The sequence below is a fragment of the Falco rusticolus genome, chromosome Z (assembly GCF_015220075.1).
Source record: "Falco rusticolus isolate bFalRus1 chromosome Z, bFalRus1.pri, whole genome shotgun sequence".
NCBI lineage: Eukaryota > Metazoa > Chordata > Aves > Falconiformes > Falconidae > Falco > Falco rusticolus.
In genome coordinates, this window is record NC_051210.1 from 50,327,023 (window position 1) to 50,399,111 (window position 72,089).

At 38.8% G+C, this 72,089-nt stretch overlaps 2 protein-coding genes across 13 annotated transcripts in view; both read left to right on the forward strand.

Annotated features, from left to right (window-relative positions):
- The first annotated feature begins 239 nt into the window (after positions 1-239).
- Positions 240-39,461, forward strand: ZDHHC21 (zinc finger DHHC-type palmitoyltransferase 21). Of its 6 annotated transcripts, none has more exons than XM_037373180.1 (9): positions 240-383; positions 3,493-3,589; positions 7,274-7,475; positions 8,248-8,346; positions 11,435-11,546; positions 13,128-13,266; positions 23,177-23,293; positions 37,854-37,897; positions 38,436-39,461. In XM_037373180.1, exons 3-9 carry the CDS (start codon positions 7,322-7,324, stop codon positions 38,566-38,568), a joined length of 798 nt encoding a protein of 265 aa, XP_037229077.1. In that variant the 5' UTR covers positions 240-383; positions 3,493-3,589; positions 7,274-7,321; the 3' UTR covers positions 38,569-39,461. The 6 variants fall into 6 exon arrangements, with proteins under 6 accessions (XP_037229077.1, XP_037229080.1, XP_037229081.1 ...); XM_037373181.1 differs by lacking the exon at positions 240-383 and adding an exon at positions 532-761; XM_037373182.1 differs by lacking the exon at positions 240-383 and adding an exon at positions 1,348-1,368.
- Positions 39,462-66,229: 26,768 nt separating this feature from the next.
- NFIB (nuclear factor I B) overlaps positions 66,230-72,089 on the forward strand; it is a 270,815-nt gene continuing 264,955 nt past the window's right edge. For 4 of the 7 annotated variants that reach the window (XM_037372717.1, XM_037372718.1, XM_037372719.1 and 1 more), the window contains exon 1: positions 66,271-66,381. In XM_037372717.1, coding sequence (XP_037228614.1) covers positions 66,286-66,381 — 96 coding nt within the window. In that variant the 5' untranslated portion in view covers positions 66,271-66,285. Of the gene's footprint in view, positions 66,382-72,089 lie in introns of all 7 variants that reach the window. The other 3 variants (XM_037372713.1, XM_037372714.1, XM_037372722.1) reach the window with 2 other exon arrangements.

A 72,089-nucleotide genomic window follows, 5' to 3' on the forward strand; every position in this document is an offset into this window, starting at 1 on the left:
GGCACGGTGCAACGGACCCCACGCAGACCCTGCGGGTGACTCAGTACGGGGAAACACATCCCCGCTCCGGGCCCGCGCCTGCCGCCCGCTCCTAAGGCGAACGCGGCGGGGCGGGGCGGCGGGAGCCAGGGGCAGCCGGGCCAGCCCTCGCGCCCCCCGCCCCGCAGGCTCTGGCCCCGCCCCGCCGCCAGCGCCACCCTGGCCCGCGTGCGCGCCCGCACGGCGGAAGCGGAAGGCGCTGCCGCGGCGGCGGGAGGGGTTGGGCGCGTGCGGGCGCGCGTGCTGCGAGCGGCCGAGCTGGCCCCCGCCGTTGCTATGGAGAGCGGGGGAGAGGGGGGCGCGTGACCGCGGCCCCTCCCTTCTCCTCCCGGCCTCGCCCAACGGTTGGTTCCGCCTCGCGCCCCGGGGAGGGGGGCGGCGGGGGGAGGGGCTGCGCGGCCGGCGGGGCGCTGCCTGCGGGGGGCGCGGGGGGCGCGGGGGGCAGCCGCCCTGTCGCTGCCGCGGGGGGGTCGCGCCGGCAGTGCCGCGCCGGTGGCGGGGCCGCTGCCGCCCCTCCTGCGGCGGTGGGGCGCCGGGCGCCCCGGGAAGGCCGGCCGGTGGCGGGCTTCTGCTGGGGTGCGTGAGGGGCCTTGGGCGGCCGCCTAACCTGTGTTAAATCTGCGTTAGCAGTCTCGGACGTCTGCTGTACCCCTGTTAACTTTAACTTAAGGAGTTTGTTTTCTGTGTAGAGATTTGGGGAAGGGAAGTCCGTAGCAGCCTTCGTGAGTATCTCCGTATCTACAAAATAAAGGAATATTGTTGTCCTTGTCATGAAGCTCCACAGCGCGGATTTTTTTTGGCTAAATGCTGCAGGGGGCGTTTCCCGCTGTTGGGGTGGTCGTGGAAGAGGGGTGGGGGTTCTGCTGGCTGCGCGGGCCCCAGCACAGTGCGAGGAAGTGCAACGCCTTGTAACCTTGCTGGCTCTCATATTTTTATTTTCCATCTCCAGTAGTTAGTGCAATGAAATTGCAGGTCTTCATTCCCTTCGCACTGAGGATCCAAACAATAATATGCTGAAGTAACATATATTGTCTGTCTACAAGTGGCTGGTCAACAGTAGGTGAAGATAGTTTTCATGGATGTGCAATTGATGAGGTTATAGTGTATATACGTTAATATTAGGCTACATCCCAGTCCAAGCCCGTGTGGCATCTTTTCATGACTGCAGTCGATGTTTACAGATACACCTTGCAAGATTATATCTGTAAAAAAGAATGGGGTGGGAATGTCTTGCCTACCTTAAGCAACCTGTCAACTGCCACCTAGCAACTGTGTAGTGCCAAGGTCTCTGCTGACAACAGTCTATTGTATAAATACGTGCAATGACAGGTACATGGGTTTTTGTCACGGCAAAAATATGCTGCTGCTTGCATTAACTGGTTATTGAGATACTAGTTTTGTTAAATGTAAAAGCTGCCAAAGGTGTAATGGTAATTCTGTTCTGACACTAGAATATCACATAAGTGACTTCTTTAAAATGTAGTTGAAAGTGATAATATTTGTTTGGTTCAAGTCACTTTTTTTCCTGGTGAAGTGTTTCTTTGGTTTTATATCAGTAATTTTTGGCAGTAAATCTTAAGATTTCAGGGAAGCCACAGACCTAAAACCCCAGATAAACAAATGATGGAGGCTGTTGATTGTTACGGCCTTGCCTTGGCTATTGCAAATATTATACCAACTGTATTTCTCATGTTTCTACTCTCTGTTCCTTTTTCTGTCTGAATTGGTTAGAATACAGCCTTTCTAGGAGGTGGTGTTTTTCTCACTCTAGAAGTGCTTTTTATAGAGCACAGCATGGTTCAGTTTGCGTGGGATCCTAAAATGGGTGTTTCACAGTGAACAATACTACGAATTATTGTCATTCTGGACTTGTTTAAGCATTTGTGAAAAAAATTCTGGCAGTCAGAAAAAAATTCTGGCAGATTTCACAACTATTACTTTCTTGCTGAAGTAGAAGTCCAGGGCTAAAGTCAGGCAGAACATGTAGGATCTTGGTTTCTAGTTATGTCTCCATGAAACAGCCATAAAAGTGCAAGGAGCAGGATGTCATCAGAGCTGGTTGTTGTGCTTCTTAGGCTGAGAAATGGTGTAGCGCTTGTGTTGGAATTATTTAGGAAATGGATTTTTCTAAGTATATTTTGGGACGGTCTTGATGCAGAATTGTATACTTTTTTGAGGTTTGCATTCAAATAAGCCTATTTAAACAATCTATTATTTCATGTTAACATTTCTGGTTAGTGCAAAGCTTTCTCATTTTCAGAAGTGATTTTCTGCCTGACTGACTCATTCTGTGGTCTCATTATTCAGTGGATGTCACATCAGAAGTCATATTTGAGGTGACTTAGGGAACAAGTACTGAGTTTATAACACTGTTAATTGAATTGGGCAGAAAGAAAAGACTTGGCAAAAAATGCTGTCCAGGCATCCTGTAGTATAAGTGTTTTTTTGGAAAGGCAAGAGCTATTCTTGATCAGGTAGGAAAGAGTCACGTTTATGTAAATCTGAAGCATTTCAGAGCCACAGCTACTCTTTGCTTTCAGATGCTTTGTGTTTGAGACATTTATTTAGAAAAAATGGCTGTAAATTAGGGTAAGAGGGAAGAAGACCACAAAACCTTTAACGTTAATGTTGTGTATTTTATCCTGAATTATTTTGTTGGAAAACTTTTAGGCGTTATGTGTATGAATGCTGAATGTGTACGGATATAAGTCACTTAATTGTTTCTTTTCAACTGGTTTGTTGTAAACCTGCTCATAGACTTTTCCTCTACATATTGTAGTTACCAGAAATGATGCACCCTAAAGAACAGGATTGTTTGACATTGTATTTGAAAGAGTAAACACAGGATTTTTTAAAGTATGTTTAAAAAAAGAAGACTATAAATTCACCTTGTCTGTGAGTTAAATTGGAATCTAGTACTTTACCTAATCATTAGAATGTGCACGTTAGGTTTTCTTTATCGCCTCTGCCTTTACATATTTATATACGGTACATAAGAGGGAGAGGGGGAAAAGTTCACTTTGCTGGAGGGAGGCAATCTATTAACATTGTTTGTGCAGTATTGCTAACAAAAGTATAATGAAAAATATAAAACTTAATTTATCATTGGAATAGGCGTGCAGGAAGCAAGTGTATCACAGTTTAAAGTAACTGAAATACACTGCCAGTAGTGTAGTTTGATGCACATCTTTCACTGAACACTCCCATCCTTTTAAATCTATATGAAAATTATGAAGTGGCCTAGAACTGAAATTTGAGGAATGCTAGTTAGAATCAGCATGTCAGTTCAGACATAGGAGGCAAAGGATCTGGATATCTCTGAATAGCTTGGGAGGAAGCTCTGCTCAGTGAGGTGAGGTATGAAGAACACAATAGAATGTAATTATTATGTGCTGCCTTTCAAACCAATGATCACGATTGTTTGAGTATCACACTCTATTTGGTCTCTTTCAGGAAAGATACAGAAGAAGATGATGAAGAATCTCCCTTTCTTGAGAATGGAGCCTTTTTTTGCATAGTTCAAACTTAATTGTGGAACTTGCCATCAGAGGTATGGGTTTGGAGAGTGTGTGTTTGGTTTTTGTTTGGTTTGGGTTTTTAATTATAAAAGTGGATAATGTCACGCAGGCAAAAGTTAGCCTCTGAGTTATAAAAATTTGGGATATATTTCCATTATAGGCATTCTTACAGTTTTCTCCAGAATCTCTCTTGCTGCTTCTTGCTCACACACTATATTTAGTAGGTCACTTGGAAACAAGTATTTCAGTACTTAACATATCTCTGTTTTGTTTGTTGAGCTGTTATTTTCCCTTCTGAGGAAGTGCTGTGAAGTTACGGAATCGCTGCTGCTTTGACAAGACGGAAAACAGATGGCTTCCTCAGCAGTCAGCAGTGTTTCTTAGCTGCCTTGGTTTTTGTGGCCTCTGTGTTTCTGTCAGCCTGTGTGATTTCTCCTTTGTAAGTCCATGCTTACTACTCCCAATCTTCTTGTCTCTGATGTGTTTGGAAACAGTTTCCAGGATTATTTGTTCCACTTTCCCGGGAGTCAGGGTGAGGCTAACAGGCCTGGAGTTGCCTCGATCCTCCTTCTTGCCCTTGAAAACATGACGCTTTCTTGAGTCCTCTGGAACCTCACCTATCAACTTAAAACTGATGAAGATGGCCTCATGATGACAGGGCCAGCTCCCTCAGCATTCATGGTGGCATCTCATCGGGTCCCGTGGAACTGTTATGTCCAGTTTGTGCAAAGGTTTTTCAATCTGATTCTCCCTCACTCAGAGTAAGTCTTTCTTGCTCCAGATTGTTCCACTGGTCTCAGAGGCCTGGGACTCCGGAAAGCAGGTCTTACCCAGAAAGAACAAGGTAAAGAAGGCACTTTGACCTTTTTGTATCCTTTCACCAGGTACCCCGCCCCATTCAGCAGCAGACACACACTTCCCCTAGCCTTCCTTACGCTGCTCATGTACCTGTACAAGACTTCCCTTTAGACCTTCACCAGATTCAACTCCAGGTGGACTTCAGCTTTCATAACCCCACCCCAGTACATCCAAGTGGTAGTTTTGTGTCGAGTGTGTGCACACGCTTGGTGTGGCCCCACTTCACCTCTGTTCTGTTGATTATAAGATCTCTGTTGTCCATGTCATTCTGCATCCTTTGCTTGCAAACCCTGACCTCCACTTCCTCACTTAATCGTAGGTCACCACGTCTTGCATTGTTCCTAGTCTAAGCCTTCCCTTAGCAGACTGACCAGCCTGTTAGCAAAGATGATTTTACTCCACATAGTGTCAGGTGGATCCTGTCCCCCTCCACTTCAGTTCTTGATCCTTAGAGAAGGTCCTATGGATGTAAAAGCTGAGTCCCAACTTCTGAAACAAGCTGCACAACCACTTGCTGGTCTGTGTGATCTATCTCCTCCTCCTTGAGTCCACCCCCTTCACTAGCAGGATGAAGGAGACACCACACAGTCCCCTGGCCCTGGCCCTCATACCCCAAGCCATGTAGTCATGCTTGATATGCTCCTGGTCTCCCATGGCCATATCCGTGGTGCCCATATGGAAGAGCAGCTGAGTGTAATAGTCTGAGGGCCAGACTACCAGCCTCAGTAATAGCCTATTCATGGTACGCAGGACCCAAGCCCTGGCGAGCAGCAGGCCTTGCCAGGTGACAGGTTGGGCTGGCAGAGGTGCCTCTGACGTTACTGCAGGGAGTTTCCCACCACTGTTCCCTTGCCTCATCTTGCTTGCACTGCTGCAGGACAGAGGCACAGCCAGCTCAGAGGGTTCACTGGACAGAGCTCCCTGTCTTTGCCTGCTGCCAGGGCTCAGAACCCACTCTGTAGATCAGCGCTGCAAGTGCAGCGGGAACCGTCCTCCTGGTGCTGAAGCTCACAAGCTCCCAGACTTCTCGAGACTCAGCATCTCCACGCCCAGCCTGACAAGCTAAGGCTCTGCCTGCTTCTGCTGGTTCTGCTGGGTGCAGTGGGGCTTCCTGTAGCCGCGCAGGGTCTTGGAGGGGATCTGGCCCATCTCCTTTTCGGCATCCCTGATATGGTACAGTCTGCTCGTGTCCTCCTGCACCTTCTCTGCTTGATGCGACAGATCCTCCATCAGTGCATGCTTAGAAGGATATAAAATGGGTTTTAGTTCTCAACCTGCTGGTTGCCAGAGCTAACTTCCAACAGAGGGACATTAACAACTGGCAGATTCATGAGTATAATACTACATCATTTATATGTCTACACGTTACATGCATGTGTAGTGTATTAATACCAGGTATACAACAGACAATGGTGCATGCATGCTACATATAGTAAAACTAAAAAAGAATAGTAAATATAGCCCTGAATAGTTTTTATGATTATCATTTACTTAAAAACAGTTTTAAGGGCACAGTATCTGTGTTCAGTGTGCAACATAGGTTTCTGAAACAAGTATTGGCAAACCTGGTGCATTTTTAGCATAAAAATAAGCACTTAATCCTCTGCTATACTTGAATGGGAACACTGTTTCACTAGAAGGCAGCAAACAAAGGGTTATCATAAGTAGTGCATAGAGGAAGTGTGGGAAAATGTCAGATCGCTTATATGGGTCTGATTTTGATCAGAGATCTAGAAAAAGAAAACAGGACATTATTGAAATCTGTGGATAATATTAAGCAGAGAAATTGTGAATCCAAGTGAAGATAGACAAACATGAAACAAGCAGAACCCCTGGAAGCAGGGTTATCTGACTGATAAATATGGTGGAATTTCAATGCAGCAAGGAGAAGCTGAAAGGAATGGAAGGAAATCCATCTGAAATGGGCAAGTTCCTTGAAGCCCAGAAGTAAGGCAGACTAATGGGTAGGAGAGTAGCTTGGGGTTTATGTTTGTGTTCAGATATTAAAATATGTATATGAAGACAGCCTGGCAAAAAAATTAACAGTAGTAATCTTCCTTTGAAGATTCTGCTGAATAGTGCTTACAAGTTGGTGCTGCATTTTTTATGAAGATCAGTTTATGAAACTCAGAAATTCATACTGTAGAACTTGGTGGGGTTTCTTCAGTCTAAAACAACAAAAGAACCCAGTACACTAAATCTATCAGAATGGAAATGATTTTTTAAGTGTGATTAATAGTGAGAAAACTTAGTATTGTATGATAACTGTTAATGATCTACACGACAGATGTTAGGGTCGGTGGTTTCTTTCTCTATTGGTTTGCTGTAACTGCCATGAAGGAGTTTTTTTAAGCAGGGAAAAATGACAAATTCCTAGGGAAGCTTGTGACTATTTTAGCATACAAGCTTTTAGAAAAATAAACTTAAAATGTGATTAGGAGACTCTGACAGTTTGGTGGGATGCGTCCTTGTGTAATGTAAATCATTACTTGTATTCCTTCTTTGATTTGCTACCTTTTTATTTTGATGGGAGACTTCTTTAATGTTTATATTCTTGGCTGCTGCTGGCTGGCTGCCGGTTGCTTGCTTTATCAATTACTTAATAGTGTTTCCAGGTGCTTATTTTACTTGCATCTTGATGATAAATATTACTTCTTACTGATATATAACTCATTAATGAAATTATAAAGTACTTCTCTTCCTGGTACTTGAACATGTGAAATGTCTTAAGTTTTCATTTAATTCCTTTAATCAATAGCTGACAGTTTGGAGTTTTCCTATTTAAATGTATGTGGGACCCTGCAAGTTGCATGATACTGGTTAACTTTTTTTTTTTATTTTTTATTATTTACCTCTAGGATAATTTTTTATTCCTGGGTCGACAGTTTATCACCTGTTTGTATTCAATGGGACGACGAGTTCACTTTGTGGTTGACCCTCAGGGTTGGTGCTGTATGGGCCTGATTATCTTTGTCTGGCTGTACAATACGATCTTCATTCCAAAAGTCATCCTTTTTCCTCACTATGAAGAGGGACATATCTCAGTTGTGGCAATTCTGTGTAAGTCAATTTAAATTAGTGAATTTTTACTAGTAAAAACAGTATCTTTGGGCTGTAGCTAACATATATGAAACAGATCAGAAAATAAAGAATAAGGTGCAGGTTAAAGGGTGAGAGTACTGGGATGCATCCTACATTTTTGAGTTCTGAGAAGTTGAGACACTTTATTTTCAGAGGTGTAATGGTAAAACTTGTTTGTGTGGGAACTGGGGAAAAACATCTGGTTTTCAGATCCTGTAGCTAGAACTTGACAGAATTTCAGGCTGACAACTCTTGGTGCTTGGGGTAGGAGTAATAATGGTTGACAAACTGAGTTTTGTTAGTTTTGTCATACAACCCTTGATGGGTGGTCAGCTGAGTTACGCTGATAGGTTTTGCTGGGGAAAAGGCTTTAATTATAATTGAAACCAACTTTAAAGTGAAGGTGGACTATTGGGAATGTCCTTTCATGTCGAGGCTTTGAGGTGTAGAATGGCTGATGCTTCTTTGATAAGACAGTGGAGGAGCTTTTTATACAGAGTAGTAAGGTCATAGTGGTGGTCCTGCTGGTGCTATCTGAACAGTGTTCACACCTACCTTTTCCTCTCACTTTCTAGGACTGGGGAAGACTTAATATTGTAGACTGTGTACTACCAAAAATATATTTGCAATTGAATGAGAATGCAGAGTAATTTCCAACTCGGTGCTGGAGCATCTATATTTGTGATGCAGTGTGTAGTAGATATTTTTGTACACCTGAAAAAGACTAACAAATGCTTATTTACTTTTCCAGGTTATTACTTCTGCTCGTTGTTTTGTATAGCTTCATTACTGAGAGCCTCAATAGCTGATCCAGGAAAGCTACCTGAAAACCCAAAGATACCAATTACAGGTACATTAAGTTGTTTCTATATTATCAAATGAAAGTTTTTTTAATGTCCTCAAAATAATTAGGAATCAATTTGATTTTGTGAGATTTGATGGAAACCATGAGCTATCTCTGCTGAAGCCTATATTGTTAATGAAATTAAAATTGGCTTGCCACTGTTCTTAATGTCTTCATTTCTAGCACTTTCCCTTGTGTAGGCTCAAAACTTCTTTTTCAAAACTGGTATTCCATCAGAAGTTTAATTATGTGGGAACTTCTAGGAAATCTTTCAATGGGAAGAATTTTTTTTGCATTCTAGGCTTTCAAACATACTGCATATACTTGTAACTTGATAATATTTAATTACAGATGTTTAGAGATGGTTATAATTCTACAGCTTTTTTCTAAGTAGATTTGTGAAATATTGAAAGTGGTAGTAGAAGGTATTCTTATGCTGGTTTTTACCTGTGCATTTTTTACAGGGGTTTTTTTTCAGTGACTTATGTTTGTATGGGCTGTTAACAAAAGAAACGTGACACTAGTTACATTGCATTGCTATAGAATAGCAACTTACTGTGAGAATTCCCTTCTGTCCTTGTGAATTTATCCCACAATTCATGTGTAGTATCTGATGCTCCAGAAATTGGAGGGAATTTGAAACCTTAATAATTCTCCACAGAAGAGGCGAATATTTTAAATTAACTGTTTGATGCTATGCATCAAAGGTGCTTGTCCAATGTATATTGCTTTTGCATAGCAGTTTAGAATGGCGTAGGGCTGTTAAGCAGCATGAGCTTTGTCACATGAACAGAAAATATTTTTTGAATGTAGAAAATGTATCAAATGCAGTGAGGAGTGCATATTTCAGTTTTGTTTTGCAATGTGGTGGGTGCCAGGATTAACATTTTGCTCTCTCTTCCTGATGTTAATGAGAATCTAGGATGATGTGTTTGGAAACGTGATCTGTTTAGCCTCGGTGCTGATGTTACAATGCACACAGACTAGGCAGCAGATTGTGTAAAGGGATGTATCTCCCTGGGATTCAGATGTGAAACACCGATCACAGAAAATCTCATGTCTGTGTTTTCTGCTCCTGGTAACTGATCCTTTGATCCAGTAAAATGCAGGGTGGCTCAGACTTGGGTTTACCAGTCAATGTTTTTGCTGTAGGAAGAACAGCGTGAATTCTGGAACCTGAGCTGGAGAATGAAGACATTCAGTGCAGTTACAGATAATTAACATTTATGACTGAATGTTCATTTACCTGCAAAATACCAGGATGAGTATAAATTCCCGTTGTGCACAAATGCTTCTTTCTCTTTTAGGGGATCCCTTTGAATAGCTCTCCAGACTCTTCTTGCTCCATGCATTCCATATGGCAATGATTCTTTGTAGATAGTTCTGAAGGTGGAGCACTTGGGCTCAACTGTGACATTGAAGTTATGATTTGCTATGTGCTATATCAGGGGGTTTATACTTTCTAAAGTAGCACTTCAGTTCTCTGGTACTCTCAAGATTGACAGGAAGATACACTTTTGCATGGTATAAGTTTTATTAAAAAATGAGGTTGGAATGTTCCTGAACTCTGCTGATAGCTTCCCTGTTAGGGAGTGACACCTTTGTGACATTGGATTTATGGGAACAGATTGTAAATCAGTTTCCATCTGGCGTGGTTGCTAGTTTAATGATCTCAGATATTGGGCTTCTTTACTTCCAGTGTCCGAATGTTATTTTGCAGCAAAAAAGACAAGATTAGAGCTGCCTGCAGGTGGCTCAGAAGTGCTAAATTTGACTTTATTTTCTTTACATAGTTTACCATATGAAATTCCAGAATGACCTGCTGTAAAAAAGAAGCTTCCCCCCCTCCCCACCCCTCCACCCCCCCACCCGCCACCCCCCACCCTGGGATTTAAGAAATTTCTGTGAAGCGAAGAAGTTCTATTTAGGTAGAAATAACCAGTCAAATTATTTAAGATTGTCAGTGATATACTGATTTTAATTAAAGAAAGAAAATAAATGCTTTTGTGAACGGAAGTATTACAGTGTTGGTGTGCTTTATTTCCCATGTGAAGATGCCATGTTGAATATTTTTCTCTACACCTACCTGAATGGAGATTGTAGTGAAACGGGTGTTGGTCTCCTCCCAAGTAACAAGCCATAGGATGAGAGGAAACAACTTCAAGTTGCTCCAGGGGAGGCTTAGATTGGATGTTAGGAAAAATTTTTTCACTGAAAGGGTTGACAAGCGCTGGAACAGGCTGTCCAGGGAAGTGGTTGAGTGACCATCACTGGAGGTATTGAAAAGATCTGTAAATGTTATACTTAGGGACATAGTTTAGTGGGATTTGGCAGTGTTAGGTTTATGGTTGTATTCAGTGAACCTAAATGATTCTATGAATCTGTGAACTTTCTGAATATATAATTTGAATTCTCATTTTTAAAGGCTTCCTCTAATTTGGGTGGTGCCATTTGAGATAAATAATAGTTAAGCTGAGCGATAGTAGCTCCTAGTAGTTTCAAGTATTCTGTTTCTCAAGATCAGCTTAAAGAGTCTCACATTAGGCATCCAAACGTAGTGTGTTAATTTTAAATACAAGCCTGTCCTCTTATCTGTTTTTAGTTGCCTTATGTGTAAAATTGCATTTTGTGAGATGTGTGTCTTAAAATGCTTTGAAACGGAAGATGCTCTTGAAGTCTTCATTGTGTATTTTATTTTAGTTAGCTATCTTTGACAAATTTGAGTCCCAGTATTTCCTCAGGAGATTTTGGAATTGTTTGATGATTCTATCTGATAGATTCTTTTTCACAGTGGATGTGTAAGAAAATTATTGAATTACAGTCTTCCTTGTTTGTGTGACAGCTTTTGTGCTGTAATAATTACTCCCTAGAAATATGTAAGAGACAGCAGGATTTTGGAGAAGAAAGCTGGCACAGAGTGGCAGTAATAACCTCCATTTAATTAAGGTGACAGTGGGGAAAAAATTTTTATTTGCTGTTCACCCTTCTCAGATCATAGAATTTTTTTTTCTTTGAATCACTAGCATATAGATTTATCATGAGCAGGCTGCACTAACTTTAAATCTGTCTAAGGTGTCTTTATATTTTCACCTAGAACGAGAATATTGGGAATTATGTAACAAATGTAATATGCTGAGACCAAAGCGTTCACACCATTGCAGTCGTTGTGGACATTGTGTGAGGAGGATGGATCACCACTGTCCATGGTAAGACCAGGACATTTGTTCTAACAGTCTGCTGTGTTTTAGTGAACCGTTTCAAAGGGCTTGACTGTTGCCCATTTGTCCTATTTCTTTCCCAGTAGTGCTTAATCATTTGGTGTTTAGAGCAGGGAAAGAACAGCTTTGAGACTTTTATCATGTCTACAAGTAAAAATGGCAGTAAGAACTGTTGCAGTGTAACATTTTATCATTGTCAAATTGTTACGTGCCATATAGTTCTGGAAGAGTCACATACTTTGTTTAAAGAATCAGAATTTTTACTCCTGAACTGTTCTTAACATAATTAATTTGTACATTGCAGATTTGATTTGTTGCAATTTAGTTATTGATGCTGGAAAAAAATATTTTTTTGTAGGAAATTAAATGTTATTTATGTTTATTGGATTGAAATAAAAGATTACAATTTCAGCATAACAGCATTTTTTTTACAAGAATAAAAATAGATCATGGTTTCAGACAGTTCTTGGTCTTTAGTTTGCCAAATGGCTGTGCTGAATAGAAAATGTTACTCTGTCATACCATGCTCCACTTGTCATAGCTTCTCTGATTTTGTAGTGAAATTGCTTGTTTTAGTGTTCTTTAACTAGTTTCAGTTAAAATGACTTAATCTGGCTAAAATTCTCTATTCAAACTGATTGATTGTAGCTTAAAATGAAAGTAAACATTTCTGTCAGTAGTTCTGAGGTATCATTTCTAGCAAGATAACAATGATGAACTGCAGAGGACAGAACTGATGTCAGAATCCTATGTTGATTTAACCATTTTTCAAACTACCCTTTTTGCCAATCGCTACTTCAGAAGATAGTGCCAGTATAGTGCTTTTGTCATTATGGCTTGGCTTGGTACTGATGTCTGTGCCAATGCTTGTATGAAATTGCACCCTGACCACATTTTTTGCATCCATGTAACTTCTGTGAAGCAGACTAGACCTAGAGTTCAAAGGTTTTGAATCTTGTACTTAGTATTTCTAGAGTCCTTGTGATTCCTTTACTTCTTTATGTTGTAGTATGCAGAAGGAGTTTCTGAATAGAGATGCCTGTTCTGTCTTCTGTGTCTTAAGCTCCTTCCTAAGTCATGCTTATTTGTCATTGTGGTACCGTGTGATCCCATTTATTTCAAACCATACAATTGCATTTCCAGTTTCTGGACTCTGCATAGTTCATAACCAGTCCAATGTGTTGAGTAGCAGAATATAAATACGTATTGCTGTGAAATTTTGCAGACATTTTAAGTAATACTCAAGTAACAGTTATTTTTAAAATTGTAGGAGTATCATTGCTATATGAAGATATGGAGAAATATGTCTCCTGTTCTAAGCAGTGATCTCAGTAATGCAACCTACGCTCAAGTGGCAGCGTAAGGAAACCACTCTTCACAGTAATGCCATCTCTGACGTAGAGACCATCACTTTGATTGAAGATGGAGTGATTAGTCAGTTGTTCTTAGTTTGCTCCATAAATAAGCATAGCTTCTCTTATTCACAACATCATAACTGCAGTGTTAAAATGTTTAGATTTCTGTCTTTATATATATATATATACACACACACACTTTGTTTCTCTGCAGGATTAATAATTGTGTCGGTGAAGACAATCATTGGCTATTTTTGCAGCTGTGTTTCTACACTCAGATCCTTAGTTCCTATACGCTGATACTTGATTTCTGCCATTACTACTACTTTTCGCCTCTGAAAAAAGAAAACTGGGTAAGAATCTGTTTTCTCTATGAAGTGAATAAATAGCTAGTACTGCAGTGTAATTTATTTTGGTATCTACTCCTCTGTGTTTCTGCTGGCTTAACTGTTGACAGTGAAGAGAGTTCAACTAGATGTATGTTACCAAGGGAGCAAACTGATTTACGGTAAGTGGCAAAATACCATTCTAAAAGGGTATATGATTTCTGTGGTTTAGAAACACAACATTAGTTTTCTTAGAAATCTAGAAAAGGAGGAGAGAACCAGTTAGGCTCCTTTAGAGGTGATTACTGAATGCTGGGAAGAAGCAAGGTAATTAGGTGTACTCAGGTGTTTTTTTTACTTTCTGCAGTGTGAACTTACGCTGAGTATGTATCTATCCTAAGTCCCTATTTAAAAATGCTGGTATCGCTAGAAAAAGGAGAAAAAACATATGATCATTCTGAAAGGAGAAAAATATACGTTGGTTTTGAAGCAATAATGTGTGTTTCTTTGAAATGATCATATGGGTTAAGGGAGAGAATTTTGTTTAGTTTGTTTTACTTGAACTATATGCCATTATTGTATTTCAACACTTGTCATCAGCAAAACGCAGTTGAACATACAAACAGAGAAACTGGACTTACGGATTGGAATAGAGTAAAAAATTTATTTGGAATTTCTTACTGGAATAAAATTGGAATTTCTTCAGTTGTGGAATAGAAGTTGTAAAGTCTCTGTGTCTGGTGCTCGTTTATTATCTGCAATGATCAGAATATTCAAGAGGTTTGCTTGAAAGTTGCTGAATGCTTGAAAGTGCAAGAACAGCAAAGGTGATACTCTTTCTTTTGAAGAGAACGTTACGAGGTCTTGCTCATAAAGAAGCATAAAAACTTACACACAAAATCTGAAACAGACCTTGTATTTGTACTAGACAAGTGCACCTTAGAGAAAAACCTAGAAAAGAAGTTTAAAGCATATTCAAAATTAGGTAACGTTCCAGATGTCCTAAGTGAAGAAACTTAGACCATCCCAGAAATTGGTAGTGTACTCTAAATTTTGTTGAGATTTTTTTCCAAGTACTGAAGTGCTGCATATTTTTTTATTCCATATTGATGTGACGCCCCAGCACAATCTCTGCTGGTGACGTCACGCCCATCTTTCAAGGCTGCTGGAGACTGGCCTTTGGTTATGGGTAAGGCAAGTCCCATTTTCCATTTTGTGGAACAGCTTAAGTTCGTTATATTATTTTGTATCTTAAATGCTATAAGAATATTACATTTCCTGAAGAATTCTACTTCTGGAAAAGAATGGGGCATAGCTGTCCAAGCTTTGTATTTCCTCACGTGCCAGTGTGTAGTGGACGTGATGTTCCCAAGAAAGCGTATGTGAAGATGATATGTCAAAGGAAAGCTGAAAATGTAGGAAGGCTGTACTCCTTGAATCATCTAGAACTGATAAAAGTGTTCTCTTCAAGTTGATAAATACAAGTCTTTAGTTATATGGAATGTACCAAAGTTGAGGATTTTTGTAAATCTCTGTTAAAATAACTTACATTCTAAAGGAATTTCATTTTTTTTGTTTTTTCATCTATATGAATTTTTCCATTTAAATGGGTTAAGTGACTCTAGAAATATGGAAAAGAGTAGAATTTGCTGTCTGCTTGGAGCATCTTACTGTAGACACTGCCATGTAAACTGAAACAAACATAAAATGTGTCTCTTAAAATGGAGAACTCGGATTTTTCACACTGTTTCCAGTTTGTTGCAGATCAGCTTTTCATATTCACTGTTTTACAGACATTGTGAGATTTGAGGGAGCTATTTTCATTTGTTTTAGCTGGATTCAAGCTAAGAGATATTGTATTGCAGTCTTTCTGTAGTAGTGGAGAAATCTGACTTCTAATTAAATACTACATTTTGGGTTTTTGGAATGTTAGTGTTTTTGAAAGGTAATTAAAGGTAAATGCCTTTGGTTCTAGTTTCAGTATCTTTGTAAACTTCTTTTTAATTTATAAACAAAGTTAACCTGCTACCTTTCCCAACAGAGTAATCTTACACTTTCTGTGTTCTGAAGGCTTCCTATGTACAGGTTTGCATGTTTCAAGGGCAAAGTCTTCTCAGTGATACTGATCTGTATACTGGATTGGTATTGCAATGCTTCTAGGAGTGTTATTTTCCAAAGATAAAATCTTTGTGTGAAATTGGCGGTGCTTCTCTAACATTGTAATTTCATGGCAGAATATTTCCTTTTCATTATGGGAGTCCCTTGAATGCTCTGACTAACTTACTTTAGATAATGAACCCACATTTTGTTTGTTAGCCTTGCTTTTTAAGAGCAGGATGAAAGGGAACCAGATGGTTTGCTTGGATATGGCCTGTGCAAGAAAAGAAAAGGAAAATCGTATTTACCAGTTTACAACCTCTAAAGAGGTAATAATAAATATTTATTAGTAATAACAACAGTTAAAAAAATTGTTACATATAAAACCTTGTTGATGGTTTAACTGGATTAATTTCAAGTGTTTTGGAGAAAGACCTACTTTTAATATCTACACCTTAGAAGATGTGACAGGTTAGGAGGCAGGATACATATGCAATAATTATTTTAACCCAGTTTAATGCATTTGCCTGAGGAGTGGATCAGCTTCCTATGTTTGGCTGCCTAAATTTACAGAGTCGGGGGAAAAAACTATTTATTCTCTTTAGTTTTGTTTTACTTTAGCTGTGTGGTTATTGGCTTTATTAATTTGCATATGTGGACACTTCAAATGTCACTCTTCCTTTTGAAAAACTGGATCTGTGTTAAAGTATATAACATTCTGTGCCTCAGAGAGATAAATATGTTTACACTGTATGAGAAACAGTAGAGGCAGCAGGTCTGGTATGTTCAGACCTTTGTTAAATCCAGTATTATAACGAATAGTATTTAACTTTCTCAGTTTTTCAGCTGTAAAACAGGGGGCACACACAAATACAGAAAATTAAGGATAATTTGTTTAGGTGTCTAGTCAGTATGTCTGCATGGAAGATGGCATCAAAGCCCCATTAAGCCGATTTTTTAAAGTGTTGCAAAGGATATGGTGCCATGTAACTTTGTGCCACAGAATAATTTGTCCAAATTACGTAATTCTGATGTCAAATGAACAGGTCCAGTGAGATTTGCTTACTATTAGTCAGGTTTTTAGGCAAGCATCCTGCAAGATTTTTTTTTTTAATCTTTGTGTATCAATTAAGGCTGAAGTACCAGGGCATTCCAGAGACTGCAGTACCTTCTAACTTTCACGGAAGTGCTGTTCTTTGTTGAAATTTTGGCTGTAACCAAGAGCTTACATTTTCTGAATTAACAGGGGCTAGTGGTTTAGCACAGATGCAAAAAAACTAGATAATATTTTCTGAACAGCCATCTGGAATTATCTTATTCCTGCTCATTAAACATACTTGTGAATTTTTTGGCAGTGTGCCTTCATCTTAATTTTTATTCTTTGGATATAAAATAGTGCATAACACAAAAGCTGTAGAATTAAAATTGCTTTCAATGGTGTTGTGAAATAATCATTTTATCACAGTACTGGTTAATGCATTATAAAAATATGATAACTGTATGCATGCTAATATTTCCTTGTGAATTAAAATGTGTTTTTATCTTTAAAGGGTTAAGCCATTTCAATAGAGATAAAATAATTCAGCTTCTAGCAAAAAATCACTTCATAGTATTCTTGGCTCTTGTAATTGAAACACTGATAGACTGTGGTTATTGCCTCTGTTTGTCCAGCAGGAGGAGTACAATTACTGCTAGAAATGAAGGAAATGGTAATTTTCAGTATGAGATCCTAGCAGAAGTAAAATATATAATTAGAATAAAACAGCATATGAGTGCCTCTGCTAGCTTTGGTGTTTTTCAGAGGCTAAGACTGGAATGTTCTTAATTTTGCATCTTCATTACAAAACGTCAAGGTCAGGAAGTATTCAGTCTTGTGGATAGTGAGATGAGAAGAATAAATACTAGTCTCATGGCTATGTAGTTGCTTTTTCAATGGCTGTGCTGGCACAGTGTCTAGACAGAGCTGGTCAACTAGAAGCAAAAATAAATGATTTGGCGGTATATTTTACCTGATTCATAGAAGGCTTTTAATCTTTTCAGCAATAGAAATTTTGTTGATACATACTGTTTGCTAGAAATGTTGCTAGAATCATTGTCATAGCAAAAAACACTGACATATAAAAATCCAAACCCCTTTGCCCTGATTAGTTTTATTTTGTTCCTGCTTCTGCAGTTATCCATTGTATATTTTGAAAATATTGTTACTTAGCTAATTTTTAAAATTTTCTGAGCTCTGTTGGTATACTGAGGCAGGGAGGAAGAATAATGGAGGAAGCATTATGGCAATGTCAGCCTGCTCTGTCTGGGACTCAGCTTTTCCAATTCCAAATAAAATATGTTGGGAAATACTAGACTTTGTGAGAAGACTATTTACAGTAATCTTTATTTCAGTATTGTATATTAACTAATATTAATTAAAAATCCAAAAATACATATCATCCAAAGTCCATTTATCTTGTAAAGAGAATCTAAAGGAAACCTTTACTCTTAGGATCATGAAATGACCTACAGGATGTGAGAGTTTTTTAAAAAAATAAAATATATCAGCATTTTCCTTCTCAGTGTTCTGCAAAACCAACGTAAGCCTGCTCTCTTCCTGTATAATTTTAAGGATAGTATATGAATATTGAAATAAATTTAGAAGATAAGCATATGGTCTGTAAAAAAAAAAAAAAAAGATAGGAACAACTGAGAGAATAAGGTTTTGTTGAAACTTAATATATTGATAGTCATTTTTATGTGAAGATTGTAAGGCCTTTTCTTAAAATCTGGTTCTAGTCTGAAATTATTTCAGAATTATCACTTTGAATTGAACTCTGTGTAGACAATTGTTTTTGGAATCAGAGTGCTATTCCCATTCTCACTTAAAAGAAATCAATCATGAATCAGGCTAGAAAATGGCTCATTTAGTAGACCTGAAATAGTCCTGAATCAAAAAGTGCTTTACATAAAACATCAGTAGTTATTATAATAAATGTGTCTACAGAAGGGCTTATTAGAATGCACCTGATGTTCTGTGAATTAAATATTTTTTTTTTTTTTTAACATGAATTTTCTCCCTTGTACCTTTTCTTCCCACAAAACCTGCAGTCTGTATTTTTTGTTTCACATTTTTTAATACAACAGCCTGGCTTTGTTCTGTATTCTACACTGTGTTTACAATAGCCAAGTTGATCAACTGACTTCATCACCAGACTGGGACAGACATCTTGGGCATTTGCATCTGAGAACAGACAAGCAGGTTAGCATGTGTTATATGAGGTATCCGTTCCCCAAGAGAAAGATAAAGTATCTTAATATATTTTGTTAGTATATTAATTTCTGTGTATATCATATTTCAGTAAAGAATTAAGACTGTATAAATGAGTCTTACATTGTAAATGAAAATTTACGAAGGCTGTTTTTCACTTTGTCTCTTTGGGAACAGATACAATAGTCCTGTGTTGGTCCTGCTGAAAGCTCTGTCCCCTGGACAGAGTGTACTGTTTTGAAAGGAAAACTGTAAACCCTTGAAAATAACCTAATACTGCAAATGGCAAGGATCCATTGAATGTGTTCATGGTTGGATTTTTTGTTGTTGTTGTTTTTAGCAGGGTAAAAAGAAAGTTGAGTTTGGAAGCAGTGGTCGTATCATTGATTATGATCTTAAGCTGGACCTGTCATTGTTTTTGACCTCTCTCCTGTGTGATACGGTAAAGCTATAATAGCTGGTTTTCTAGTCAATGGTAGCATTCGTTGCAGGGATCATCTGTAACGGTTGATGCTTACAAATGAAGACATGGCATGTGTTCTGCCATGGGGTTGAGGAAGTCTCATGTGAATGTGTCACTGAGACTGGTTTTCTGTGCAAAACCAAAAACAGATCTTGCCCTGTTAAAGATTCCAGATCTCATCGTTTGTAATCCATTCCTCAACATAATCCTACAGACCTACACTTTGGTCCTTATTTTGTGACAAGTTTCTATTGTACACATTTCTATCCATTTTTATAAGTATCCAAGAATCCTTGCAGTTTGACTGGATGGATAGAAGTAGTGGCTAAAGGGAACTTCAAAATCTTTAGAACAGGCAACAGCCGGGCGCGGAGGGCACACCTGAGCTGTGTAGTAAATGCGAAGTAGAAAGACAATGGCAGTGACCCACGTGACCTGAAGTTTGACTGAGCAGTTAGGCTGTGATGTTGATAAAAAGGAGAGGAGAAAGGGGCTACCTGAAGGGCAGGCATCACACTGTTAAAACTATGATTTAACATCTGTGCGAAGGCCACATGTGCCAGCCTGGCCTGATGTGGAAAAGAGCTGCGACAAGACAAAAGGCCGTTGTGCTGTGAGAGAGCGTTTGCGCATTGGTGATACCAGCTTACGTGTGCTTATGCTTTGTGGTTTAGGCTGCATAGTTCTTTGTGTTAGCACAGATAGTGTGATTCTGGAGGCTGGGGCGCGGGCTGTCTCAGCAGTGAGATTGATGAGTCCAAAGTGGTGTTTGAACAAGAGGATCTGTTCAAAATACATTGGAAGAGAAATGGATTAATTATTGACTAGTCTTGGGAGTTGATTTATTATAGTTTTGGTTGTTTTTTTCTTAGCTGGGAAAATGTTTTCACCTCTCAGAAGGAATAGTAAAAATTGGGTTGAGCTTTTATGTAAATCAACAATGTTCTAAATGTATAATTACTATCAGTGTGATTTAAATTGATTTTTTTTAATGGTCTTTTTTTCTATTTTTGTGGAATCACTTGTTTCTATTTCAATGTGGAATTGTGAAAGTAGCTCTGTTATTAAGGTCTGGTTACCAGGAGACTCTATTCCTGCACATAGTTTGGTTTTCTATAGAAAAACACTGTTCTGTCTGTACACATTGCTGGGTGAGGGCCCAGTATTGATTTACAGGTCATCATTGACTTGGAGACCTTGATTCCCCAAGGGCTGTGTAATGGCTAGAAAAAACACTAGTGATGTCACCTCTTCTTACTAGTAATTCAGCAAGCCCCAGTCTCTTGTGGTGGAAGCTTTCATCTCAGCAAGTTTGCTGATGACGCCAAGCTGACTGGTGCAGTCAACACACTGGAGGGAAGGGATGCCATTCAGAGGAGCCTTGACAGGGGTGGGTCTGTGTGGACCTCATGAAGTTCAACAAGGCCAAGTGCAAGGTCCTGCATGTGGGTCAGGGCAGCCCCCAGCTGGGCGGAGAATGGGTTGAGAGCAGCAGTGAGGCGGAGGACTTGGGGGGTGCTGGTGGATGAAAAGGTTACCATGGCCCAACAGTGTGCGCTTGCAGGCCAGAAAGCCAACCATCTCCTGGGATGCATCAGAAGAAGCATGGCAAGCTGGTCAAGGGAGGTGATTCTCCCCCTTTACTCCACTCTCATGAGATTCCATCTAGAGTACTGTGTTCAGCTCTGTGGCCCCAAACATAAGAAGGACATGAATGTCTTGGAGTGAGTCCAGAGGAGGGTCACAAAGATGATCAGAGAGTGAAGCACCTCTCCTATGAAGACAGGCTGAGAGAGTTGGGCTTGTTCAGCCTGGAGAAGAGAAGGGTTTGGGGAGACTTTATAGCAGCCTTCCAGTATCTAAAGGGGGCTTATAAGAATGGTGGGGACAGACTTTTTAGCAGGGCCTGTAGCAGTAAGACAAGGAATCATGCTTTTAAACTAAAAGAGAGCAGATGTAGGTTAGATATTAGGAAGACATTCTTTACTGGTGGTGTGGTGACACAGGGGAACAAGTTGCTTGAACAAGTTGCTTAAACAAGTTGTGGATACCCAGTCCCTCGATGAGTTGGATGAGGCTTTGAGCAACCTGGTCTAGTGGAAGGTGTCCCTGCTCATGGCAGGGGAGTTGGAACTAGATGACCTTGAAGGTCCCTTCCAACCCAAACCATTCTATGATTCTGTTATCTTTTAGGGAGGAAGGAAGGAAGGAAAGACAGGGTAGTATTCCTTGCCTTTCCTTTTCGGTGCCTCTAGCTTTAACATGGGTTAGAAGGGCCAAATGCAAAACGCAGCCTGCCTTCTTCATGCTAGGATTTTCTGTTGTCATTTGTTGAGTGATGTCTTTTTCCTGCTGAAGGTGATGCTTGAGAGAAGGAAGTCTTCTAATTAGTGTGTTGGGAGGATGCTAAAAGCTGTCTTACAAACTTCTTTCTAATGGGGGAATTGCTAGATCCAAAATGTGACTTCACTGTTGGCACTCTAACTTTCACTGTTTCTTTTCAAGTTTAGTTTGAATAAGCTAAAACATTTCTGATATAATAAAACAACATACCTATGAAGATACAAAGAGAAAGTATTTTATAGTTAGTAGAACTTTTGTCTTACCTTGCTTTTCATTAAAGCTTTGGTGGGCTGGTGGAAAGGGGAATAAAGATTAGTATGAATGCTTTTATTTTGAGTTGATTTAAATTTGAATTAACTCATTACCTGAGTAAGAAGAGTTTAAAAAACATATGGAAATGAATCATATATTCTCTACAGCAGCAGGAAAGACCAATACTAACAAGAGCTGGCGTACCAGTTCAGAAAAGACTGGTGGGGTTTGCATTTTGGTTTAGCTGGTTAATTAGGGAGTTCTACTTGTTCATTAAATATTTACTTTCTTCACAGCTTTAGTAGCCAGTAAAAAGTTTTTTCCTGGGTTTATATTTTGAACCCTCATGGAAATAATTTATATCTAAAATCAATCTTTTAAACTAAGTATGATTTTCTTTAATTAGTCTCGGTTTAATTAAAACCCAGTATTCCGGAATCTAAGAATTACTCATCCTTAAGTCCTACTGGTTGAACATAAAGAAGGAAAGTTCAAAAGCAGTGTTTTGGGTGTTTTTTTTGTTTTTGTTTTTGTTTTTTTTCTTTCAGTTCACTTTTAATGTTGTGGTTGTAATTTAAAGTTTACTTGAAAGGTCTTAATAGTTTCCTGCTGTGATCTGGCTTTTTTAAGTGGAAAAGCAGATGTGTGTGTTCAAAAGACAGCCTTGAGAACATAATCGTAACTTAGGAATATAAGAGAATGGGTGTGTTAACTCATTATCAAAGGGTAAGATGGGGTGTGAACTTGCAATACATCTACAGTAACTGCCATGTACAAGTCTTTTCCTGTGATAAAAATAAGGTTTTATCCTTTGAGAAATATTATAAAACTCTTACAATTTTCATATTTTCTTCTGGGTGAGAGCAGGCTTTCCAGAATAGCTGATACAGTAAATTCATATTCTCCAGTACCCTAAGGCAACTTGGTTGTGCACCCATGTCCAAAGTTACAGTAATCCACTTAAGGCCAAAATTCAAAAGATGAAGATAAGTGTATGTTGGATAATAGACAGCATTACAGCAACACCAGTCCAATACAAATACTTGGATTTTGTAGGTACCATCTTCAAGAGTCAATCTAGGAATGTTGTTTTTATTACAACAGAGGTGATGGTAAAATGAAATTTGCTGTGTCTGGGAGCAGAGATATAGGTGTCTTATAAATCAGACTGTTTAACAGAATGGATTTCTAATGTTTTGAAGCTTGTGTGTAGCCATCTGGCACAGTTTGAGATGGAAGATTCGGGAATCACCCATTTGAGCTCAATCTGTTCCCAAATCTTAAATACCTGAATGAGTTTTAACAGTCTGGCAAAAAAACCCCCCAACTGTTTACACGTATAAATAAAAGATTTCTGGTTTATAATTTTAGCACATAAATGTATCAATGATTTGCAGTGTAGTTTAAAAATCCAATATTTGCCTTTAGCTGTAGCTCTTTGGGAACAGATCTTACCTAGTATTTCCACTCGGTTCAAAGACATAAATTAATTTGTAAGTGCTAAAGTCTCTCTCTTCTCTGTCTTGTTCTAGGATGTTTTTGTATTTAGACATGAACTTGCTCTCCTAAGAATATCTGCCTTCATGGGTCTAATAATATTAGGTGGAATAAGTGGACTCTTTTACACTCAGCTAATGGGTATTTTCACTGTAAGTATCTAATTTCAGAAGTATTTATTAGTTTTATTTTCAAAATAAAAACAGATTGCACTTAAGGGGAGGATAGAGAAGCAGTTGCACTGAGGCACCTATTTGGTATGTGCTCTGTCAAGACTTGCCTCCAAGGAAGTCTTAAGAAGCCTTCTAACAAACAAGTGTCTAATAATTCACCTATCAAGGCAGTATCCTGATTTGTATTAGTAAAATAAAAACATACATTGTCCTGGAATTGTGCAGTGTGCAAGGTTCATATTTGTGGGGTTTCATTTTTGTTTTCATTTTAAACTCTTACGCACTCTGGTCTCAATTATACTTTGTGACAGCGAGGCTCGCTGATAAATCATACACCCTGAATTTTTGTAAAGTATTTTAATAACTATGCTTACTTTCACATCTCTTCAGTTACTAAACTGCGGAATGGGTACAGGTACAATTTATAGTCCAAATGCATATTCTGTATTTAAAAGTACAGAAAAAAAATCCTCTGCGTGGAAAAATTTTCCAGTTATATGAATTTGCTAATGTAGGAAATACCTACAAGAAACAGGCTTTTGTCAGTGTAACATCTTGTTCTGTACATTAGACATTAATCACTGCCAGTGAATTCTTTAGTGTCATCTCGAGAATCCATAGAAGCATTTGAAGTCCTACGGCATTGACCAGAGAGAGTACAACACTTGGATCTGTCTATGTCTGAAAGGGTGTATGATCTGGCCTGAAAAACTTTTTTAAAAAGACAATGAACACAAGATGACAGCATCTTTATGACCACAACTGATTGAGATCTGCCTGAGATTTCTTTATGGGATTATGCGGATTTACACAGTATTAACCTTTGTAGGTGCATAATGGAAAACCTCCTAACTGTATTATGTAATTCCTTTGTATGGAATAAAGCACAAAAATCACTGTATAGTTTTTCCTTCTGTGACATAAAACAAAAATATTGCTTATTGGTTTTATTGTATTACCTTTACATAAATTCACTGCCTTCTGCTCTTTGTGTGACTGTAGCTATGCTTTGCCATCCTACAGCTGTTCTACCAGAATGCTTTCTGTGCTTTCTGTCAGCCTCCAGGTCTTCAGATTTGCCTTTGTGCACCTTTACTATGTGTCTGATTTCTCTTCCAGGGTCTTGCTGACACATTCTCACTTGCCTGTTTAAGTGCTGGCACAGAACCTTTGTGTCTGAGGCCTCTAGAGTTGGGTTTTTTTCTGATCTGATACTGTGCCTTGCTGGGTATCCAGCTGAAGTGGTGCAGAGATCTGAATTCTGCTCACCCTCACTCCCAGCAGCAGGATACAGAAGCTCAGGGAGCCTTAGATTTCAGGTGCTGAAGTATGGGTGTCATTTTAGTCTCTCTTAAATAGATGTATGGGAAGGAACCAAAAGGCATGTAATCGGTACTACACTAAAACACAGAAATTATATAAATACTATTAGTATACCTAAACACTTTCAGACTGAACCTGATTCTCTTGCATACACCTAAAACTTTGGATATTTCTGTTCTAACACGATACCAGCTGTGCTTCCTCTGCCACAGGCATGAATTCCCAGTACGTTCTTTCACCATTCTGAAGCTGTCAGGCTGCTACCACCACTGCAAACTCTTACAAAGCACTGTAAAGCCCTTCTATTTTATGTCAGTTGTACAATATACTGTGAAATACATCCCATTGCACTTACTGAGCTGGCTGCTACTCTGAAACAGGTGTGGGCTAATAGCGTTTTCAATTCCAACCTCCTTTTATGTGCTTAAATCATAATTCTGTGGATTGCTGAGCTGCGGTATACCTGGATACTCCCTTTTGTCCTCTTTTCCAAATTTTGTGAAATGAACACAACCATGGTAATTGTGGGTATGGATGGACTATGAGAGGCAGATGCTGGAAAGTACGGATCTGCATTAGGGCCTCTTGCTGCACTCTCCCTGTAGCAGAGGGGCTGTTGTGCTTGCCTCACATGGACAAGTTTTAGGTTTGCGGTTGTTGGGTTTGGATTGCTGGGGAAGTAGATATCTGTTACTGAGATCTCCAGACTCTTAATTCATTCAGACCGCATGGATGCTGTTCTTTGACTGATTGAAGACCATAGGTCATCTAGTCCACCCCCTGCTCAAAGCATTTCCATACTAGCAGTACAATTGTCGTCTTCCTTTTCATTCCTTTCTTTGTGAGTATAGAGCTGGCAAGCATAAACAATACAGTCATTTTGTGGAAATCTGCTTGGGAACAGCTAGTTGGACTTAATGAATAAAGCCAGATCTGTTTGGAGAGGTTGTGCTTACTCTGCAAGTTGTGTCAGATCTTTCGGTACGAATGGTTTTTGATTGTCAGCATTGTAGTGTGGGGATTTGCTTCCTCCATAAGCACTTACTAACAGCTTTGGCTAGCCAATGGAAAAGGCAGAGGAGAGGGCAGCCAGTGAGCACGTAGTTTCTCTGCAGGCTTCCCAAAGACATGCCTGTGATGCGTAGAATAGGGAAACATAGAAGCTGGGTATACACCCACCCATGGTCTTGAGCACACAGCATGGAAGATGTTCAAGTTCTGTAGAAGCAATGAACTGCAGTCTTCAAGAGATAGCGACGTTCCTACTGTGTGCTATGCTGGAGTTACTCTTCAGCATCTAACCCTTCTGTGTAAACTAAGCACATTGTATCTGAAATGAGCTGTTTAAAACCAGGAGTCGATGCTGAAATTAAGCTTAAATTATGATAAGGTACAGATCAAAATTTAACAGCAGAACACAATCATTCAAGTGTAATAGTGCAGACGTGATGTTAGTTTAAAAGAAACTCAAACACTTGAAGGCATAGTTATGCGCAGTTAAAGCATTCATGTTATATTCATTGCTCCATAGCTATTGTTGAAAGCATTAATTTCAGTGATTGCTGAAGCTGCCCAGAGATGTGTGCAAGAGGTGGACAGGAACACGGGCCTTTTGAAAAAGGTGAAGCAGGGTAGGTCTTAATTGTGCTTGTACAGGAAAACATGATAAACTTTTTCCTAGTTCATGCTCCATGCCTATGTTTGCAGTTTAAGGTCAAGCCATGATTAGTTCCACAGCTCCTGGGGGAGACAATCAGCATTGCAACTCTGTGATCTGAACTTGGACTGATACATGCACGTGTCCAGCAAATTCAGGTTTGTCAGAGTTTAGTATTATTTAATCTGTATTTTAAATGCTGCCAAAATTTAAAAAGAAAATCAATCTCAATTCTTAACAAGTTTTGACCCTTTTGTAGCAAAACTTCCTGATTCTCTGTAAGGTAAACTTGCTTGACTGTCATTATATACTTTTCCTGAAACCAAGCCAATAGTTTCTGTTTCACCTAAGTAATAAAAAGCTAAAGCTAACTTTTCCCAGGAATATTGGATATGTGTATTAAAAAAATCTCCAGTTCCCAGTCTTCGAGTGTCCTGTACGTACACAGAATGTGCTCTGCTTACTGCCAGCCTCACAGAAGCAACTTGGGATAATGAAGCCGTGGGGTTTTTCATCCTCCTCTAGCATCATCAGTAATGAGGAACTAGGACTTGAAATGGCAACTTCGTGCTTCATTGTTTATGGTTGATTTCCACAGTCTGGTGGCTCTGCTCAAATGTGAGTGGAATGTAGCATGCATTATGAAGCATGGTATGTACCCTAGGTCAGAGCACTTGTGCTGATTCTTTATATTTACAGAAGTCTATCCTTTTACCACTGCAGCAAGATTTAAGTTGAATGTATAGAATTAATTTGCATTGTGACCTTTGTATACAGCATTTTTATAAGCAGAGTTGCTCTTTACTAGAATTGAGCTAAGTGATAGTTTGACAAGCCATAAGGACAAGCAGAAGATTTTAAAGGGAAATACTGCCATTTTCTCATCTTCGGTAATTTTTTTTCAAAAGTCAAAAAATATTGTCCGACTGAACATATAATGGAAAGGAAATATCTGATACATTCCAGCATGTTTTTCTGGAACAGGGCAGTAGCTAATACAGGAAGGGAAAACAGCACATTATTAAGTGCTGGTGGAATATTCTGCTGTGTGTGCTGGCACTTGCCAAAATTCATTGGTGGTGTGCAGTCTTCTGATCTTTTGTACCTGTCATTGCCTAACTTTTTGTCGTGGTTTGACCCCAGCCGCAACCAAACACCATGCAGCCGCTTGCTCACTCCCCCTCATCCAGACGGGTGGGTAGGAGAATAGGAAAGGAATGTAAAACTTGAGGGTTGAGATAAGAACAATTTAATAATTTAAACAGAATAAAAATGTCAGAACAATAACATTTAATATCAACAGTATTTAATAATAGCAACAACAACATTTATAATGGAAAGGTGGGGAAAAGTATAAAATCCAAAGGAAAAGGGAGAAAGGAAAACGTGATGCACAGTGCAGCTGCTCACCACCTGCTGACTGATGCCCAGCCAGTCCCCCAGCAGCGATTCCCCCCTCCACCAGCTACCCCGCCCCCCCCCAAGTTTACATACCAAGCATGACGTCCCATGGTATGGAATATCCCTTTGGCTGGTTCAGGTCAGCTGCCCTGGCTGTGTCCCCTCCCAGTCTCTTGTGCCCCTCCAGCCCTCTGGCTGGCAGGGCCCGAGAAACTGGAAGGTCCTTGACTTGGTATAAACATCACCCAGCAACAACCAAAGCTATCTCACATCTCACATTGTTCTCACATCAGAGCCAAACCCCAGCTCTGTACTAGCTACTAAGAAGAAAGTTAACTCCATCCCAGCCCAAATCAGGACACTCTTACTGGTTATAACAGTAGATCCATTATGTAAATGTTCTTTAAGAAAAAAATGCATGCAATCTGCTGTTACCCTGTTTCATGTGTGTTCAACAGGTATTAGTGCTTTCTAGTTAAAATAAAAACTTTCAGGTATTAGTGCTTTCTAGTTAAAATAAAAACTTTGTGCCTTGCGTGCTCAAATTTGGCTCTTGCACGGAGAATTTTCTTAAGGCTGTACTGCTTGAGGTGATTAATAGACCAAGTTACCTAACAAGCAGTAATTTCTCTGAGTATGTCTGTCACCTCTGTTATTGTGGTATCACTGTTAGAGTATCATTAGCACAAGGCTATTCATATCTCGTCTGGAGCTTCAGTAAGCCAAAGAGCAAGGGAGGTGACTTCCTACAATGAGAGGGGAACAGCTGGTTGGCAAAAACTGTCCTTAGAGGAACTTTTGACATGAATTGTTCCAGTGGAGAGGGGAGCAGCTGAGGAGCGCTTTCTCCCTAAAAACCAGCATCTGTGAAACACGCTTGTAGCAGACGGGGCACATGGTCTTTTCATCCTCCTCCTCCAGTTGCTTTCCGCAAGTTCTGTTTGCCTTTACTGTCATCATTATCCCAGATTTTAGTACTTCTTCCAGAATATACCTGAGATTGCTCTTGGGGAACTTCTTTTTTTGGCTGCTTTGGAAATAGAAGTGTCTATGTTCTCTCTAATCTATGTCCCTGAAATAGGGAGAAATTTAAGATCTTAATCTAAGAACAGTAGGTTTCTAAGATACTGTTTTTAAAAACTCAGCGTGACAGGTTTTTTACATGTAATTCTCATGTTTCTAGAGAACTAGGTGGAAGAAATCGGTTCCAACAATGATTAACGCACTGTCTGATGTAATTTCCAAAATTATGTTGCATTTATATTGAAGGCCTGTTTATCTTCCATGCTCGGTGCTTGCTTTGCTAGTCCTCTATTCCCTGCCTTTGCTTGTAGTGCAAATTTGAATTTTGTATTCTTTAACTAGAAATGGGCATGTATTCTTACATTCCTAGACGGCGCGATGGTTTTTGATGACACTGCTTGAGAAGTAAAAGCAAGCTTAGCATAAAACAGTAAATAAACAAAAAAGAAAAAAAGGACAAAAAGATTTTTGCCAGTTGCACCCTAGAAAAACTAGATGTCCTCCTATGAGAATTAATTATTTTTTTTTAAATTATTGGAACCCTTACTTCAGACTACTTCTAGCTGCTTCTACTCCTGCAAGCAATTAGTCCTCTTTTGCCTCAGCCAGCCACTACAGGATAACAAGATAGTATAGACACTTTCCAACTCCATGAAGGTAGAAAGATGCTTTTTTGTTTGGTGGTATGTCATAAATAGTAAAAATACTATCTATAGGTAAATTATGATTTTGCTTGAGATAGATAGCTCCACTTCAGAAAGATTTTAATTTTTCCACAAAAAAAAATTCTAGAACATTCACTGTATTGTGCAACTACTGCCCATACTTATTAATGATCTGTATTGCAATGGCAAATGCAAAGTTTATCTAGAAAAGAATATTTTGCACTTAACCTAGAAGAAAATGTAACTTAGTTTTATTTCCAATTACCTATTTTTGGTAGCTATGTTGTCCTCATCAAATAATAAAATTCAGTTGAAAGCTAAATCAAATGGTATATAGAAACTTGCTTGCTTTACCAAGACATATTTTCTTGATGTGTTTTTTAAAAAGTCCTCTCTCATTTGGTATTTTTATAGGTAGCAGATGCTTGTTTTCCTAATAAATGCATAACTAACCTGTTTACTCATTTATTCATAGGAAAAGGCATAAGTTCACTTAGAGGAAAAAAAGGAAAGTATCTTTAATCAACTACAGATTGCTTCTGATTTATGATTGTAGGAGATAAAGACCTGCAGTTCAGGCTTTTCTAAAAAAGTGGAACCGTCAGGATGCTTGTGTGTATATTTGTACAAGACTAGCCCTGACATTTGCATTTCTCTCACTCATGTTCCATTTTTGCTTTAAGAAAGTACTTCTGTATATCTTCCATGTCACTTCAACAGTTAAATGATGTTAAAAAACAGTTTTTCTATTTATACAGTAAGATTCTGACATTGGTTATGTTTGGTCTACAAGGCATTACTGTAGAACAAGTAATAAATAATATAGCATGCTTTTTTAAACAGTGGCTTGTCTGATTATTTTGGTATCTGTTTATATCTGGCGAGGTTTTAAATTGCACCAGACAATAGTAAGAAGTATTCAGTTTGCTGACCTTTTTTAATGCTGGTACCTTTTGCATATGTGAGGTTTTCTTCCTCTCAAGAGCTGTGTTATTCTTTATTTTGTTGGCCGCCACCTGTCTGAAGCAATCAGCCGCTTCTTTTCTCTTCCTCTGTACAAAAGGAAAATCCTGTCTTCCCATGGATGGTGGAAGGTAACAGGATAATCAGTTCAGCAGTGATCCTCTGATGTCATTGTGGGAGCCCTCTAAAAGCGGATTATCTGTGACCCAGATAAAATAATTAGAAATTACTTGGACACTTACAAATAACTGATCTACTAATCTCATTTCCAAAGTTAAAAAAGGCCTGTCTCTCAACGTAACACTAACAGATGTTTCAGTTAAACAGCATCCTTTGCAGAGACTAATCTGAACCCTAATTTTAAAGGATTACCTTTGATTGTTTTTTATTTCAAACACTAAACAGTTTGTGTTTTCATTTTTCCATATGTTCAAACAAAGTATTTATGTGGAATTAAAGAAATGTTCTTCATTTTTCCGCTGTAGTCCATCAAATATGATTTTATGTGATTTTTGTGTGTTAGTATTGTGGGCAAAAACTTTTCATTAAAATTATTTAGTAATTAACTTGTTTCTCTGGGGCAGAACTATGTAATGGATGGGCTTTTATAAATTTAATAGATACCACGTGGTCTTTGTGCAAGGTAGTGGATGTATTATCATAAACTAAGTGGACAGTGACTTTATTAATTTAATTAATGCTACCGGGGTTTCCTGTTAATTAACTGTTTGAATGGTGTACAGTGATATGCCAATATCCTGGTGCATCAGTACTGCGTGGATGTGTTAGAGAGAAATTTCCCTTTATTTGCTTTGGGGAGGATAGAGGGGAAATAATTTAACAGCTGGTGTTCAGCAGGCTGTCTGGTGCACAGTGTGATGCCTACCACAGAATTTTTTCTTCTCAGAAGTGTTTTAAAATGTTGATACTTGTTAAGTGCTATGTTTTATCATTGTTGCAGTGTTTCTCCTTTTCAGCTTCAAGTAGCAAACTTACTTCACTAGGTATTGTTTGTTGCTCTTGTAAACTGATCCATCTCCACATGAATGTCTTGAACTTACTAATTCATATGTTTTACTTACTTTACTTAGTGTGACTGATACTTAGAGTGAGCATGTAGAAAGGAGTATTGTTCATTTTGCTTATGGCTTCTATTCAAAAGGACAAAACCTTCCTTTTAAGGAAATTGGAAAAGAGGGAAATTGTGCAAATTAATTTTCTGATATATTTATCCCAAAGGAATATTTTCAAGCAGTTGATTTTCTTTAGGAGTATCATTTCATTTAATAGTGTAATGCAAAAATGAAGTACAAACAATAAAAATGCCAGTGAAAAATTTAAAAATCTTTGTGTAACCAGTAAGTCAGATAGAATGTTACAGAGGTCGAAATGCAAAATAATGAGAATGTAACTGCAGTAATTCTGTTAATAAAATCAAAGACTTTTTAATTCTTTGCGTTTTTCATAGTGTTAATCCATTTCTGTTTTAATGCGCAGAGTGCACAAGTGATATAGTTGTGCTAAAATGTTTTTTGTCTTTAAAAATAAGTATCTTATATATTCAAATAATCTATTCAATACTATTTTGATTAGTGAAGTACTAAGTACTTTTCCTGTTTTTTCAAACATGGAAGAAATATAATCAAGGAACTATTAATCCTCATATTTCAGTTTAGCACAAAAGAAATTAGGATTTATAGGGGAAATTAGGATTCCTAGGCAAACATATTCTTTACCTGGCTATAATAAAGTGTAAGATATAAAGTAATTGTAGAGGGAGAGCAAAAGGTTTATAAACCGCAAGCCTAAGCAGTAATTTGAAATTAGAGATGTAACAGAAGATAAGTTCATGTTAACATTGTCTCTCTGTATCTTCCCTGTTATTTTTATCCCTACCCCTTTTCCTATCTCTACCTTTAATCCATGTCTAGGTAAATCTCCTATTAGAAGACTGCCTAAAGTGCTATAAATTAAATTGTCAGGAATTAATGATGTCCTGGTCTTTGAATGGGAGTTTGTTAACTGTGTCAAGTCTTTTGTATCTTTACCTTATGTTTCTCAACTAGATTAGCAATTTGTTTAACATTTTTAATGCATGTATCCTGACAGTCTTAAAGACCTATTTACCGTCAAAATTTTAGTTAATTTAAAAGAGCTCTTCCTTGGGCTATTTAAAATGTAAGAATAAATTTGAGTTAGAGTAGGAATATTTTTATTGAAATTAATTATTTGCAATTTTATTAAGGAAAAATGTATGTTAGAAAATTTAATCAAAGAGTTTTTATACTGTGCAGAGAGTAAAAAATATGCCAAAAAAATTCCCTGTTATCAGTGAAGGCAGAAGTCCTTCCTTTTACATCAGAGTTATTTTTCTAAATAAATTAATTACCTTTCACCAATTGAAAATAAGTATCTGTAATAATGATTTTTGGGTGTTCCGAGGGCTGAGTAACCTTTGTTTAAACATTATGTGTGAAATTTAGACATCAGACCATTAAAATGGCTTCTGTGCGAGGAGGGTCAACAGCTAGCCTTCCTAAGCATTTTTTTTCTTAATAGTTTTGTCCTAAGAAACTATATGTAAGTATCAAGAAAAATAATGTTTTGTCCTGTGTCTTGCTGTCATGCAGCTGTCTGCACCGAACATGGATTTGAAATAGACTGAAGATATCTGTATCATCATATTTGTAGATGTGTACCTAATTTGTTATCAGATCTTTTCATTGAATCATTTTCTGATATCTGATAAATACATTGAAAGTATATTTGACTAAATTCTTCAGAGCATAGAGGAGTGTAGGAGTATTCCCTAGATCTAACGTAGTATAGCTTCATTTTTCATTATCACAGTTCTTTTATTCAAAGTTAAAACTGAACTAGTAATTTTCAGGCTGAACCTAACTGTAATTGATAAAATTAATCCTATTATCATATGTGAGAAATTTAGATTAAGAAAACAATGCTAAAAAGTGGCCAAATGTAAACCCACAATGTAATAAATGCCAAAAAGGAAAATTTCTGAAATATGAAGTATTCTTTCTATGAGACATTCAGCATCTTACATTCTTCAATGTCTCACCTGTCATTTACATACACACAACAGGGGTATGTTAGGTAGAAAGAATGAAAAAATATGTTGTTCAGATGAAGGATATGTTGCCTTTGCTTTTGGATAAAAGCAATGGCTATGAATTGAGGAAGGGTTGCAAGTTTTGTTTGTTTTTTCTCTTTCTGTTTTATCGTACTTTCCTGCCAATTCTTATATCCCGAGTATTTGAAAATACTATGTTAAGAAAACATGGCATAATGCTTACATTGTTCTATTGCACGTATTAGAGCTGTATTGATTACACATCACTTTAAGCAGACACTGAAGAAAAATTGAACCAGATATTGTGGCTGCGTGCTTTGGAGTTAGTCCTGTGAGTTACAAATTACAGCTTCTCCTTTGGAAAACATGAAGCAGTAAGAGGAAAACACTCTTTCCATATGCTTCTTGCATGATAAATCAGTTCATGATGAATCCCATACTATAGCACAGTTTGTTAAACAGTGCATGTTATCTTTTTAGAAAAACTGCTTTTTTTAGGCACCTGGTTATGCTAATTAAAATACAGATGTGAAAGGTATGTTCCTCTTAGTGCAACCAGTGCATGTGCATTCATTTGCAAGTGAACTTTGAGCTGGTCTGCAGAATTCAGTTGGTGCTCTTATACATGTCTCTCCGTTCCTCTGATAATAGTCTTAACTGTGGCAGTAGCTTACTTCACTGAGACAAGCTGCTCTTACAGACTTGTACCAAGTCCTCAAAGGAAAAAAAAACATTCCTCGTGTCCTGAGCAGAATTCCTTTTCCCTTTTCCTCTTGTTTTAAAGTGATGCATTGTTAATAGTTGCTGTGTTTGGTTCCTCTTAATTTATTTTGCCTTTCTCGCTAAGGTATGGGGCTTTTTCCTAGTTGCTTTAAGATGTTTATGAATGGGTGTGTATCTCTGAATAATCAAGTGTAGGAACAATAGTTGTTTCCAATCTGGATGATGACGTCGGGGGTCCAGATGACCCATCATGTGAAATTAATCAGTTGTGGGTTAGTCAATTTCATCTTTATGAAGTTGTAAATTTTATGAGAGATTTGGAGGTAGAGATCACTAGGATTCAATAGGTATGCCATGTCTGCTCATACCAAGTTATTTTTAACTTTTGGATGAGGGCCACTTGTAAAAGATTTTAACATGAGCATTAGCTGTGAGTCGGGGGGGTGGCTAGGCGGGGAGGGGAATTTTAGCAGAGTTCTATTTGTATTAATAGTAATCCAAGCTGATGGTAGATGCAGACAGCCAAAGCCTCTTAGGCTGAACACAGTAGTACTGATGTAGCAAAACCTTAGTATACGTCAAATGCATAATTAAGAGAGATGATATTCTGGTTGAAAGCCATTTGTGAGATGTGATAATGAACAGAACACCTTGTCAATCAGAAGCATAGTGGTTATTCTGGTTTTCCTGTCTCCAAAAGAAGAAAAATTTGTCTATCTGAGAAGAAAGCCTTAAATAACAGGCCAAAACTCAGCTGTTGTCCTCTCATTTCCTTCCCGTCCTGTGTCTGGAGAGGCTACCAAGTTTCCTGGGGTGCTGCAAAGTTTCAGTTTCATATGAAAAGGTAAATTGGTTCGCTCTCAAATGAAAGAACATTTCAAATGAGCCCAGCTGTCTGACAGCAGTGTTGTGGTAGGGAAGCTGTGAGGGCTGTTCGGTTTCTTAAGTTCAGTCACCAGCACTTGTTAAGCAACTAAGCTTCAGGGAGGTGTTTCCTCCCATTCCCTCCAGCCCTAGTTCACAGCTTCTAAAATTGGCTATAAAGATTTTCTATTCTGAGAAAGTATCCCAGAAGCAAAAGATTCACTACTTCCTCCCAATTCCTTTCCTGTAGAGCAGAAGTATTCTAAAGTAGATGTTGGCATTGAGGAAGGAAGGAAAGGAAGGAAGGAAGGATTTCCTTTGACTTCCTATCCAGCTAAAATCCTTTAGTATGTTTTAAGGATGTGGAAGCTTGACAGTCTTTTCTTACAGTCATTTTCTGCAGTTCTTGTTTTGGTGTTTTCACTTTGTTCATTAATTTAATGGGTTACATTTTTTGAGGGGAACAGACCCTGATGAACATCTTTCAGCTCTTGGTAACATGCCATGATAACAATTAAAAAGAAATACAACCTCCAGTTCCCATCCTGGAAGTTCCTCCAAAAATCTCAGATACAGTATTTTAGGGAGCAGTACAAAGTGTTAATGAATGAACAATGCAGAGAAGCAGCAAAAAGCCATACTAAAAATATTAGCTATGTTTCTTCTGCACCCAAAGCTGTCTTAAGGCTCCTTTTGTGAAATGGTAACATAAATCTTTAATAGCTAGAAATCAATTATAGTCTTGACTAGCACTCTACTGTTCTACAAAAAAATCATTAGCAATCATTGATTTCAAACATACTAATGTCATTTTGTACTACCAGGTAGACTGCTTTGATTTGACCAGAGGATGATTGCTAGAACTGGGTATTTTTGCAGTTATGGAAAGAGTCTCATGAAAATGCTGTTACAACTTCACCAAAGTGTCATGGAAGTAATACCTGTTTACTTAGTGCCTTTCGTTCAGAAAGCTGTCTGTGATTTTCTGTGGTCAGGGAGGGTGGTGCTTCTGCTAAAAGTTGGCAGCAGAACATTCCTTGGCTGCACAGTCTGGTTGCCCTGACAAGGAGAGTGGCTTGTGTCTTGCAAAGCTTTCCTGCCATCTGTGGCAGGTGAGGGGGCATATGCTAGACAGGCCTGTAAGGTGGAGGGGAGAAGCGGTTTATCTATGGGAATTGAAACAACAGGCAGTATTTACAGCCTGCTGTCTGCAGTCCTCTCAATATTGAGCCGCTGTTAAAAGCTGCCTAATGGTGGGGCCAGGATGGTGTGTGTAGTCTGCTGCGGGCATGCCTCCTCTGCACAAACAGGGAAGAACTTGTGCATCCCGGTGGGCTGGCGTGAGAAGAGGGAACTTCTCTCCTTCGCTGTAGCGCATCTGGAATTCAGCTGGGTAGGTCATGGGCAGAATTAAGATTTTTGCCGTTTAGCATGTGGTAAGGGATCCTGTTCCAAAACTCATCAGAGCTGGGAAGAGGATTTAGGACAAAATTTGGCAAGGCGAGTTGAGGCCACCCATCCTGGTGAAGTGGGGAAGCAGCTTCCCGTACATTATTTCACACTTGCATTTCACCCTTCCCCTTCAAAGCTTTATGAAAGATGGTGGCAGAATCCCAGCAGTGCCTGCATTGAAGTGGATGCACTGATGTCTGGAACCCTCAAGGAACACAGTATGGTTTTATTGCTAGGTAGTGTTTCCAGATGACAATGAAGTCACAGCCTAATTAAACCACAGTCCTTGTGTAACTGTGTGGCCGGGACAATAGAGACTAGCTCTCGGTTTCATTCAAACGCTAGTGTAATCTGACAGGTGCATTGTGCACATGCCTAAATCAATGAACAGTAAAGGGAAATATCAAGCTGGCATGAAAAGGAAATGGAACGATGAGAAGTATTTCAATTACTGTATTTTGGACCTCACGAGTGATTGTGGGACACAATGAACTATGAATGTGCATTGAAAACCACAATACTGCTGGAGTTTAAATTGAAGTGATACTTACAAAGCAAGCTTTTTTGTTAAATATGTAGTGCAAAAGTGAGAAAAAAAGTGCTGTTGTCGGTGGTTGTAAGTTTTGTTTGAGGATGATCTAAGCTTAAATTGATTTTTTAATTATAAAACTTTTTGATGCATTAATCATGTTCAGAAAAGTAGAGTATGAATTAAATTTTGTTCACTGCAGGGGTGCCTCTACTCTGCACATTATTTACTTTTTGTTACATTTTAAGAATAATTTTTATGTTTGGTATTTACCTGTAGCAACTATAGAAACTGATGGTGTATTCCTAATGGTGCTGTTTGCATTATAGTACTCCTGAAGATAACTATTTTAAAACTTCTTAATAATTCCTGCTTTTTGAAATACTACATATGTTAATAGTTGCGTTTTACTAAATTTTCCTGTAGTTATCTCAGTGGTCTACTCCAAGTCTGGAATGGGTGCTTATGAAATGTATGGCAAGAGTATGCCTTATACACATAACTTCTAAATGCCCCATGAATTAATTGTTAAACCTGAATTAATTTTAGCTGTAATAAAGCTGCAAGGTTTTGTTGACATTCCGTGGTGTGTGCTGTCATAGTAAAACTACACAGTATAGTTGCACATCATGTTCGTAAAAATCATTTCTAGAACGAGTACATTTGTGCATGTTATCTCACAGCCGTTTAAAACTAATATTGGGTATGAGTAATATGTAACTGACTGGACTAATGCAAAAGCATTCTGTACTAAGAACTGATTCCCTGTTTTACTTAGTTGCTTTCATGACATTTTAACAGTTAGGATTGTAAATAAATACCTTCTCATTGTGTTTTCTCTTCAACAGGACACTACAAGTATAGAAAAAATGTCAAACTGTTGTGAAGACATGTAAGTGCTGTAAAATGTCTACATTTATTTTCTGAAAAGTTAAATGAGTAGCTGAGGGGGTTTTTAACTGAGAGAAAAAGGAAACTGAAGGCACTTTGTTAAGATTATTTTGCATGGTCCTGTGCTCTGTACTTCTTATCTCTAGCAGCAGCAGCTCACTACTCTTTTAAATTGGTTGTACAAAAAGTAGCCTCACGTTTTCCCTGCTCCTTCCCTGCCCAAAGCCAGTGGAACTATTATTTTCTTCCAAAAGTACAGATCAAAAGACGCTTTCTGCTGTGTCTTGACAAACATTTAATTGATTCTGAGGTACTTCTCTACTTCAGAAGTTACCTTTGGTTGTTTGACAATGCGGATAGTTTCTCCTTCTGCAAAGTTAAGTCTCAGCTGCATGCCATAATGAAAGAAAAGTATTTGTGATGCTGGGACACAATTCATCAGAGCCCAGTAATGGATCCCCAGCCAACCTGCATTGTTCTAGCTGACTGAAGTGCACCATGGGTGTCCTGTCTTTCACTAATAATGCTGTCTTCTGTAGATCGAAGCCCCGAAAGCCATGGCAGCAGACCTTCTCAGAAGTTTTTGGCACTCACTGGAAGATCCTGTGGTTTATTCCTTTCAGGCAGAGACAACCACTGCGAGTTCCCTACCACTTTGCCAGTCACATCTAAACAGATGGATGGTGGGCACAGATGGGTCCTCCATGCTGGATGTGCGTTACAGGTTTTATGATAGTAAGACTATGACAGTCTTCGAGTCAATTGAAATCCACCCACCAATCATAGGCATCACAATGTGCCCCAGGCTTTATTTTAATAGTAGTCTTGATTCTGTTCTTACATTAAGACAAGTTGTAGGTTTAATTTTAGGCATATTTACTGTCAGATTAATTTTCCAAAAGGATTTCTTTCATCTTTGAGATTAATAACAAACCCAAATGACTGGAATGCAGTCACACTTTATTTGTTTGATACTGGCTGTTTTGATTATTTTTTTTTGGTAGGAAACACTGAAGTTTACATTGATTGTTAATTTTCCCACTAAGTGTCTTATTCTGCCTTGAATGTTTTTTTATTAGTAGGTCTGTTGAGATAGTATTCATGTCTTTTTTCTGCTACATGTGTTTAAAACTCCCTGATACTGCCATTTATTTATGATATGCAGCAGTAATCCTGCAGCACTGCACTATAAAAGATAACATTTACAACTGAGACAGACTTCTTCCTAAAACTTTTTCAGAGAGGTTTTTATAAATACATATAAATGTATGTGTTTATATAAAGCAATCTTACATTTTACAGTTATCTTCTGCACAGATGTGATCTTAATGAAAAATATTCATGTCTTTATGTCAACAAAAGTGATGAAACGTTCCAGGGTAAAATATGCAGATAGAAAGCATGTTTTCCCTGTATCCCATGGATTTCTTTGCAATACTTCAACAGAGAAGTTGTATGGTGCAAATACTAGAAAGATTACTTTTTAAAATGAAGATTTAATTATTTGGCACAATGTACCATAAAGAAGAGTATATTGTCAATAAAGTTAGAAATTTTGTATTTAACTTTTGTTTAGTCATGATTGGCTGGAACTGGTCTAAGTGTTTGTATATTGGAAATATATGTGAAAATATTTTAAAGTATTTATACATAAATACAGATATTTGCTACTAACATGTATATTAACTGGTTTAATGGGTGTAGATGGCATGTTGTGGGCCCTTAAACTGTTGGAAGTACTTAACCAAAGAAAGCATCCTTAAGATTAGAGCTGCTAAAATGGCAAGTCCCAAAGTACTGGCTCTGCTTTGCTGTGTCTGGAAAAATTATGTAATTTGTTATAGCCCTATGTATATACAGCATTAGAGCTTTTTTTTTTGAAAGTTAAGTGAATTTTTATGAGATATTCACAGCTTCAGTGTTTTCTGTTATGCTGCTTACTGTGTTTGCTGTCTTAACAGGAGTAGGATCCACCTTAAATGACAGCCATGCAAAGCACAAAATCGAGATGTAATATACGTAGGTTGTGTTTGGAGGGAGTAATAGTTTATTTGTGAACAGTTCATTCAAAAAGAAGGGCTAGGTTTGTCATGGGTGGTATTCATAATGAACTTTTAGATCAGCTCTTTTAAAATCTTAACACAGCCACTGCCCATGTTGGGTCTCCCTTTATTGAATTAACGATTTTGATAATCCATTGAAAGTTCTAAAGCGCATCTTAAAAATAATTTTAATTTCAAACTTTTGCAAATTTCTAACATTTGAACCAACTTTACTTTCCCTCTCCTTTTAAAAATAGATGCAGTATTTTCGTCATTTAAATTTCAAGCCGTGTTCAACCATTTTTTTCACGGCATTTTCAGACATGAGTTTAAATTTTCTCTAAGATGGTATTGGCAGCATACCAAACAAAAGGAAGCTGGAGGAAAGTGGGTGGAAAGCCTGGAGCAGTGCTTGAAGTTAAAAAGAATGTGCCTGTACATTATAAGGTAATGGCTGTATTTTCTCTTTTTTAAAATAATTCCACTACTACAGTCTCAGTGAATACGTTGGGGTGCCAATATTTAAATCTGTTTAATGAGAAAAATAGTAGTTTTTTAAAAGTTTTTCATGCCAATCAGTTGTCACAGTTAGCAGCTCATACCGTTCTGAAGTTTAAGAAAGAGGATCAAAAAGTTAACTATTCTTGATGCATTCGCTGCGGGGGAATATATTTACTCTTTCTGGTTTATGATGTCATTGCTTCAGTTAATTTAGCCATGCATGGAGAACCAAATCTGTAATGCAGAACATGCTTGATGGTAGGAGCCTTCATTGTAAACAGTATACTTAATTTTTGTACATGGTACACGGTGAAGTAATAGGACCCGCTTTGCGGGGATAAAAATCCGCAAGCCGCCCAAATGTCACGCTGTGCACTGTATCACAGTGTTCTCAAACAAGAGGGGCCGGACATGAGGAACCAGTGCTGATGTGGCACACGCTGGGAGTAAACCATAGGTACAAACCTCCGCGAGTCATCACCCATGGGCTTGTGCCATGCCAGGGGGTGGTGCCCAGCTGCCCGCATCATTATGACGCGATGGGTGGTGTCAGGGAGCGAGAACTGCATGGTTTGGGTGCGGGTCCATGCTAGCCGTGGGTCTTGCTCTGCAGGACTAGAGTACATCTTAGATGAGAAGACCCTGCCTCAGGCCTGCCACAGGTCAAAGTGCACCATACCATGGATATTTAGAAAATCTTCAGAACCATTGGACTTTTCTTCCAAAAGATCAATTAGAAATTAAAAATTAAAACCCTGTACATTCTAAATTACTTAAATGTCCGAAAGAAGAACCTTCAGGCTGAAGTATCAGGTGTCCATTTAAGTAAATTATATACATGAAAATCTTGCCTGTTTCTCAAATGAAAATGGTGGTTTCACAGATTCACAATTTCTCAAATGTTTTCATATTGTGGCTTTTTTTGGTAAATGTATTTTTTCTCAGTCTCCCATTCATCCTTAATGTTAGGAATTAATATGTTATATGATTAAAGCAGTTACTTAATTTTTTATCCCATTTCTGAGTATGTGGAGAAAAGAAGGGAGAATTTGGAGAGGCTTCATTTTTAGGAGGCATTGAGCTTTATTCTTTGTGTGACAGGCCTCAAGAAGTGTAAAAGTAATCAAAATATTTTTCTTAAAATCTTAGCCAATGACCCTGTCATGTTGTTAGTTTTTCAGAGTGATGTTTCTGAAACTGATTCACAGAGTTGTTCCAGCAGGAAGAGATCACGTAGACTTTTATGATCTAATTTGAAATCCTTTAAACCTTGAAATCCTTGAAATACTTTGAACCTTTACTTTGAAATCCCACTTCTTTCCCTCCAGCTTTCCTTCATGATTTTTTATTTTAGTAGAAACTGCACTTCTAAGGCTAGTTAGCGCTTGTCATTTTTATTAACTTAAAAAAATCTTAGAGGCAGTATTAATGAATTTCATCCTAATATAACATCAGAGCTATATATGCTGTACTGAGCACTTAGCAATATTTGTTTTCCTGAGGGGTGCAAAGAAAAGTCAAAGCAGTAATGAAAAAAAACCTGAAAACATTTGAAATAGCTGGTTTATCTGCAGTATGGGGTAGCTGCTGGTAGGACTGAACAATACTGCTGTGCTATCTTCTCATAATATCAGATACTGAGATTTCATTTGAAAAATCTTCATGTCTAAAACAAAAAGATTCTACACTAATGTTTACCAACCTGTCCTCTGATCTGTTGGTTTGCAGGGCAGGTTCCAATGAACAGCTGGTAGAATAGTTGAGATACACAATCATTTTCAGTCTTGAGGAGGATTCACAAATAAGAAACTATCTAAGAACCAAGTGGCAGAACAGATTTTGAATCAGGCAGCTTCCTCCTGGGTTTGAATCTAAAGTGGGGTAATGTGAATGGAAGATTCATAGAAACACAGGGAAGACAGAGATGGGGCCAAAAGAATTGTTTTGATTTATTACCAAAGTTTACCAAATGAAGTTGAGATTGCAAAGAGCAGGAGTTAAATACGCATGCTGTCATTATATGATGTCTTTCAGTGCTGGTCTCACAGTTGCCTGGTTTTATGCAATAAATGATACTTTCCAGAAATTACGAATTCATGCTTTTTTTTGTGCTATAGCAGGCTATTGTATGCCCATGTAAGCAATGTAGTTGGCAAGACCAGGGTTTCTGCAGTACTGTGAAAGAGAAGCTTTTTCAAGTCAGCTTTGCACTCAGATAAAACATATGAATGAGTTTTCTGGTCACCTGAAATTGTGAGTTAATATAAAACACCTTATTTTGCACTGCATTATTTACTGTAGTTGGCCAGCCTTCCTGCCAGCAGTACATCACTTAGAACAGAGTATTCCTGTCAAATATTTGAGGATGCTGTCCCTTAGATGTATTATTTAACTTGGCTATCTCCACCCTTTGTCTTCATCACACATCAGTTTTGCTCCAGCTAACAAAGAAGAAGCTAATGTAGCTTTGTTGGAACAACATATCACAAAGACAGATGCTACTGACTGGCTCTTCTCAATATCCCAACAAGAATGCCTGCCTTAAAAGTGGGGGCTTTTGTGCAGTGGAGTCTTGATCTTTCTGCACAAAAACTGTCACTTATTCTACAGATATTCCCATCAATAATACTTTATCAGGACTTCTAAACTATTACTAAAATAAAATGTAAATGTACTTTCTGAAGAATTAAGAGTTGTGTAAAACAGTGTGGATCTTAATTAGTGCCATCTAGTACTTCTAATTCAGTCTGGTACTTCTACAGTTATGTTATGTGTGCAAGCATAATTGATTTTTTTTAGCATTGTGTATAAGAAATACACTTTCATTTATAGTCTTGTAACCGGTTGAAAGTTAGCTGTCAGAAGACAAAGGTACTGTTCTGGTTTTTGCACTTCAAGAAGTTACTAGCTTTTGTTTAGCCACAAAATCTCGTCTCTGATGTTAACGTCTTTGGACAAAGGTTTGAATCTAACAAAGTGATCCAGCAGCACTGTAGCTGTCCAGCAATGCCGGTAAAACTAATTGCAGACAGGTTTGTATATACTTAGCACAAGCCCAATGTATACACTGATCAGGGCCTGTCCCTTCTCAGTGAGACCATTTCCCTCTGAAAGAGTTTTTCTTTTCTGCCCTTAATGTAAGCTGCTGTTATTCACACCTGGTTGCCACTGCGTGGCTCTCTGTTAGCTCTTAACTAGGCTGAATGAGTAGTGGGCACATGCTGTGCTTTTTCAATTCTCGTAGGCATCAACTTCTTACCTTCCAACTATCTATCAACATCAGATAAAGAGGTAGAGGCTCGCTTTATCACTCTTTGAGATTATTGCTTGGTGGCCCTTAGATTTTGTAGTGCTTTAGCTAGTGTCGGTCCTTGAAGGACCTTTGAAACAAGAGGTCCCAGATCTCTAGAAGCTTACTTTGCACTTTGTTTCAAGCAGATGAGTTGCTTAAGTGTGGATAACTTAATTTTCCTGCTGAGTAGTTGATTCTTGCAATTAATGGCATGATGAATTTTTTTGATTGAAAAAGAAGGAGTTAGACTGTAAAATAACCTCAGCTGGTGACACAAAAGTTGAAGCTGCAGGTAGCATCTCCTTCAAATCAGGTTGATGATGACTTCTCATTTGTCTCCAGATCTTTTGGCCAAACTACTTGCTGTTTGACACTCAGTATTTCAGGAATAGGTCTGCATGGTAGGAAGGGTCAATAGAGTGCAGATGAGAATGTTTTCAAGAAGCATTGTCTTGTCCTAGGAGGAAGTTCTGCTTTGTGAGCAATTACCATTGTGATTTATGTAAGGGATCAGACCTTTCATGGCTGTACTTGAGTCTCATTTACCCAGACAAAAGCATTTCTGTTGTCATGAATTCTCTACCGTAGCAAAGTTACTACCTTGAATGAGTTCTGTTGATTCCTCTGCTCACTTTCAACTTTGATGGCTCTTCTCCTGTCTTCTCACTGAGTGCACAGCAGCATAGAGTAGTCCTGCCTGCAGTCATGTTCATTGTGTCTTGGCCAGAATAGACACTGGTAGACAAGCCTGGGAAGGTGTGAACATACCAAGAATTGGTTTGATTTAAAAAGAAATACAGTTTTTGATATGCAAATTCCCTTGTTCCATTTGGGTTGGGGTTGAGAGCAAGCAGTCAGTTGCTTAAGAGATTTCAAATCCGTTATGGATTCTGTACACTGAAATACACAGAAAGAAGTTGTCATACCTCTTTATGGTTTTCGGGGTTTTTTTCTGTAATAAAGCACAGCTGGAGCTTTCTGTAACCTTAAGCATTGTGATGTATATAATTCAAGTTGGTTTTACTTTGTGGTTGACCAAGTCAGTATCTCCTGACCTAAGCCAGTACATGCAATGTTCTTGTGCTGCCACAGGTACATTTAGCAGCTGGAGATCAAGCTGCTTTTGTGTCAAAAAATAACTTTTTAAAATTGGTCCAGTTGCAAGACTTGAATTCTCACATACATGGTATTTGAAGAATAAATCTAATATCCTATGGATCAGTCTTTATTAACAGACGTAACAGTTTTAAAATTTGTGTTCTGAACTATTCTTCAGATAATCCTGATAATTTTTACTCATTACTTTATAAACACATGGTTAATAAAAAACCAGGTAGGGTGTCATATGACAGATCACATTGTTATTCACATTCAGGAAATTTCAGGATAATCCAGGGTTCACGTTCACATTATCATGTTCAGGATAGAACAAATAATGATATTGATATGTCAACTGAAATACAGATGCAATCTTTTGCTTTACAGTCGTTAGGAAATAATCTATGTAAAATACAATGCTAGAAATATCTGTCTATACAAATTACTAAAAATCTTCGATTAAGTGAATATACTTATTTGAAAATACACAAGCATTACAAAGCATGATTTCAGTGCTGTTTAAAATTATTTAAAATAGATGAAATGTGACAAATTCCTGCTTGGTATGCTGTTTATATCAAAATCTAATTACCATTGTTACTACTACACTGTGTCAGGCACCTCATTTTCATGTTGACTGTTTTATATATGTGGGTTTTAAGGTTAATAGTTTTAATAGTTACGAGTGCAGAAGATATACTGGGAGTTGTCTCCTGCATTAGCAGACAAATTATCTTGCATTAATAAGTTGAATCTAATTCTAAATATCAAGACTTCAGAACTGTCTGAGTGATGGTGAGTGGTGCTAGCAATTGCTTTTGGGAAGAATTAGTACTTCTGAATACTGTGTCTGTACCTAAACAACATACTGTGTGACTGAATACTTCAGAAAGCATTGGTCTTCACAAGCTTTTTGTACTGCTTTCTCAGTGGCTGAGGATTTGAACTCCAAGATTCATTGAAGTACTTGTATCTGTGAGCTGTGTTAGACCTAGGATTCAGTTCTGCTGAAATTGCTCAATCGTATCTTGTGTCTTGCCAAACTGTGGCAGAGTGATTAAAGTCAGTTATTGCAACAAAGGCCATCTGATTATCGCTTGTATAACTGTAAAAATAGTGCAGATTTACAGTAGAACACGTGCTTTTCAAGTTAGAAAATATGAAACCTAAATTGTAATTTATGTGTGTTTCTGGGTGAGTAAGTATTTCTATGCACATTCCAAAGACTGATATACTATAGATCACAGTGTAGTTTATAGATGGAAAATTATCACTCTGTCTCCTTAACAGCTTCAATCTAAGTGCCAGGTTGCAAAATAATACTGATTTTTGTAAATTAGCATTCTGAATTTTGACATAGTTGACACATGGGCATGTGATTGAATTTTACTAATTTGTTCTTTCTCTAATCTTGACTGTTTTCAAAGAATGTTGAATAGTGTTTATACTGGACTTGTTGAATATTAAGAGGTCTAACACAGGTTATGCCTGAATGGGTAATGTACGAGGTGAATGAGTAAGATCAAAACAGGGAAACTTTGGTATTCTTTTAATCAAATCTAAAAGTACAGGAGTATGTCCAGCTGAGAAACAATGTATTGTCTTTTATTTCTCTTTCTTTATTTTATTCATGTAATATTTCTGGTTTTTCTATTTGGATTAAGTTACAGATTATTTTTTCATTCCTATTGAGATTTCTTATGTACTGTATTTTTTAGAAATCTTTTTAAATAAAAAAAATATCAAAGATGCTTTTGCTCTTCTGGATTTCATTTACATTGATTTGAAGCTGTGTAAATACTTTGTTAATATTTTACAAATATGTTTATAGATTTTCCTAATTCTTTTATAAGTTACTCCCATTACTCGATATTTTTTATTGTGACAAGATTAAGCTATGATCCCAAGTGATTGTTTTGGAAAACCGAGCTGTGAAAAATCGCTGACCAGTTAGTGAGGTACTTATTGTCTGAACTTTTTTTTGTTTGTTTTTAGGAGAAAACTGAGTGTTGGTGGAAGCACTGGAAACTTCCTTTGGAATACCTATTGGTGTAACAACACTAGCTACAGTATTGGTTAAATTTCTTGCCTAAATAATTAAATTATGTGTATGCAACTATATTGATTCATTAACAGACATACACCCCTACCTTTTTTTGTTTGTTTGTTTACTTTTTGCTCTTGCTATGTAAGGTAAAAGCAATCAAATCTCTAAACCATGCTAAACAGGGTACAAGCACAAGAGACCCACGCATCTTCTGGCATGTTTATGCCAAGACAGAGTTCACGGTTCTCTGTAACCCCTACCAGAGTAGGAGCTTCTGATGCAGATATAAATTAAAAGTTACATAAATTGCCATTTTTCTAATTGCAAAAACAGAGGTTTGGCTTGTATGTTTTTATGCAATGTACTAGATCATAATTCTTGGTAATGCTGTTTGAGAGTTAGATGGATCTGAATCATTAACTTCTGTGTACCTGTGAATTCATAGCAGATTTCAATGCAGAGGGGTTTCACGCATTTTGGTCTCTTTCAGCTGAGATATACTAGATTCAGACATGTAAAAAGAAGCACAGAGGTATTAGCAGCCAAGGAAAAATGTGGCAGAGAGGAATAAAATAGAAACTGCTGGGTGTGGTGTGAGCAGTAGTCTCAGCTATAAAAGAAGAAAAGGGAAGATTTTACACACCTGGGAAGATCCACTTCAAGAGTAGTAAACCAAAGAAAAAAGGCAGTGCTTATGCCTGCAAGGAAATGATTAAAATAGCTGAATTGTGGCACTTCATGAATAAGGGAGCACAAGCTACATGATGACAGTTTGTGGCACAAGGCTTGCGTCTTCTGTTTCAACCCAGGAAACAGATTCTAGTAATAACAGTAGTAAAAATCACTTCCATACTGATCCTTCCACAATAGTTTAAAACCAACCTGTAAAATGCTCTGTGTATATTCCAGAAAAAGCTGTTCTTGCCTGCTGCCAACAGTTTCAGTTTCTCTTGTTTGAGATTTCAATGGGCCTCTTTTCCACACATAGTCATTTCAAATCTGGTTGATGTCCGCTATGAAATTTATTTAGTTTGGTATTTACAAATCAGATACAACTGACTGACGTGAATGCGTGCCTTCTTTCTGCTGTGTGGAAACGGAGATCTATTGCTGCTTGCCCATAAAAATAATTATAATATGTACACTGCAGTATTTTTAGTGCCTTAAGTTCCTGGAAGCATTTCTTGATGTGTTTTGTCCTTTTATAAACTGAATGAAACAAAGTATTCAACATTACTTTAAGTCTATAAATTCATTTTAAGAGGCTGCCAGGTAGTGCTGATGAACAAATGCATGCAAACACTGCTGTAGGCTGACCAATTACGCATATAAGCTGCAATTATATTAGTGTGCAAAGGCAGTTGGAGGGAAAATTGAACCCTGTGGACATCCAGCTGAGTAAACAGGCTTGAGGAAGGATGGAGGATGTGTTAGTCTGAATAAAATACAGCTAAGCTAATTTGATAAAAAACAGACACGAATTTTTATCAGTCACAGCACATTCTTTGTACATCCTCTAGTTTCACAATATTTTTCTCATTAGACTTCCCTTCTCAAAACATTCCCTTTGCTGAAGGTTAGAATCAGACCATGTAGCAGCAGGCTTTGTACGCTGTATTTCAGTCACACAGAGCTGAACGTAAAATGAACAGGACAGGTGCTGTTGAGGAATAGCTACTCTTTCAAGCCTAAGTAATGATTTATCACCAAATATAACATGATCTTGCTGTTTAGGATATACTCCATAACCTCACTTTTTTGTTCCATGAAGCTGGGACTTTCCGGTAGCCAAAAGGAAGTCAGAAAAATCAGAAAATAACTTCCCTCCTTTTTCCTGCTTCATTAAAAAAGTAATGATTTGTCTCATGAAGAGAAAGTCAGTTTGAGTGTATTTTAACAATACAATGAATAATACGCTTGTCAGAAAATTTTACACTGCAGCTCTCTGATAGCAGCATCTGATTTAAATGAACAAGGGAGAACCAATCAAAAAAAGTACATCTCCCCGACACGGACTTTAAGTAAAAATGCAAATATGCTTTTTGCCTTGAGTTAAACACTAAATGCAAGTAATTTCTGCAAGTCCCATTGCACACATTACCTTTCTACATACTGTGGGTAATTAAGTTCGACTTACTATCCTAATGTTGATCACTTCTCTAAATCAGACTTTCCCTACAACATTCAGGGTTGAGAAGTCTGACCAGGGAGTCTTACATTCATTTTGGCTGGGCTTCCTAAAGACCAAGATTTCTCCAGGCTATGAGTTAATACTCAACAATCTGATGGATGTGTAAATATCTTAGAGTATAATTTTCCACAATACTCATGCAAATAAGTAGCCAAGTGTATAATTTTAGAAGTATCATAACTGAAGGACACACAGAACTGGAGTGTAACTTACCTCTGGTAAGGCACAAGGGGAACCCTCGTGTGAGAGATTTCATCAACTAAGCTATCCCAGAAGTATTTCTGCCTTGCGGATTTTTGCTTTTTAAAAATATAGTTTTTATCTAATCTGGGGCCATAAAATTTATGCCATCTATGCAGAAGCATAAAATTTCAAAATGATATTCTGGGAAAATGGAATCCCACCTTTTTAAGTCCCTTTGGAAGTGCTGTTAATAAACAAAAATAACCCTATTCCAAAGCAAAAGATCTCCTATATTTTTGGAATGGCTTTATCTTCTGAGGTACTCTTCTTCATATGTGACTGCAGAAAGGCAAATGTTGGTGAAGACAGGTACATATTTACTTATTATTTTTTAATTCCTGAATGTTTCTTTTAATGTGCAAATTATAGCTGTCAAACTTCCATCTTCCTGAACTTCTGTCATTCTTCATGTCTTGTTTTCTTTTTAGAATTGACAGATGCTTGAATAACTGCATGGATATCTTTAATTAATCTTTTTATATTTCACTGTGTTAAAAAAAACTTTTGAAGCCTAGAAAAAAAATTTCAAATACTGTAATTGCAGAATAACTTTTCCCAATTTATTCACTTCATATAATGTCATTATTGTTCTCAGATAGTAAAATCAGAAATTATTGGAGTGTTTTAAGAAAGGATGTTCCATAAAACATACGTGATGTCTGTAGTGATTGCTAAGTAAAAAGGGGAGAGGACTGCTAGGGAAGATAAATCTTGCTTTGAAGAGAAAGGCAGAGCTTTTATCTGGAGAAAGCACATTGTGCACCTGCAAAGAGGGGAATAGTGGAAGCCTTGTACCCCCAGCTTTACTGGCAACTGTCATGCTAACTGTAGGTAAGGAATTGGAATGGAATATAAATATAAATATAAATATAAACAGAAATAGAAATAGAAATAGAAAAAAGACTAGACTAGACTAGAATAGAATACAATTATAAATTAATAGAATAGAAAAGAGCTAGAAATAAGTAGAATAGAAATGGATGGATTAGAACAGAACAGAATAGAATTTAGGATAGGATGGGATGGGATGGGATAGGATAGGATAGGATAGGATAGACTATTCTAAAGTGGCAGGAGGAGTCTTTGTGTAAGAGAACATAAAGAACAATTTGTGTGGGCAGTAAATGGGAAGTTTGCTGGTAGGTTTGGCAGGGTCTGGCTGGCAGGTACACACATCCCACCAGCAGAAAGGTAAACTGTCATGAAGGAGTGACCTTTCAGGGAGTAAATTCTGTGCTCAAGTGCAGCAGCCTACAACATGAAGGAGTAAACAGTATCACCTGAACGCACTCGCCAGCTCGTTTTTTCCAACAGTTGCATACATAGGAATGTTTAAAGAGGCGAGGAAGGAGCTATCTTGTGTTAATAATTATGCAGGATTTCATATTTTAGCTTACATACACCCAAAAAACTTTCAAGTAGCGCGTAAGTGTGCTGTTTCACACACACTGAGTGGAATATAGCAATCTCAGAAGACAAAAAGAGAAGTTTGATTAGTGTACTGTGACACATATTTATTGCTGAGAAGTAGTCTTTCTCCAAATACTTCATTTATACTCCTTTACTGACAGAAATGTTAGTTAGTTGTATCATAGTTTGGTGATATGGGGAGAGAAGAGAAAATGTGGAAATCAGTCATAGTACAGACAACTGGTTTTCAGAGACAACTGTAAAATTTCTACTCTCTTTCCGATTGTTTTTCCTTTCAAGAGCTCAGGCTGGTGGACCAATAACCTAGAGTGCATCCATTCAAACATCAAAGCCACATTTGCAGTGTTTTGCAGAGCTTTCTGGAAATAACTTTTTATAATCTTCACTCATCTGTCACAACAGATGCATAAATGCATTGCAAATTCAAGATCTTAACCTGGCTTATGAAAAATAAACAATATAATTTGATTCAGCTTCTCTGCGGTCTTCTAGAGGAGCGTTCTTGAAGGTGCCAAGAAACTGGAAATCCATCACTTACCTTGGTAGCCTAGTCCTTCAGTTAATCGCTGTTTTCCATTCCCAGTTTTTCACTGTCCTCTTTTCCAACTTCAAGCTTTTCCTTTGAATGTATTGGACTTACACTTTTTAAAAATAAAGTGAAGTTGCCTTTTAGTCATATATTTATTTGATAAACTAAGTGAATGCACACTTACCGTCTTGGTGCAGGGCATTGCTGAATAAGCAGTTTTATTGCCTTGTGATGGCATTTGAACAAAAGTTGCAAATACAGACATGATATTTCATTAAGAGCTTTACTGTGGTCAGTGCCACCCACAGAAGTAAAATCCTTTGCCTATTTTAGGCTAATTATTCACTCAACCATTGTATTAGTCTTTTTGCTGCAACACCATTCTGGGATTTTGCCCACTACATTTCTAAATTCAAGGCATGGTGCCCGAGACTTAGTTGCGTTCTTTGTTCGGGTATGTAACTTTGCATTTAGCTCTAAAAAGGTGAATTCTTTTGAATTAAGTCCACCTTACCTGTATCTGCCTTTTCTTTACCACTGTGCTCAACAAATTCTACCAGCAAATTATTTTTTTTTAGAATGTGTTAGTTCATGTGTTTGATTATATGAATCCTGATACTGCTTATTACGAGGCCACACCAGCACTATCCTCATTCAGCTATGATTCCTTATTGACAGCTACTTTTTGTGATCCATTAGCCTGGCTTTAAACTAGTACTGATGCTGAGAAACTATTAGGAGAAGGCAGTACAGAGTATCTCCCAAAATATAAGCAGATAAGAACTATGCAATGATCTTTGTTACAAATCTTTTATTCTCATCTGATAAGGAAACTAGGCCTGTAAATGCTTGTATTTATGTTCCTGATTAGTTTAGAAAAAGTGCTATAATGAATCCTTTCATTTGTGATTAATTGAATCACCCTTTCCTCTTATTTTTTTTTGGTATTAAAGTCAGCCTGTGACCACCCAGGCTCACTCTGCCATTGCTCTTTGGTGCTGCCACTCTTCAGTTTCCTGGTGCTTTGTTGCTGCTTAAAATCAACAGGTCAGCAAACTTCATCTGCAACGTTTTACAGACATTTGCTTGAAAATTATTTAGCGTGCCAGCATTCAAACTGTGGTTAGGTATTAGCATTTGTTTTAATCACTGATAAACTCTCTGCTCTTTGTGCCAGTGGTCAGCCCTTTGGGTCAGTCCCAAGGGACTGCAGGTTTTGGAGGCCCAGCGCCACATTGCCTAGAAAGAGAGAAAAGTGATGAGTGAGACCAGTACTTTTAGCTATTACAGATGCCTTAGGGTGGCAGGGCTAATGGGATGGGGCCAGCAAGTTCAACATCGCTTTTATGGGATACAACCCCTTTTCTGGATCAGCAGATGGAAGTCAGGCATGGTAGTGGGAGCACCTAGAAATGACAGAATTTGAGATACTGGCATCACTCCTCGATGCTCCCATTCCTCTGGCTGAGGGCAATATCCATGATGCTGTGCAGTCCCAGCTCATCTCAGAAATGTATGCAGACTCTGTCATCAGGTCCCCTGATGTGCAGTACTTGCATTAAGCATGCTTTATTGTTAATGGTACTATCTGAGTTACTGCATGCTGAACACATTTCAAATACTGTCCCTTCCCTTACACTGTATTACCCAGGTCACAGAAGATGGATAATCCACTTCAGAAGAAACAGCCATATCTCACAGGTCAGATAAGTACTTCAGGCTGCCTAACATCCAAGGCTGCATGGGTGACTAGAATTTGAAGTATAATACATAGTTTTCAGCTCATGCTGATAAACTTTTTGGATATACCAACGATGAACATCTGGACCAAGGAGGAAGATCATATAAGAAACTGCGTTTAGTTTTCTGCCTTTTAATTCAGATTAAAATAAAGAGAAAATTAACAGATGAGCGTGCCTAGGTGATCATGTTGATATTTAAATTTGGTTTTTTTTTCAAATATTGGTGTTTTATGTATATACCTTTAACATAGGAACTAGTTGTAGGGAAATTGAAGACACCTTTCTGCATCCAATCTGGCTACTCTAAACAGTTGCATAATTCAGAGCATATTTCTACAAAAAAACCCATACATGCATCATGTGTACATGTGGGCAAGAATTCTGGTGATTCATCACTAACAGCCAGGACAGGAAATTTTAATCTTATGTGTCATGACTCACCAGTATACAACATCTTCAGCAAACAGAGAGAGTAAGAATTCTTTGGGCAAGGCTTTAAGGACCAGCTGTTCAGGTTTACTTCAAGGTATTAAACCCCAGCACAAAACAATCAGGTTGTGGTTTCCCTGTCCTCCTGTCTTAATACTCCCAGAACACAACAGCCAAGAATTTATTTTTTATTAGACTAGCCAAATGATGTCGCACTCTGATAACTCTGGAAATACAGTCTTACAGGGACAAATACAATAGGTGCTATTTTCATCTCCTTGGATAGGGAGAAGATACAGCAGCATGTATGGACTGGGAAAGGAGATGCAATGCATATTCCACCACTCCAATTGTTCTTTATTTTACATCTTGAAGAGTCGGGAACCTCATTTGGGAAATTAAGTCTGTTTTTTTAACCCAGTATTGGTTTTGGGTGGAGGAAATTACAGCCCTGTCAGTCACAGCACAGTGGGCAGGGACGGGGCTGTGGAGGAGCCTGTGCGTGGCCGTGTGGCTCTGAGACCATTCTGCCTACTTGCTTGCTCTTTTGGATGGACAGAGAGTTGGTGCTATCCCCATACCTCAGAGGAGCATCTCCGTGCAGGTGGCAGAGGGCCTTGTGAAGTCAGGGATAAATTTTGTCACTGCCACAATAACTACAGAGGAAGCAGCTGGGCGGTGTGGCATGGCAGAGCTGTCTTCTGTGCCAGTAACGGGGAGGGAGTGGAATATGCGGTGGAAGTAGTGCAGGTGGGAATTGTTCTCCCTGTAGGAAGGTTGGCCACTGGTCCGATTCCTCAGGTGACATACCTCAGCAGGAGTATCTCTTTTCTCTGGCAGACTCTGTAAACTCCTCTCAGGCCAAAGGACTCTTAAGTTTTGTCACTTGAAACAAATGCTTGATGTCAGATGAAACTCAAGCACTTCACATTTCTGTCATCTTCCCATTAGGCAGCAGCTTGGCAGACAAGCGAGAGTTGGTAACTGAAGGATTGTACAGTCCCTTCTAAAAGAGCTGCTTTTCTGAAAGATTCACATACAATCTGAACCAAGAAATCCTAACACATTTTTGCTGATGTTCTACTGAGCATCTAGATGAAGAAGTCCTACAGGGTCAATTCAGCAACCTCTATAGCTTCTTGATAAAAAATAAAGGAGAAGGAATATGACCATGTGACCATCACACACCTTTTTATTGAGAACTTAGACTTTCTTTGGCATCTCAGCAGCATAATGTCTCCCTGACCATCTGCAACTTTACCTGCAACTTTCCTGGGTAAAGATACATCTGAACTCCAGTAAGTGAGTCTGAGGAGGTGCACACACTGAATTAAATGAAGATTTTTTCAGGACCTGATTTATGACTGTTCAATGAACTCAGAATGCTATTGAATACCTATTTTTGTGCTGGTTAGCTCTAGATGGAAAGTACAAGCAATAGGCTTTTACATGAGAAAATGACAGCTTAAATTTTACTTTTTTTACAGGGAATGTTTGTTTTGGAAGAATTTTTCAACACAGTGTTTTTCACATTTTAAAATCAATGCCATTTCACTCCATTTTCTCATTCAGAGTGACTTTCTGCTCAATATTTTTTTAAATCTCAACTTAGGCACAGGTCTGCTGTTGGCAAACTGGTTCTGAAATGACATTTTTGCAGCCCACAGACCTCACGTTGCCAAAATCAATTATATTAAATAGTACTGCAACCCTGCTTGTGTTATTTCAGTAAGCCTTTAGATTCACTATCACTAGTGCTCCCTGTCTGATTGTTAGTTTGTCTCCAGTGGTATCCATGGGGTATGAAAGTCAATACTTAGTGCCACAGGATAGCTTTGTTATGTTAGCAGCAGGCCACAATGAAATATGTTAAAACTATTTATATGTAAAAACTGTTTATAGGTAAACACAGGGGTCTTCTTGTCACTACATTCATTTTCAAGTACTAGCACTTCTGGTGAAAAAAAAAGTAATATTCACTCAGTTATTTGTAAGGAAGAAAGCTGTTAAAAATAATGCATCTATATCCACTAACCTTTAAAATGACCCATTATTACGAAAGGAGTAACATTTCATCTCTAATCAGTCAAAAGTAAAGGGAGATGATATACTACTACTCAAGTAAGAAATTTATTTGTATGAGGAAATAATTTTATATTTAAAGTGATGAATAGCCATAAAGGTGGTGAGACATCGAAAACTGGTAGGAATGCCATTACTTCACACAAGGGCTAGATTAGGATCACAGTCTACTTCAGCAGGTCAGGAAGCAAGTAGCAAATGTTCAACCCATTGTAACAGAGTTGTTTGAAATCACCTGCCTAAAGCCCAAGAACTGGCAAAGAGGGATCTCAAAAAGTGAAGCATCTTGTCCATCTCATTTTTATTTTTGTGTTTGAAACAAGAGTTCTGGTTATACATTTCAACTGAGGACAAATATGTTACCAAAACCTTTGTATCAGTGATGTTGGCTCTTGCACTCTTCCCTGCAGTATGTAAGAAAGAATAAAGTGCATCATTGCACAAAAGGTTTTGATAAATCCTTCCCAAAACATGGCAGAAAGGTGTGTAGGCTAGCCATATATTCATAACCAATGTAAAAGTACATATGGACAGGTGATGGAGGAGCCAACAAGGTGAGGTGTGCTGCTGGACCTTGTACTAACAAAGAACAAAGGACTGGTTGAGGATGTGAAGACTGGCAGCAGCCTTAGCTGCAGTGACCATGAAATGGTGAAGTTCAGGATCCTGCATGGAGGATGCAGGACTTCAGGAGAACTAACTGGCCTCTTCAAGGACCTACTTGTAGAAGTCTGAGGGGTTAGGGCTCTAGAAGGTAAGGGGGTCCAAGACAGATGGTTAATATTCAAGCATCACTTCCTCCAAGAATCAGTGCATCCCTGTAAGTAGAAAATCAAGCAAAGAAGTAAGACCTGCATGGATGAGCAAGAAGCTTCTGCACCTCAAACAGAAGAAAAAATTTATGGAATCCAGAAAAAGGGATAGGCCACTTGGGAGGAATATAGGAATGTTATCAGAGTATGCAAGGATGCAGTGAGGAAGGGTAAGGTCCATTTAGAATTCTATCTGGTGAGGGATGTCAAGAATAATGAAAAAGGCTTCTTCAAGTATATCAGTAACAAAAGGAAGATTGAAGGAAATGTGGGCCTGCTGCTGAATGCGTTTGGTGACAAAAGACACAGAGAAGGCAGTTACTGAATGCCTTCTTTGCTGCAGTCTTCATTGTCAAGGCCGGCCCTCAGGAATACCAGACCCTGGAGGCAAGAGAAGAAATGTGAAGAAAGACCGTCCCTTGATTGAGGAGGACTGGGTGAGAGATCATTTAGGCAAACTGACACCCCCAAATCCATGGACCCTGGTGGGATGCACCCCCAAGTGCTGAGGAAGCTGGCAGATGTTATTGCTAAACTGCTCTCCATCATCTTTCAAAGGTCATAGAGGACAGGAGAAGTGCCTGAGGACTGGAGGAAAGCCAATGTCACTCCAGTCTTCAAAAAGGGTGAGGAGGAGGACCCAGGAAACTACAGGCCGGTCAGCCTCACCTCCACCCCTGGAAAGACATAGCTTGCTGTTCTCTGTTACAGCTTACTGTTCCGTGCTCCATTGGGGCATGGAAAGATGATTAATGAAAAGAAATTAAGCTAGTTTCTCCTAACGCTGGTTGCTGAGCTCCCTGTGAGCTGCTAGTTCACTGTGTTTGCTGTTGCCTGCAGGTCTGGGGTATGTAGCAGAGCATTTGTCAGTTTGTTGGATTACTTCATGCTCTACCCACAGCATGATAAACTTTATCTTGTAAAACTGGATAAAACTGGACAAAAGGAAGACACAGACACACAAGAATATGAAAAAAAACCAGGTAGGCCAAAAGTTGTATCAAATCACAATAGTATTGTACCACACATTGCTAACATTCAGCACATATGGATGGGTACCTAAATCACATGGCTGTAGTCACACGGATACTGAAAACTCTCACTCCAGCTAGTGCTTGTGTTTGGATAACTCAAGCCTCCCCTCTGGCACAAGACAGATACCAGTTTGAGGTCCAATGATCCTGCAATTAGTCCTGCACTGAAACTCCAGGCAAAATGCATCTGCATTGACCCTTGCCCACTTGGCTTGCCTACTGCAGGCTCCAGCCCAAGGAATGATGGTCTAAAATCAGCATGTCTGCTAGGACAGTACCAACCTATCAGCTGCTGACCCGAACTGAGCAGCAGAGAATGTGTTGGCGCCCACCCCATTGAAGGGAGGATCATGGCAAGTGCAAACCTTCTAACAACTGGACAGACACTCCAGCACAAAAAGACCTGCTAAGTCATCTTGAGCAAAATTTGTATACAGACATTGCTCCTATACCTTCTGCGTGGGACTAATAGTGGTGATCTACAGGAGGACCAAAGAGGCACCATCCTTATGCTGAGGAAGGCATATGCTCAGTTCCTGAGTATCACCATCTCAGCAACTGTCTGCAGCAGTAAAGACTCAGTGCTGAGGATAATGCTGAACACTTTCTAAAAGCCTCCTGTGCTTCCTGCCTTTCTGCAGCTAGGAACTCATCTGGGTAGTGCATTAGCATCCATCACAGGGTGGTACTGGGCCTGGCTCAGCACTGTGCTGAGTGAAGTCAGAAGTCTTGCCTAGTGTCTGGAGGGGATTAGGATTGCTACCAGACAAGATTAGGAGGATCCCTTTTGCTGGAAAATGCTGTCAAGAATATCAGTCAGGGGAGTTAGCAGGAAATGGAGCTCCTAGATCTTTCATATATGACATTTTCTTCCAGCTCTGGCCTGTTCTCCCCTTTTTCTCACCTTTCTTGTGCATTATAACAGGGTGAAATCAATTGCAGGTATGGAATGATGTCAAACACTACATACAGTTTAACCCCCACCTCTGTAGTTTTCTCTTTACAAGCAAATCAGGCTTTCACACTGTGAACTGCAGAAGGGTGTGAAAGAGCATGTGAAAGAGCTCATCATGGGGAAACCATTAACCATTACTACCCAAGCAGCCAGATGGAATGAAGATAATAACGTCTTACTCAGAGATAAGCCAGTAGCTACGCTGATACTCCTGGGTTTTCTCAGCAACAGAGATGATGCCCCTAAAACCAAGCAGACTATTATCTGTGCCTCATGTCTAACTAATAACAAACCCATTTTATGTCATTTCAGCAAAATCATTGGAATGAAATACAGAAACTAGGTACAAATATTCTTGGAAGAAACCAGCTGGAACAGTGACTTCCCCTTTCTCTGCCTTTTGTTTCCTGAGTTTTGTTTCATCAAGTAAACTGATGGAGACTGTATTCCCTGCTCTAGCTGTGCCCTTTCCAGTCCCTGACCAGTGCTTAAACCAAGGCACCTGCCATGCCCAGACCTTCTGCCCTGGGAGCACTGAGCATTTGCTTTCAGAGCCTGGAGCTGGTGTTCAACCACATGGGATTATCCTTGTCCCTCAGCCAGCTGCTCATCATATTCTTCACATCCCAAGTATGGTTTGCCATACCAAGACATTACCTGGCTAAGGAAAAATGATTGCTAGTCCTGAATCAACCGCCACATCTCGTTATCCAAGAATAAGTAGCCCTTGCACCTAACCACCTAATATAAAAAAATCAGCCTACTCAGCGTACTTGTTGACTATGGATTCAGGGTCAGACCTGCTTGCTTTGGGAGAGTGACCCCAGAAGCACACACACCAAATCACAAAATCAGTAGCAAAGTTCTTAAGCCTATCAAACTGGGAGCAAAATGTTGCCACCTCTGAGTGGTTACAACCAAAGGGCACACCTAAGTTAAAAGGGAAGAAAAGGCAGTGAATGTCTTGGAGCTAGCCTCCCCTCATATCAAACCACCACGTACACTAAATGTAGAAAGATGTGTCAGGAACAAATAAAGCTGTGAAAATGAATGCAAAATGGAACTAAAGTTCAATAGGAATGCATCAAAGGAAGAAGAAAATCTCTCAACCTACTGTTTTTTCTGAGATAACTGATTTCCAAGACATACGAAATAAAGGAAAACCGTCTAGACTTTGCTATAGCACTTCACATGGCCAGTAATAAGCTGAGCTATGCTGGAGAAGTCAAGAGCTGATCAAAAATTGTGACATGTGCAAGAAATGGGACAGAGCTAGCTGGGAGAACAGCAGCAGCTGTGCCAATGGGGAGCTGATATGAGCATGTATGATTTCTGAATAGGACAAGCGGCATGAGGTGGGTGCTGGCTTTGAGGGCCAACAGCATCCCTGACACCCCTGCCCATCTTGGATGGACTCAGCATGGCTGTGAGGGCCCAGCATGATGCTGCTGTCTTCAGGGACAGTTGTGCAAAAGGGACAGCTATTCAGTGAAATTGCTGCCAAGGGATGCATTTGGCTGCCAAAGCTTTATTGCTTTTGGTGCCCTAGGAAAGGGTAGCAATCAGCATTGCTCTTTTTTTGCTTTTGGCCAAATTTGCAGCGAAGTCTGGGGGAAGGGCACTGATTTCCCTAGAGCTCTCTCATTGTACTGTTGTTCATGCCAGTGCACAGTGAGCACCAACTAGTGCTTTGGTCCTGGCAGATAAGGCTGTTTCGGCAGGCCCTGAACTGGAGATGTGCTGTAAGCAAAGTGCTTGCTCCACATCCAGTTACAAAAGTGCAGTGTATTTGATGAAGCCTATCAGTATGCCCCTCTCTTCAAAGAGAAGATTAAAAGAATCCATCCCTTCTTCTAAGGAGATTGTGAACAAGCAGCATAATGACTTCCATTTATTACTGGGCTTCTTAGTATTGAATCTCTGGGGATACAATTCAGATTTCTATGATTCTCGCATGGCTCATAGGGATGAAATCCAATCCACAAATGAGATGTATGGAGTATTATCCTGTACTGAACACTAACAGCCACCCTCCTCATGAAACAGGGCACTTAGTGAATAAAGAACACTTGTGTGAGACACACAGTTCTTGAATATCAAACAATTTTTTTCTTGAAAATGGCAAGTGTAACTCCACCTCCATCTCTGAATAATGGTTTTCCTTTGGGGACATTTTTTAGAAGTGAAAAAAAGTCACACACTGCATTTCATAAACTGAAACATAAAATAAATTTAACAGAATGCTAGAATTTTAGCATTTCAATGTATTGTGCATGGGTTCCATTATTCTGCATTAATTCTTTCCATGAAAATAATGCAAATGAAGCGTTTTCTGAGGCTGGTTGAGAACATACAATTGAACCTTCTAGATTTAGGCATGTCTCCACCACTGGCTGTCTCCTGCGCAAACTGCAAGTTATCATAGAATACAAGTGTATACACAAGCTGCAGCAGTTCTGTGGATTTACTGAAATTACACCTTCATTAGTTTTTTGAGTTAACCCATCATATCTCCTTCTGAGTTTGACCAATATGTACTTTCAAAAACAGTAGTTTTCACCTGTCATACCTGCTTTGTGAGTCAGCACTCAGCATTTATTACTTCAAAAAGTTACTTACAAAAAATAGTTTAGCATTATTTTCTTTCCTGAATGTCATCAGCCTGGGAACTGGGACTCTAGCCTTTTGGAAGCCAGCTAGTCCACCTCCAGGTGGCACCTGTGACCCTCCATTTTCTGCCTGTCCCAAAAAGTGCTGTGCTTGGCCTGGAAGGCTACGAGGTACTCATGATGGGAGCAAAAGGAGGGATGTTGGAAAGACGTTACCAGTCAGCCTTCGCATTAGGCTTCTTCATTACTTTCAGTGAAGCTGCCACTGCTGCCGGTGGCTTCTCTCAGCCAGGACCATTTGTGACAACTATGGAGCTCTCCACATTGCTGGTGGTACCCTGCCACTTCTTGAGCACCCTGTAGCTCCAGAAGAGAGGAAGTGTGCCTACCGACAAGAAAGAAATTGCTAAGTAGGAAGTGTCTGGTTATAAAATGCCCAGTAAAGAACTTGACAAGAATGCTGGCTCTCATCACTCTGGCAGTCAGCAAAGATGTTTCTCAGGCAAACACTGCCATGGTTTGATTATTTTTTATTAAAACAATCAAACAAACAAACAAACAAACAAAAACCCAAACCCCCCACCTTATTTGTCTCTTTCTTTACTAATGTAAAATAGGAAAAAATATAAAGGCTAAGTGAGGTTAATGGCAATTATTCACCACCACCACCACTGCCACATTATGAAGTAATCATAAAATCTATAGTTTCCAGAGGACAATATTTGAAATTTAAATTGTCCAGAGGACATAGTTGAAAGCAGTGGATTATCAGGCTTCTGCAGCCATGTACTGCTCCCTTAATATAAATGAAAAATTTCATAAGTGCCATAAATGACTTTTCTGTGTGAGTTCGTTAGAATGGGCTCTGTAGGTGCCGATGAAAATATTTATTAGAAAACAGCAGGTGAAAGAGGAAAAGTACATGCTGAGGGGCAGCTTGTCAAAGTCTCCCAAGAGGTGTCAGACTCTGGAGACCAGCAGTCCTTTTGGGTTCCCAAAGGCTGAGGCAGGGCTGTGCATGCACCTGGTGAAACTGGAGGGGCTTCCCAAACACTGGCCTGAAAGCCTCTGGTGCATCAGTGCAAAATCCCACATCTTGAGTAAACAGATGGTCTCCCAGCCTCAGCCCAGCAGTGATGAGTTTGTGCACAGGCATGTGTGTGAGAACTGCAGGATGCAGTACATGGTTGTGATCTATCGTTAGCCGTCTGCTGTTAACATCAAGGGTTTGGCTCCAGTAATGGCTGGGTTAATGAAAAATTTCCTTATAGATATGAACTGTGATGTGTCTGCCACAGGCCTATTCACTATCATGGAAAGGGAATTACCAGCTCTGGAAGGGTCTCTACGTACTGTGGATAGCCTCAGGACACTAGGCTCTCTCTGTCCACTAGTGAAAAAAGTGCTCCTCTAGATTTACAATAGCAAGAGGATTTTTTTCAGAATCATAGGAAGTTTTTTTCCTCTCGAAGACAATTGAGGACTTTTCTAGTAGCAGATAAAAAAAAAATCTCAAGATCATGCCAAAATCTGTACATCGGTCTTGTTCTCTGTAATTACTTAAATCTACAGTACTAGTTTGGGTCTTCCTGTGCCAGCACTGTGAATCCTCCAGAGCAGCGTACTGTGTGTTCTTTGTTAAAGCCTTTCTATTAGTGGGTATTGGGACCTTATGGAAAGAAAGTAATTGATTCCTGAGGGCACATTGTGAGTGGGAGTGGTGGTCTTCATTAGCTCCCTCCTGGATATGAAATGGGAATGCCCCCTTGAGTAGAGTCAAAAGCTGAGCCAGCCTGGAGAAAACAAACCTTACAGAAATCAAAACCTTGACTTGGGGAAAAGTCAGGCTGGCAATTATTTTCATAATGTGTTAGGAAGAGAGGTATCTAGAAGTGGGTGAACTTTTACTTACATAAGAACCAGACTTTTGTTCTACCAGATTTTATATTTTGATGTTTTCTTTTGTCCCTTTGAAAATATGGGAAAAGACGCTTAGCCCCCCAAAACTGGGGTCAGTCAAATTAATTTGAAAAATTCACTTGAAAAACCTATCTCACTTGAAAAATTTAAGTTATTCCAGTTTAAAAAACCCACCTTCTACCATAACGGAAGTTTGAATAACCTTGAAATGCATTACTGTTATGTAACAAGCAATACCATATGCTTTCCTCATAAATCTGTCTTGTCTTGAAAGGACAAAAAGATGATCTGAAAAATGTTGCCCAATTATGTTTCTCCCTGTGTTGTGTATGACTGTATCTTCAAGCAGCATAGGAAATGAGATCTCTTCCTACATATTTCAGCATTTTAAAAACCCCATCTGCAAAACAGACGTGGCTGGGAGAAAGGCAGACCTCCCAGCAGGCAGGAGAAGGCATGGGAGCAGCATGCGTATGGGAAGCATACACTAACCAGTGCTGCAGACGTTGTTTTTCTGGGTGCCAGAAATCCCCATTCCGCCCTCAGCTAATGCAGGAAGGCAACAGACAGCAACAGAAGGGAGGGTCACTCTGTCTTTGCTAGCTGCACAAAAGCGAATATCCATGTGGTGTTTGTGCCTACGGGGCATGCATAATCTTCCAGTGGCTGCAGGGGACTTGGTAGAAGTGGGTGCTGCAAGATCAGATCTGCTGTGCGGCTGAGCATCTGAGAGCAGCCTGAGATCTCTCAGCTAGCTATAATGTGATAAAACTTTTATCCTCTTTTAAGCACACCGAATGGGCTCATGATTACCTAAAGTGTGGGCTCCTGCTCCCAGCCGTCACGGTGCTGCTGGGGATTTGTGAATTGCCCTAGTAAGGCAGATTAGGGGCTGAAGCAGTTGGTCTCTTCACCTATGATCAGACTTCAGTGGATGGGAGACTGCAGAAAATCCACCTCTTCACATTAGTCCCAAGTTACTATTAGTCCCCTTACACGGGGAAGTTTCCTAGCTGAGGTTAAGGGTTATGTGTGAAAGTGAGCGGTAACATCCTCCTTGTCCAAGGTTTGTCTCACACCTGCAGTTGGCTGCTGTGTGGACACCAACTGTGATGATGAGCCTGTTAGTGAAGGCCATGGGAGAGATTCAGGCTGGGACAATTTATGACATTGGATTGTGCCCTGCCTACTGACAACTGGATAAAACTCTGCTGCTGATGCTCTCCATACCTTATAATGTTTACCACAAAGTGAGGCTCTTTAACCAGGATGTAAGAATTGAGCCAGAGTAAGCTAACATCTCCTGTGCACTCTAAGTCTGCTGAGCCATGCCACAGCACCAGACCATAGGCAGACCTTCCAATAATCCAAGTTTTTATCAGGTTCCTGCTTATCATTGTGACCTGGCTGAAATGAGAAAGAAGGAAACATCCTTATCTGTTGTGTAGAGCTCTTCTAGAAAAAGAGTTGTATAAATTTAGAGGGCTGGGATGTCCAGAGTCTCTGTTAATTCTATGTCTGGCTTTTTTTATGCTGGCCCTTATCAGTGTATTTAAAACAAGAAAATGATGCAGCAAGCTGACCTCAATGGCACACATGGAGAAGGGAAAACAGTTTTAACCTTTTGATGCAGCTGGTGTTGCTACAGGTCTGTTCTGTTGCCAGAGGTCCGGACTTGCTCAGAGAGTCATTTCTTTAGGTACTGTCACTGTTTCAGGACCTCGTTAAATGGGACCTGGATGGCAGTTTTGACAGCTAGCTGAAGGCAGTAGGTCCATGCCAGATGAACCTAATGCCCGTCCTATGACAATGGGGTGCATGCATGGGTACGCCCATTCATCAGTGGGAGTGTTACACCGCTGTGGGAGTAGCTAGAGTGGGTACTCGGCTGCACAAGTGACTAAGTCTGGAGATGATCTTCATGGAAGGGAAAAAGACTGCAGAGAGTGGAAAAAGAGGCAAAGACGTGCATGGGAAAGAAGATATGCAGCAATGAGGAGTCCTGGTGGGGGCTGGTGCCACAGTGTGGTAGCGCTGTACACCGGTAGCCCTAGATTCTTACAGCAAATAGGTGTAAGGAGCCTGTTAACTGCAAAGACTTTTCAAGTATAAAATACGGAGCAAAACGTGGAAGATCGTGAACTGAAAACACAATCAGTAGAGCCATGCTAAGCATGTGAAGTGCTTGTTCAGAGATTATTTTAATGTGATAATTTTAAGGAGACCATTTCTGAAATGGTGCAGGGGGGGCGTTGCAAAAGAGGGGCTTGTAGCTAAAGCACATACAGAGTCTGCAGTGCAGCGGTAAAACTGATGCTGATAACTTCAGCCAGGACTAGCAAATCCTGTTCTTTTTTTATATCCCCTTTAATGTGAGCCAGGGTTTATTGATTTCCTCTGTGTGCTTATATGCAAACTTTTCCTTTTCTGCAGCTTAAAATAAAGTCAGAATTATTTGTTCTTCTAAGCCAGCAGTTCCTTCAGGGAATCACAAATTTTCCATTAGGGAGAAAACCTTGCAGGAAGAATGCCTTCTCTCCCTGCTGGCGGTAGGTACAACAGGCAGATGACCCGAAGCTGTGGAGCAGGAGGGAGCAGAGATTGAAATAGTTCCCCACCCCCTCGCCTCACCCTTCCCAGCTAGATCATCCAGAGCAGAGGAGATCGTGAGCATCCATGGGAAGGGAGGGGGGAAAACACTGTGGCACCGAAGTCCTAATTGCACCCCCTCCCTGCTCCTCATGCCAACTTACCAGCTTTCCTATTCCTTGTTAAAGGCTGATTGCAAATAGTTAAAACTGTTTCCATATGTCCAGTGGAGAACAGGGTTTGTAGCCTTTGGCAACCCCTGCTGCATCCAGCTGCAGCTGCTACCTGTGTGTTCCCCGGGGCGCCTGCCTGTGTGTGCCTGCGTGTGCCTGGGCGGGTGTGTAGGTGTGTGTGCACACGTGTGTGTGCGCATGGCATCTGAACCAGGCCCCCACCGCAGCAGCAGAACCAGCCTGTCCTTCCTGGGGGAGACACTAATTTGGAGCAGCTTCTTTCCCCTCCTTACGCTCAGGGCTGACCACGAACCATGTCAAACAATATACAACTGAGAAGAATGCAAATAAACTTTGGTCTGCATAGCCCAGCAATGCATCTAGCCGCCCACTTGTGAGATACTAAACTGGTGTACACATGATACACAAAGAATGCTGGCTAGTTTCACCAATCCCTTCAGACAAAAAAAAAAAAAAAAAAAAAAAAAAAAGGGGGGGGGGGGGAGAGAAAACCTGATCCTTGTCTTTATATCAGTGAGGTTGGAGTTCTTGCTAATAAAGGAGCTTTTCCCATGATGCAGTGTGATAAGGATTGGCCTACATGTAGCCCAGCGAGCCACTGCCGATGTTTTCTTGATTAGGTGTCTTATCTTCAATTGAGCTGCATCTGATGAAGGTTGCTGACAGCGTAATGGCAGGGAAAGCATCGGACAGCTCTATAAAATGGCAGCTATGCTATGACATGTCAGCCAGGACCTGGTGGATGGTAAGTTGGTGTGATAACTTTTTTCTTCCCTCCCTGGAAGCTTTTTTTTTTGCCTTTCTGAACTCCTCCTTCACTGTTGCAACGCACGTGCTGCAAAGTTCAGAGCGTGACAAGTTTCCAGCTCCAGCTCAGTGACTCCTCAGAGCTTCTCACCGTCAGCTAGATAGGGTTTCTCCGCTGCTGTAGTGCCATGGGCCTTCTTTGTAACAACACAGCAGCAAGGACAGTGTGGGATTTTTCCTTCTCCTTCTTCTTCCCCACTCTCTCTCTATTCTTTTTTTCTTTTTCTTTTTCTTTTTCTTTTTTGTTTTTTGTGTGTGAAATGCAAATTTTGCAGTGCTTGCCAAGCTAGTTGGTGTGAGAATGTGGAGGTGGAAGCAGTCACGGGAAAAAAGAAAGCAGTCTTGTCATCACGCTCTTAGCTAATTGTTCTTGAGTTGGTCTTAAAAATAGAGCAATCTGCCTCTTTATTCTGTTTCCTCTGAATAATTATTTAGAAAGTGTATTGTATCATGTTGTGAGCAGCCTCCTAATCAGTATTCGATTGTCCCCCACACTTCCCCTTAATTTGGAGTCCTCCTCCCTTCCAATGAATGCAGTAACTGGAGCAACTACTGATTAATATGCCGCTTGTCATAATTAAATTTAGTTAATGAGGATATGCATATTCAGTCCATTTTTTCTTTGTTTGGATGAGCATGGCTTTTTTGTTCATATTTATACAGCTGCAAATGAAAGCAGGGAAGTGGAAAAAAAAACCCTTACAGAGATCAGGGGAGGTGGACCCTGAGAGAGACAACTTTTTAATGTTGCCGGGAAAAGGAGCCCAAAACTTTATTTAACCTAAACAGTGGGGCTGGGAGCAAGTGTTTTGGGAACGAAAAGCTTTTCTCCTCAGCAGAGCTACACGAAGTTTTCTGCACATACTGATTTTGTTGCATGCGGACAATGGTCTCTTGTATGCAATAGCCATGCCATGAAAGGGACCTTCTGCTGGCTGGCATTCCATTATGAATATAAATTTCATTCTTGGGTTGCTTTGTCTGGTCATGTATTTTCACCCTTTTCATTCCTTCATTGATTGCCTTTGCTTGTTTGCCTGGATAATTATTATGCTTACTGCATGGGCTGTTTTTTCACAATTAGTACAGTGCTGAGACAATAGGCACTTTATTCTTGGGCGGTGGTTCTGGGGAGCACCAGTGGATAGCACGTCCCAGTGCCTGGACAAAAGGCAGCTTTCTGATTATAACTGCCTTCCTACACTGCTTTGCAACGACTTCATTATCTTTCCAAAGGTGGATGTTGCTATGTGCCTTCACTGAGGGTACCATACCTGAAGGGGGTATTTAATTTAAATTATGTTTGCTGCTTGTGATTGTTCTGTACTTCTTGCATACAGTGAAAGAGAATTTTTCTGTCTTTGCAACTTGTTGAACTATTGCGGTATGGGCATTCATGTAACTGTAAAAAGAACAGAGGAGAAAAGTAGATGATAAAAAGCTGTTCTGTGAATCTACTTTTTAGCTGGGAGTTATACTGTATAGTATTATGTTTAGATTCATGTTTAGCTCTTTATTCAAAATTTTTAATTGTAAGTGTGTACATTATTGAAAAGAACTTCTAAAGTGTCTGACAGATGTTTAGACACAGGCACTATGAAATGTTTGCGTAGCAGATTTCCTTAATATTGCATGTAGAAAGGCTTGGGTTTTTTTAAGGAGCATGTCTTAAGTTTGATAAAAGTTTCTTTAAGGATAGCTTTCAGTAAGCTGGCATTGCTTCCAAAGGGAAAAGAAAATCAATACTTTCACTCTGTGCAGTATTTTATCCTGAATGTTAATCTGTAAAATGCAGGTAATATAAATGTTTACTGTCATGAGTGTGTATTTCATCCACACTTTAGAAAGGGAGTTTAAAAATGCTTTACTGTTAAGTATGGGTGAAAATCAAATAATATTTTAGCTGTGCATAATATTTTACATCATATATTCTAATTTATAAAGTTGCAGTTGTAGAATATAAAGTAAACCCATGTACAATGTGATTTTTTTTCTCAAAAAAAGAAGTACCTTATGCTTCAGTGCCACAGTGTACAAAATATTACCACAGAGTTTATTGTATAATTATTTTTAGTAAATTTCTATCAGGAATATGCAGTAAAAGTAAAACCTTAAGACTTCTGAGAGAAAAAAAAAACAACAGGCAAAAATAAGCAGACGTCTTTAGTTTTCTGCTTCTGCTTTTCCTGAATGATTGTAAACATTGAATTGCAAATGCGTTGTGGGGAACAGGAAACAGCGTATTAAGATAGTTACTCATAGTTATAAAAAAGTTCATTAACAAACGCTATTATGACAGGCATCATTACAGAACTTGGTGTTTTTTTCATTACAGATAAGCTAGCTACTTTACAATTATTTTGCAGCATGGACATTCAACATCATACTTAGTTTGAATGTTCTTAAAATAAGGGGTTTTTTTAATTTTTTTTAAAGTAATTACATTAAAGCTATTGTTTGGAAAACAAAATTCTTTCTTTTTAAGTGGAATGAGGGTTTAGTAAGTTAAGTCTATGTTATTCACCTATGGTATTGCAGTACTACCGTATTATACTTTCCTATCTTACTGTTTATTTCATTCATATTCTTTTACTTAACTACAATAATAAAAAAATCATTTGATAAGGAAAAAACAAACAGAGAAATTACACACTCTCCATCTGCGTTCTTTTTGATATGGACATAATGACTAGAACACAAGAGGGTAAAAGTTTTGCTGAGAAGGCAATAAGCAACGAAGCGCAAACAAAAGTAAACTATTAATATATTAAATAACAATAAATACATGGAGAATTGTTAAACAGTCTCAGTCTTTTAGATGGTGTTAATGTGACCATCTTAGTTGTGGATCATCTTATTTTTGCACTTAACTTTGTGGTGAGGGAAAGAACATATTCAGTGAGGAGACAGAACCTATAAATCAAGTGCTGTTCAGTACAGCTGGCAAATACTCTAGAAATTTTTATTGAAAAATCTCCATTTAAAAATTGAGGAGGAATGAGGATGAGCATGTTTGAGAGGATGGTACCCACAGAAACACTGGATATTTTTTACTGTCTCTTCATTCATGGCAAAGAACTAGTATGGTGGTTTGTGACTGACTACAGATTTAAAAATTCAGATCTCAGTAGGTATTTACAAAACTTTCTGGCATTGTTATTAGGCTGCGGGTTTTGGTTTGGGCTTTTTTGTGGGAATAGTTTCCAAATATTTACATCTCAGGCACCTATTGCAAGTTACTTTGTTAAATCTTTGCAGAAGTCTGAATATGTTTCTGGTTGTCAGATCGTTTGCATGCAAATCTACAGAGTGTAAATACACATTCTAAAAAAATTCTGCTGCTTAATCTCAACCCCCTATTTTTGTACACATATATACATGCATGTGCAGTACAGATAGAAAATCAAAAATTGTCTATTCAAAATTGTTGGAAAAAAGTATTGAAATCACAGGTTTGTGTTAAGAACAATCCAGACACAACCAGGAAGTTCTGATTTATTGCAAATACTGCACATTTCTTCTTGTTTAATGGCTTGATCTTATGATCAAAAACATCATAACAAAGCCTTGGAACAAAAAGTTCATCAATACAAAGCTTATTACTTTTCTATTCTACTCTACATTGTCTCTTTCTGAAAGAAGTATTTTTTAAAAAGAGAAATTTCTTGTAGTATTAAGGCTGTATTAATAGGCCATATAATCCCAACTGGAGGTAAAAATAATAACAATTTAGATGCTATATTTCAGCGTTAAAAAAATTATTCCAATCCTAAATTTATTAGTAAAGCCAGGCTTTAATGTACTTTTTGATTTAACACAAATGTTAATCACATTCCAAGGGAGTTGCAGTATGTCAATATTTTGCAGCAGAACATCTGTGCAGTTTTCTAATTTGGATTAAAATGATATTCATAACACAACAACTCCATCAGTTGTTCAGAGGTACAGCTTGTTAATGAATCCTTTGTTCTCAATAATGACTTTTAATTAAATGATTTAGAAACAAATGTCAGTATAACTGTGGACATATTGAACATGCTGTGCTTATTCATGGACCTAGAACACGATGTCTTAATTCTATAAGTTTCAGGGGGAGGAGTGGGTAAAAGGAAGGGGTAGCTCAGGGTTATGTTCATAACTGTTGTTCAGTTTTCCTTACTTACACAAAAATTCAAACAGTGTATATAACTTAGTGTAAGATCCCTCATTAACTGTGTAATCCTTATTCTAAATGATCAGCTGAAAGATGCCTCTTTTAAGACACACTGTAAACTATTCTGAGATGCTAGAAGTATTTTGGGTTTAGTTTTTGTCCAGGGCAGTCACGTTTCAGCCTACAATAAATAACCAGCTCAAGTACTATTTATACTTAGTATGTCTCAGAATTGGATTGTTTAAAAGCAGAAAGGTCTGCCTGGGGAACTGTAAAACTTGAATGCCCATTAATTTCTAATGTTTGATGGTTTTTATTATGAAACAGGGGCATAACCTTCCTTCATTGAGGAAAAACCTAGAAGTAGCAGGGAACTTAAACGTTGACAATATGCACTAGTGTAGAATGAAGGTGCTGTTGTTCATGTCTAATTTTATTGCTGATTTTTTAAAAACGTGTCCTTTCAACCAAGAAAAAGATAGCTATGCATATTCACAAACACATATTTTTCTAATTCCTCTGTGCCTTTTCCCTTTCAGTCCCTTGCGTTTTGGCTATGTATTTCCAGCTAGGTGTGCTAACATGATGTGGTTTAGCAGCACCCTCTGAGTCAAACAAGTTTTTCTGCTTGTGCTTTGTACCTGTATGCAGCAAGCATTCCACTCTGGGAGTCTGACAGTGCCTCCTTTTGTCTGCTCATTCTGGCAATGTTAACAGTTTTCTTATCAAGAAAGCTGTACATCAACAATGCCATAGACATACATTTGTGTGTATGTGTGCATGTGACTGCATGTCAAAATATATATGCGCTCTGTTGGCTTAAGGCATAAGTTCACTGAAATCAGGACAAAACAACTATTTAGTTCGAAAGCATGCTTCTACAGCATGTAAATGCAGTTTTACTTTATATAACATGTCTGTAGTTTATACAACTCTAGCAGTCAAGAGATAATTAACAATGGGGCTTCATGAACCTGTTCAGTAACAGCTTTTCTTTGTAACTTACCTTAACTTGTGCTATGATGGAGGAAATGCATGTATCAATCAAGCTATGACACCTTGCTGTAGCTGAATCTTCTTTAGGACCTACAAAATCTTACCCAACTCACAATAAAGTTGCTTTTTCTGTTCTGAAGTTATCAGTCTGTTCTTTCAATTTCCTGTGTTTGCAAGATACCCATTTTCTTTGTGCCAAGCTTTTTGTATTATGCAAAAAAGGTAGTTTTCTAGCTGGAATTTAGGATAATTAGTCTCTGATATTGTTTGATGATTGTTGAGTCAAAATTCTGAAGAAATAAAGCTGAGTTTTCTACACTCTGATTGAAAGTTCTATTAAAACTGGAAGAAGTTTAAACTGCCAAGTTGTCCCATTTAACCAGTCATATTCCGTTTGCTCTAGCAGAGTTGTATTCGTTTGTTCTAACTACCTTTTTCAGGTTTTGGAGAGCTCTGCTTTTACAACACCTTTAAAATGACCTGTTAGTTAACCACAG

Bases quoted from the DNA above. Each gene is read 5' to 3' on its own strand.
- ZDHHC21 (XM_037373180.1), top strand. From the start codon at position 7,322: ATGGGACGACGAGTTCACTTTGTGGTTGACCCTCAGGGTTGGTGCTGT. The intron at 11,547-13,127 runs GTAAGACCAGGA...GTTTCTCTGCAG, and splicing joins ATGGATCACCACTGTCCATG to GATTAATAATTGTGTCGGTG. The intron at 13,267-23,176 runs GTAAGAATCTGT...GTCTTGTTCTAG, and splicing joins CTCTGAAAAAAGAAAACTGG to GATGTTTTTGTATTTAGACA.